The sequence below is a fragment of the Pygocentrus nattereri genome, chromosome 24 (genome assembly GCF_015220715.1).
Source record: "Pygocentrus nattereri isolate fPygNat1 chromosome 24, fPygNat1.pri, whole genome shotgun sequence".
NCBI lineage: Eukaryota > Metazoa > Chordata > Actinopteri > Characiformes > Serrasalmidae > Pygocentrus > Pygocentrus nattereri.
The window spans coordinates 13,320,660-13,381,700 of record NC_051234.1 but is presented as its reverse complement, the minus strand read 5'-3'; the positions used below and the strand labels follow the sequence as shown (position 1 = coordinate 13,381,700).

Below are 61,041 nucleotides of genomic sequence, written 5' to 3'. Positions count from 1 at the left end.
TCAATTTGTTGAGTCTGTTGGCATCTGCCACCCTCAGCCTGCTTCCCCAGCATTGGAATTGCTTCCAAATTAATTAAATGGTTTCCTAATAGGACCTAAAGGTGTCAATAAAACATATTTTTTATCCTAATGGTTATATGTTTTTAGCAGGGTGTTTTTGTTTGTTTGTTTTTACATTACAGTGCAGTGCTGCTAACTGCCAGCAGAGAGCAAGTCAGGACTCTTTTTGTTAGGCTTTGTGTGTAACAACCATCGATGATGCACAGTGATTCAGTTTACCAAACCGATTCTTTCAGAGACAACGTCCGTCTAGTCAATTTATTTTCGTCAAGTAATGTCAAGCAAAGTTTGAAGAGTCCACAGAAATAATATATTGTAAAGTCTGTTACAATATTTTATGTTGTAATATGTTTAGATCAAATTTTATGTTATGATATATTGAGGTCAAATAGTAATAAAGTCCTTATCGTGGTTGCATGAAATTGCGCGTGTGAATCGGTTCGACTGATTTATTGAAAAGAATCACTTCAACAGAACGATTCATTCACGAGTCGGACATCGCTAACATACACAGATGCTGCTAAGGGTCTCCCTGCGAGACACAAACAGCAAAGCTAACGACAGTGCTACTATGGACTCTTTATACGAATTCGGTCCCTGAGCGGAGACTTGTGATTATTTCTGCGCATAAAATGGTTTCGGGATTTTGATCGCAGCGGATCTAGAGATCTCCCCAGTGTACATCTGGAAAGGCTCTTGACCAGTTAGCAAGCTAGCTCGCTAACCAAGCCTCAGTTGGAGCTTTTTAAAGGCCGCTGTCTTGCGCTGCCGAGAGACATTCTCCTGGAACAATCCACAGCCACAACAACAGTAACAGTTAGCCGAGTTAGCTCTTTGTGGAGTACTATCAGATGAGTAAGATTAGTCGATTGTTTAGAATGTAATTCGTTAGCAAATCTATACTTATGAAGCATGAAGATAAAGGCTCGGGCATTGGTAAGTTAACGGAAACCGTTTGTCCATCTTATCGCAGATGTGGCTAGCTAGCACAGCAAAGTAATAATAACAGTAATATGTGACGTTTACGTTAGCTGGGACTAGCTAACTTTGTGGTGTAACGGGCTTGCCAAACTGGGAGTTATGTTTGACAGAAGCAGTTTGATTTTAGAAATTATGCTTATTTTCCTAGCTGGAGACCTGACTAAATTTGACGAAGATGCCTTAACGCTATGTTGTGTTTGCATCTTAGCTATTTAGCTAACTTAGTTAGCTGTCTTAAGAACATTGCTTCATTTACTCAAACTAACGGTTGGGTATTGTAATGCCAACCTTATCGTGACCAAAAACAAAATGTTCATTATTTTGGCCTCGTTTCACTCAGATACCCTTGTCACATATTTCAGTAAAATACTTCGCTGAATATCCAATTTGTTTTTCTGACAATGTTTGTTTAGTTAGCTATACCGCTGGTCAGTTAAGATTCATTTGTTCGTAGGGGACGCATAGCTGATGCACAAAAAGTGGCTGGTTAGTACGTTGTTCATGACAAACAATACATTTTTGCTCGTTTTGATGTATAGAGCCTAACCGTGGCTGTTTATTTTACATTCTCTCACAAGGCCCCCAATCTCTGAGTAAGTAAGACCTCCAGCTCCCACTAGTTCCCTCCGCCACATCTGGCTGGAGGAGAGAATGGGTTACCTTGTTCCAGCTCTGTTCTTGCCTTTCCTGCTGGCCCATGTATGTTGGGCAGGGGACTGTAAAGGCCAAAGGCAGGTTCTAAGGGGACCCCCAGGATATGTAACAGATGGGCCAGGAAACTATTCAGTGAATGGGAACTGTGAGTGGCTTATCACAGGTGAGTGATAAAAGACGTTGAATGCATGTATTTGTAATTGTGTAGCTGTAGGTGTTTTTGCTTTAGTCTGGGTTTGATACAGTGCTACTGCTTTTACAGTGTATGCCTTGGTGTTTAACAGTGCACTCTGTAGTCTTCTAAAGTGTAGGAGATTTCTACCAATGTTGTAAAAGTTTCTGGGTTTCTCAGTTGTTTAGATGTGATATTTCTACAATATGAAATGGTTCATTGTAGAGGAAGTTACAGGCTCTGTAACTCTGTAACAAACATTGCAAATTGATTTACTATTCGAAGGGACCAGTAAACCTACATGTCTTCAGAGTTTTATATGATGATGTAATGGTAAAATGGTGGTAAATCTGAAAATGATGAATAGTGCTAAACAGTAAACAGTGGTAATGGTTAATAAATATATATATATATGTATATATATATATATATATGTGTGTGTGTGTGTGTGTGTGTGTGTGTGTATATAATGTGTGTATTAGTTAAATATATTTTAATACAAAAGCATGTTGCAGCACTATAATGAAGCATATAATGAAGTCTCTGGCATCAGCGTATTCATAACAGTTTCATATAATAACTTTCTTAGAGAGAGCTTTTAGGAGCTGTAAACACATTGTGTGTCTGTTTCCCATCACCACCACTGTAAACAGTTCTGGCCTTGTACATTTCTCTAGAACCACTCTGAATGATTAGTTTACATCTCATACACTGACTTATGCAGAACCTTTTGAAAAAAATCAGTGGAAATCCTTTTTATTGTTTTGGAACTAATGCTCGTTTTTCGTGCAATATCTTACTTCTAGATACTTCCAGTATTAGCTGGTTAGTAACATGAGTAATACATCTCAACACTGTGCACCATTTATTGTTACAGGACAGGGGCATGCCAAATGGATGGGATGGATCTTGTCATAAAGCTACCGAAAGCAGTACATTAAGTTCATAGTAAAATCACCCTTTTCCCCTCTTTTTCAGCTCCTAGCAGCAATTATTACATTGTCCTCAACTTCACTTTCATGGAGACAGAATGCACCTATGATTACTTGTTCATCTATGATGGAGACTCCTATCAGAGCCCCCTTCTAGCAAGTCTGAGTGGCACGACCCTGCCCCAACCAATAGAGGCAAAGTCTGGCAAGGTGAGCTACAAATTTTTCATACATTAATGACTATTTTTGGTGACGTCTGTGTAGTCTAGTGATATTTACTCAAACTTTCGGCTGCAAACCTGTCATTTTTTTGTTTCCTTTTGAGGGCACCATAGCTCTGTTTAGGATGACTATAATCTAAGTAGCATTTCAAGAATATAATAAATTGCGGATCAGTGTATGAAATCTGTGTGCATTAGGTGCATCAACTTGCAGTGATGACCTAGGAATTTTTAATGATCAGCTTGATTTTACCCAGAGGAAGAAACTTTGGTCCAAGACCTTCAGTTGCAGTACTGGTGTGCATAAGATGGCCAGTACTTTTAGAGAGAGATTACCTGCACAATGTGTTACTTGTTTAAAAGAAGCATTGTCTTTAGTATTTGCTTTTTGCACAATTACAAAGGTGTTTTTTTACACCGAAAAGATGTTGCATAGAAGTTGGTCAACAGTTCACCACTGTAACATCAACCACTCTAACTTTACTACTGCCAAAAGCAACTTAACTGATTTGTATAGGTTATTTTGATGTAGCACTTGGCCATGTAGTTAAAGTATCCTGTGACGCTCTGAGGAAAAATGCCTGTATAGTGAAATATTGTTTTGTTCACCAAAGGTCATGATGGCAGCAATATTTGAGAATGCCTGTTTATTTTCCTTATAGAGAAAACCAACTTAGACACTGAATTCCTATTAAGAACATGACACTAAATACAGAAACTTCAAGGGTCTATAGAACAACAATAACATTATGCATTTGAAATGAATGAGAGAGTTTCTTACTAAAGGCAAGTCATTTAAATACTTTGGTTGTGGAGAGAGTGCATGCTCTTGCTTGTGACATGCTTTCCTGTATTTTCTTGTAGAGGCTGTTTCATGCTCCTACTTGTACGGGTGAACCATATGATAAGAAACATCCAGTGTTGATACAAAGCCTGATAAATTTTATATCGTAACAAAAAATTCTTAAAAGTCCTATTTTTTTCATGTAGAATTTTCATATCATTTAAATACAGGTAACCTAGATGCTTTTTTGAGTCCTTGTTTGGTAACTTGGAAGTATGTGTCTGAGTCTAATGCCTGAGATCAGGTTACCTGGTAAAGTATATTGGGGCTTTGGTCCTTCCTGTAGCATGTAACCTCAAGATCAAGACTTGTTTAGCCTCATGATATAATATGATATAGAAAATGGTAGAATTAGTGATGGGTGGCATACTGGCATATAAGTGAATACTGATGTGATGATCTCTCAGGATATGTATTGTGCTGTACTGTGGATACCGTGATAAACTTAAATGCAATGAACCAAAACAGCGAACTAAATATGAGCATAAACAGTTTATATAACTCTTATAAATGCAACAAAATATTGCTGAAGGACAGCACTGCTGAAGGCTGTTTAAAAAAGGAAAATATACTTTATTTTTTATTTTCTGTGTTCTGCTAATGTGTAAGTAAATCTTCTAGCCAGCTTGCATTTAAATGTGTTCCTTTGTTTTAATAATACTGACACATATCAAAAGGGTCAAATTGAATTGCGGTATAAATGAAGATTTCCTGACATATTGTTGTACTAAAGAAATGTAATTGAGGCCAGAGATTTAAAACTCTAGATCCAACCAAGATCTGCAAGTGGAGACTGATTTCTGTTTTAGATTAGTACACCAATTAGTAAATTTGGTGGTGTTTTTTAGATTGCCTTTGGAGACCATGTGGTCTGTTTTATAGCTCCACTTATTCTCTTCTTAGTTCTTGTGAACTCCCTCTTTGATTCATCTTCCTTTGTCCGTCCTTCTTATTCTTGCTCTCTGTACTGTTCCTTCATACGCTTGCCTCTTTTTTCCCCAGATGTTGCTCCACCTCTTCAGTGATGCCAACTACAACTTGCTGGGCTTCAATGCCACCTACACATTCTCGCTTTGCCCTGGGGACTGTGGGGGTCATGGGCGCTGTGATCCAGCCTCGTCCCGTTGCCTGTGCCATCAAGGTTGGGGAGCAGCAGACTGCAACACCCGGCTCTGCTCCACAGACTGCACCCAGCAAGGGCACGGCCGCTGCGATAAGGTGGGCTAGGGTTAGAGGAGGAGGGAACAGGGCTTAAAATTTGCATTCAGGATTTATGAGACGCGTATTTAAAATGTACTTTTAATACATTTTCCAAGTAAAATCAAGCTAGAATATTATTAGCAGACACAAAAAAATGTTTATTTCATTATTTCAAAATCTTTATACTTATTTCATAATCATGGCATTACAGGCAACACAATTGTTTTTACAAACTAGGTTTAGGGTGGGCATTGTGAGTGTATTCATCATTGGCATAGTAAATTACACATTACTTGTGCTTTTCTGAGCACATTATGGATATCAGTACAACAACTGGATGTTTTATTATTAAGAGAACATAATTAGATATTAATAAATCTGTTCCAACCTACCAAACCTCAGAAAATAATTCATTAGTGTATTGTAAAAATATATTAAAATATTGCAATGTAATATTTTTACTACATTGCCCTCCCTATTTGCCTTTTCCGTTCAGTGTGATATTTCATTGTGTTTTTGAAGCAGCACTGTTGTAGATTTTATATTTTCAATATTCCAGGATGATCACTAGTAACATTATGTTATGATATTTCTCACTATCCATTATGATGTCAGATAAATAAAAGTTTCTCAATCTTTGTATATAATGAAAAGTAACTGATTGCTCTCTCTATCACTCTCTCTCAATCTCGTTTTTTTTCTTTCAGAAGGGAGAACGTTGTCTCTGTAACTCAGGCTTTGTTGGACAGAGCTGTCAGCTAGGTCTCCATGACAACAGTGGGGTGGGACAGTGGTGGGAGGTGAACTCTGGATATGTGAGGGCTTCTCCTCGGACTGCATCAGCTGGAGTCTACTTGTCCTCCACCAAGGCCTTGTACATGTTTGGAGGTGAGTTTAAAGAAGGAGGCAAAGATTATGAAAATTCACTGAAAATGAGACTCCGTCTGTGGCTTAAAATTGAAAAAGGGCAGTGTTGATATTTTGGCAGATCATCTCTTGTTTGGCATGTAGTGAAGTATACTGATACTTTTGTGTTGATGGCATGGCCATTTTACTTTAACTGATGACCAACAAGTAATTATTAATTGAAGAATTATATAAGTTATAATTAGAAGAGTGCTATAAATCTTTTTTTTGTCATGATTGTAGGTCTTTGATTTTCCAATTTTTTAAAAATTCATATGCTGCAGCCATTTTTACATGGAGCAGTGTGGCACAGTACAGCTACAAATCTGTGTTTGCGTATTTTGTTTTTTATTTCCACTGCTGAATGAGTAAATCCGGTAGTGTACCAAGCTCGAAAGTAACAATGGAACTATAAACAGTGTAGGGCTGCAGCAAATAATTGATCGTTTTGATAATTTGTATACAATAATTAATTGTGTTACAGAAAAGCTATTTGAATAAAAGGTACCTGATTTTATGAAAGCTTCAGTGAATTTTTATTATTTTTTTAAAATCTATTTGACAGGAAGTTTTTCTTAACTAATTAAGTGACCAGTAGCAGTATATCTAAAGAGAGCAAGATAATCTGCCTGCATGTCATGCAAAAACAGTGGTGAAATTTTAGTTCTTTTTTCCTGTCAGTTAAATGATCCTGTCCTGTTAAAGCCACAGTGATATCTCAGCAGTAGACAGCGGTATGACTGTCCAGATGGCATGGTTGATGTTCATCTTTAAATGAGGCTGAAATTGGCTTCATGTTTGCCAGCTTGTAAATCTAAGTTCCACCTTAAATGCTACAGCTAGTACAGGTACCAATAGTAGGCCAACTTCAGCGCACACATCTTTAACAAGATCCTGGACAACTTTAATTCAGAGTTGTTAGTTTGCACTGGACATTTCACTCTGGACAATTTCTCAAACCTTGGACAATATTGAGCAGGCTAACAACTTTCATTTGCTTTGTGGTGTTGTCGAGATTGAAAGCAAGTGGCTAGTATAGGTAACGTTAGCTATCAGCAGTAATTTTGTTGTTGTTGTTGTTGTTGTTGTTATTATTATTATTATTATTATTATTATTATTATTAGTAGTAGTAGTAGTAGTAGTAGTACAAAAAATAATAGTTAGGAAAGTAGATTTTTAATAAAATATTTAAAAACATCTCAAGGTTTCCTTATTCATATAAAATCTTTGAATTTGAGATTAAAAACTAAAAGGTAATTAAGCACTCAGAGCTGTCACCTGACTGCACAAACCAACTTTTGTGGTTCTGTCATGCAATTGGAAGTGAATACAGGTCGCTGACCAGGGTCTAGATAGTTTAAGTCGAATTTGAAGCTGTACTGTACTGCCCTGTGGAAAAACAACATTAGATAGTCAAACTTAATTTTCTAAATAAACTGAACATTTTTGAAAGTGGAACTTTAAATAAAAGGTGACAGAACTAAGTTTTATGCTCTTGTAGGAAAGAAATGCTTTTTCAAGCACATTTGATTTCTGTTAATGAGTGCTTCTGTGTTTCAGGTTTTGACTTGAACAGGGCACTGGGTGATCTTATGAAATACAATTTTTCAACCAATCAGTGGGAGAAGTTGTTACATTCCGTTGCCCCAGTAAGACCCCTAATTTCTTATTTCTTTTTTTTTGTCATTGGTGTTTTCTCAGACCCATTTTTGTTTGCATTGATTGCATAAACATTTTGTTTGATTGGTTAAGCTTGTGTTTTCTCTATCTTTTTTTTTTGTAAAGGCTGCACGACATTCTCATATTGCAGTGGAATGGCAGGGTAACATGGTAATCTATGGTGGCGAACTTGCTAATCACTCACTGGCTAGTGATGTCTGGTTATACCGTCCACAACAAGATGACTGGCAACAGCTTGGCCACTCAAATGCCCCAGGGGCTCCTAGACTGGCAAATCATGCAGCTGCTATTGTAGACAGAAGTCTTTACGTGTTTGGGGGTAAGTGACGACACTTATAAGCTCAGAGTTGAAAAGTCTACAACAGAGCGCACAACAAAATTGCAGTTATGTAACCTGCAGTTACAAGCCTGCATTCTTCACTTAACAGCATAATGACTTCTTCCTGTGCGGTCAGCTTCTTACATTTACGGCTGGTGGTTTAGCTGTCAGATCGAATAAAATAGGTTTTGTTAACCATCAGGAAATGTATATAAGTTGATACATAGCAGATGTAGGTTGCTATGACCATAGTGCCTTGCTCTTAGGCACCATAGCAGTAATTATAGTTTAAAATTGAACTTGTGTCCAAACAAAGATTTTTAACTGCATTTTCTACACTTATTTTCTGTCTGTGTCTGTCCACAGGGCGCACAGAAGAGGACATGTTCTCATCCTCTCTCTATCGCTTTCGACTGTGGGACAGTAAGTGGGAAACAGTGCAGCCATATGGGGGAAAGCCTCCAGCCACTGCAGGTCACAGCATGGTTTTTCACTCTCCGTCCAGAACGCTGCTGGTGTACGGAGGATACAGACCTACTACAGCCAGGTATGACTTTGTCACAAGCAAACCCTGTTATTTACAGGTTTGAACAGTAGAACACTGAACTTTGGATATAAACATTGCACATTCTATTAATGGAAGCTAAACTGCAAAAACAGTCCAACATGTTTACATATATTTAGTGAATGGGTGGAGCTACACTGTTGCAGGTTGAATAACCAGTGGGTCACAAGCAGTGTTTCAGCCCTGACTGCTCTTTGAATGAGGCACAATGCAGATCAGCCAGTCAGAACAGAGTCTGATTTACATATATTGGTCTTAAAGGCACTGTATCAAAAACAGCCTATTTAATTATAGTGGATAAAGAGCTGCTGGAAAATTGTCTTGTTTATGGTACATTTAATGACAAAAACATTACAAGTTAGGAAATAAAGTAAAAATATTGCCTTTGGGCCGTTTAAATTTTAAAATAGTTCCTGACACTATGAAATGCATCTATACAACAAACAGAAGTTTGTTATATGCCTAAAAACAGTATCAGCCATCTTGAAACCTTAATCGCTGTGACCGCATTAAATAACAGGTTGAACTGAGTGTGTGATGGTCTTTCATGATGCTAACTGATGGAGTATAAGCTTCCATTAGCTCTAGAGTATATCTACAGAAGTAAAGTTGCTTTATTTCTATACTCTTTCTCTGTTTACTTCCAAGCATTTAAAGGAAAGCCTGCTTGTATCTACACTCATTATTTATTTTATCAGTTCCACTCACCATATAGGAGCATGTTGTAGTTGTACAATTACACGTTATCATCTGTCTGTTTCCTTGCATAATTTTTTAGCCCCTTTCAACCTGTTCTTCAATGGTCACTTGCAGAACCACCAAAGATCATGTATTGTTTGAGTGGCGGATCACTGTGAACACTGCAATGACGCTGACATAGGGGTGTTAGTGTGTGTTAGTGGATCAGACACAGCAGTGCTGCTGGAGTTTTTTTTAAACACTGTGTCCACTTACCGTCCACTCTATTAGATACTTCTATCTTGTTGGTCCATCCTTGTAGATGTAAAGTCAGAGATGATGGCTTATTTGTCAGTCATCCTCTAGTCTGTCATTACTCTTGGCTGAATATTTGTGGTTGGTGGACTTTTCTTAGTCCAGCAGTGACATTGAACTGTTTAAAGACTCCAGCAGCACTGCTGTGTCTGATCCACTCGTACCTCCACAACACACACTACATGCACCATGATGTTAGTGTTATTGCACTGCAGAGAATGATCCACCATCCAAATAATACCTGCTCTGTGGTGGTTCTAAAGGGTATCTGACCATTGAGGAACAGGGGAAAATGGAGCTAACAAGGCATGTAGAGAAATAGATGGACTACAGTCTGTATAGCAGTACAAAGTACACAAATATTGTAAATAGAGCTGTTAAAATGGTCAAAGAGTGTAAATACAAGGAGGTGTGCGGTGTATGTAGATGCACTACGTAGTTCTATAATTACAGATTGTAGTCCATCTCTTTCTCTGCGTAATGGGTAATCTGTTTCAATGATAAAATTGGCAAATAGTATAGTTACAAGGTAGGTGTGGTCACTGAGTGGATGTTCTAGTGTAGACTTGAGGCATGAGTGCAAGGCCTTACATAAAGGCAATTTAAAAGCATTGGACAAAGATGAGAAATAGTTTACGTGAAGACAAAATAATGTAATTTTTTGGTGTGGGACAGTATTCATCCATCCATCTATCCATCCAGTCTCTAAGCCGCTTCTCCGTCAGGGTTGCGGGGGGACAGTATTCATAATTCCTATATTTAGACCTTTTTCTGCCTCTCTCAGGTTCAGTGTGCGGGTGAACTCCACAGACGTGTTTCATGTGGACAAGCGTTTTTGGACCTCCCTCCGTTCTCGTTTCCCTGCTAATGGACCTCGAGAGAGAGCCTTCCATTCAGCCACAATCATTGGCAATTACATGATTGTGTATGGTGAGTGTCAGCCCTGCTACTTAGGACAGTCAAGGAACCAGATTGCCATGTGTGTTTTTGTCTGTTGACTTGTTGAAATGTGAAAACTGTTTTTATTTCAGGTGGGAATGTGCACATACATTACATGGAGGAAAAGTGCTATGATGAAGAGATCTTCTTCTACCATCTTGGTTGCCACCAGTGGGTTTCTGCTGGAGACAATCTGCAGCATCGTAAGTTTTTAGCAACCACAGACAGAGAAAGTTGCAGAATGAAAGAGTAATACTAGATAGAGGTGGAGAGTGACTGTAAATATTCAAATGTGGGACTATTTCCTGATGCAGTTGGTCTTTTTTTTTCGTTGTGTGTGAAGGTGCCTTTTACATTTATCCTCTAATAGGAAGCCAGCCTGTAAGAGGCCGCTACTCCCATGTAGCGGCTGTGATGGACGGTCGTGTACTGCTTGTTGCCGGTGGTTACAGTGGGGTTGCTCTTGGTGACCTGGTAGCATATAAAGTCCCACTGTTTGTCAGCAGTGATCCTGGAGATAGAGTGAGTCTATTCAATAAATTAGACATCACACTTTGATTTGTTATACGCAAAAAAAAAGTAGATGCAGGTGCCTCATGTACAGATGCCAACTTTCCGATACCTGCCAATAGATACTATGTGAAATAAGCCAAGTATAGTTGCTGTACTAATGAAAAAACACAGTGAAGAAAGCTCTGTTCACACAAAGAAGAGTGACTCTGTAATGATTCCATCATAGTTGCACATAAAGCTTTCGGTCATTTCAAACTTTTTGCCTTGGCAAATTCCCACCAGAAATACATAGTCGTAACTGCTACCCAATATGGGTGGAGACACACAGGTGAATTAAACAGATACAAAAAAACAAGGTCAACGTTTGCCACCAGTATTTGTCAGAATACAATAGCAAGGTAAAAACGTTAACACAGTCATTATTTGTTTTGAATGAAACTGCTTTATTTGAAACTGTCTGTAAACAGAGCTGTCTGTAGAGGCTGCATTTTACATATAAATCTTAAGCTTTGTCTGTACATGATGGTCTATTTAAATGTGTAATGTGAGACACCAAAGAGCAAGATTTCTAAGATTGCACATTGCATGTCTGGCTTTAGAGGACATTCAACTACAGCTCAACCAGCCTGACAAAATACTCCCAACAAGACGTAAAGCTTGAACTGTAAGCTCATCGGATGCCTTAGCCACAGATATGATTCCTGCTGTCATTGAGCTACAGAGACTGCTGTTGAAAGAGAGAGGCAAACAAAAATATGACTTGTGCTTTTCTGCCCACTCTTCTCTACAGCTATGCTACTTGATCTAAGTTAACTAATATAATAGCTAGCATGTTATTAAAAATCAGGTAGATTTTAATGGTTTCATTTTTAAGGTACATTGCTCTCATTTACACCAACAGTGTTTCCAATGTTTTTAAATTAGCTGCCTTTTTTAATCTAAACAAGGCGAAGCAAATGAAAGCACACAGCTAGAAACAGTTTTCAACACACCACCAAAAACATGTACTAAATACATTCTGCAATGTGTTTCACTCTTGAGTCTTGATCATTTGAAATCAAACCATGAGGGAAACACTGCTCTTTACTGGTTGCTTGTGCCATTTCTGTTTTTAACCAGATGTTAACAGAAACATCACATTCAAAGGTGAGAGAAAGCAGAAGATGCAATATATGCCCTAGACCAGTATAAAATCAAGGCATGTTCACTGCCCTATAAGATGTTTATTTTACACAAGAAGTCGAAGAACAAAAGCTATCAGTTCAGAGTGTAAAATACTGTACATGTAATAAATTAATTAAGCAATGTAACTGAATGTTATAGTAGCTGTTCATCATCAGTCAATCAGGTCAGTCAATCAATGCAGTGTGGACCCCTGGCTAGAAATAAGGTTTGTTTGTGTGTGTCTGTCTGATAGGATGCAGTGTGTGCTGAGGCTCCAGATGAGAGTCTGTGTCTTAAAAACCCAGAATGCAGTTGGTGTGAGGGTCGCTGTCGGGAGTACCAGCCAACTGACCCGGTAAAATTCTTCTCTGATTTCCACTGTTTGTCATAATACTTATTCTTTATGACTTTAAAAAATCTCTATTACTCTCTCTTTTTCTTCTGTTTCATCTGCCTTTATTCTGTTTTTCTTGTTTTTGCTGTATTTTTGAAGCTGTTGTGTGTTTGTGTGTCCCCATAGTGTGGCAGCACTGGCTGTTTGGGTTTGGCCCGTTTCCTCTCTGACTGCCAGTCCTGTCTGGTATTCAGCGGAGTGCCCAATTCTCTTCCACGTGCCCCCGGTGACTTCGGCTGGTGTGTGCAGAACGATTCCTGTTTACCGGTCTCAGGTATGAGCAGGACAGCAAGAAAGAATAGCATGAACAAATTACCATGCAGTGAATGTCTGAGATGAATCATGATGTTAATGTGCAACCACAGAGTTTTTAGCCAATCAGTATTTCATGACATGAACACTTTTCTTTGTCTGTGAAATAATGATTTGCTCAGCCTTCTGTAGTTGTGGATTGTCATCATTGACTTCCCTGCATGTAGGTACATCAGCTAAGGGGTGTAACTTTCATAGATTCTTAATGGGCTTTCATTGTTTCTATAGTTATGAATGCAGTAAATTCTGCCCTCTGTTTTATGATTACATTACATTACATTACATTACATTTAGCAGACGCTTTTATCCAAAGCGACTTACAAATGATGCTTATGAGATAATCATCAGTTATGCTTAAATTCTGTGTTGAACTGTAAACTTTGACCCCTGGCAGAGCGTAGTGCGTGCCGCGTGGACCAGATCTCAGGGGCGTACGGCTGGTGGGGGGAGCGGACGCGTTTCCTGACCTCCCTCCCCTCCTGTCGCACCGAGAACTATGTCCCGGGACTGCACCTGCTCACCTTCCAGCACCCGCGCAACCAATCACAGCCTGACAAGGTACGTTACGACTCGCGCAATATCTTGGATCTGACCTCTGGCCTTTCCTTTCACTGTAGGTTCAGTTTCTTCTGTAGTTTTACTGGAATTTTCTGACTTTTTTCTGTCTATATATGTCCTTATTTCTTTTTCTAAAGTAGCTCCATTTGTCTGTCTTTATGTTCTTCACTGTCCTAATTTCTATGCTAGCAATGGACATTTTAGTAATTTCTGCTGTTCGGGTGCATTTTTAATTATTGGTATTTTAATATGTTTATATTTTTAACAGTAAAAAATTGAACATTGAATTTTTGTTTATTGCTTGCACTTAGCACAAAGTATAATCCCTGCCTGTTCATTTCAGACATGCGTAGTTGGCGCTGTACAAATTTAGAGACCACCTTTTCATTTATTTAATTCTCAAACTACAAGTTATGCATTTTTCATAATCACGTAAAATGTCAGAAACTTGACGATGTACTTGACAATTACACTAAAGCCTCCTGAATAGCTTAATATTTAATTTATTCACTTTTTACTTTTGTGCACCCTACTACCATTTTAATTTTTTTGTCTTTCCAAGCTTTGTTATAACTGTCCTCCCAACAAAAGTTGTTTGCAAAGGTGTCACTGGCACTCTGTTTACAAGAACCATGGAAATGTCCTTATGGATTTCTTAAAAAATAATAATAAAAGCAAGTGCTAATAAAATTGGAAGCTGTAATAAAGACAATGGGTGAAGAAACTAAATACTGAAAATGTTGATATTATATTAAGTTATTGGGGCTACGACAACTTAAAGAAGCAATATACTATTCACAGTACTAAATCATAAAATGACCATAATATGTTAACAGAGATTACGGAAACATGCTAAGAAATACGAAAATACAACAATACTAGTCAGTTCGTTCTCATGTAAAATTTCTTTGCAGAGCAGGAAGTCTGTTTTTGTTTTGACCTGTGGTGCTTTGTTTTGACCTGTGGTGCAATTCTTAGTACCGTTTTGACAACCTGGGTTGCTGGATATGACACATTGGCAGGCAAGCACAACATGCTGCAGCCAAGAAGGCAAGCAAATGAACGAACTGGATCCAGATCTAAAAAGCCTCTGCACCCTTCAAAAAAGCTCCATGATTATAGATGTATTAAAATGCGAGTGAATGTTACTGATGCATTTGAGGATGGAGACAGCTTAGAGCCCAGAAGGACTTTAAGACAGATGCAGGATTTGCAGATTTTCTCCTGAAAAGGTGAGCAGTGCCATTAAGATAAGCTAACTTTAGCTAATTTAACACAGTTGCTAGTAGGGATAGTAATTAAAAATGAAAAACCCTGCATGAGCTGATTTGTAATTTGCAAACAATAAATATATTTCTTGCTGTTGTCAAAGTTTAACATTGCGCTCATTTGTATAGGTGTGTATAACCCGTGTGAGCCTCGAGTCTGTAGGAGGAGGGGTTGAGGGCAGACAACTCTCTCCAGTATTTTAAATTTGGACTTTCGTGCACATTTTACACACTTCCTGTCAGTATTAAATGTAGCTCCTTTAATGATCTGTATTGAGTGGAAATTATATAGATGAAAGGGTGGTTGCTGACTGCTAATACTGTGTAACACTGAACATGTGTCTAGGTATAGCTCCACTTGAATGTCAAGGTTTCATTTAATAAGATGCAATATCTGTACATACAGAGCATACATATAGTACATAACAGACTCTTTGATTCTCTGTTACATGTTGGGTCAAAAAATGTCACACACAATATATTGATTTCAGTTTGTATTTCCAAAGTTCCCATTCGAATACCTAGTTATGTAAACAGTTATTGAGATTAGATTGGATATCCATATGTTCAATTAACCATATCCTACTCCAGTCTATGTGTGTTTTTTTTTATTAGTCTTTTCACCTTAAATTGTATTTCTTTCTCTCTGTCTTGGTTTCAGTGCTTCTTTATGACTGTGTACACGCTTGTCTGTCTGTTTATCTGTGTGTCTTTCTTTGTCTCCTTCATCTTTACAGGTGACAATTCTTAGAAGTACCTCCATCACGCTTAACCCCTCCACTGAGATGGATGTCACTCTGCAGTTCCGTGGTTTTATTCACCCTCTGTGGGGCGCCCCACCTCCTGCACCCCCTCCCCAGGAGACTATCGCAATGTGGGCCCGGATCCAGAAGATTCATTTCACTGTTCAGATGGCTGCAGGCCCCAACTCTGTACAGCTGGTGAGAGGACAACCCACTCTGATGTTTGCATTGATCCTATAGATTTGAAGTAAAATAACACAGTATAACACCAATATCCCACCATGCAACGGCTAAATTTAGTGGCCTTTTTGTTAAAAGTTGTGTAAAAAAGAGTGCAGATTTGACTGCCTATGATATACAAAGCGCTCTATGTCTGATTCATGAATTTTTGTACAGTGTGAAAACAAGTTTGAACGCAAATGTTGAAACAGCGTCATTGCATGAAATCAAGTGCCAACCTGCCCGCACCTCATTAACGTATCATCGTTATATGAAACATGCCCTATTTCTTGCCGATGTTTTGGTACTGAGCCAATAAAACGACAGCAATCACCTCATGGGCCAATGGCTGTGCTCATAGATGGAGTTTGTGGAATGAGTGCATTGCTCCCTCTACTGACCAAACTTTATAGTCTTAGTGTGCATGTGAAACAGATATGTCCATTTTTGTGTTGGATTTTCATGAGGACAAGTTTTTAGTATTATTGTTTTTTTTCTATTTGTAATCTTAGTACTGGTGTTGCAGATTATGTTGACAGTAGTGTTGATTAGTTAACAAAGTTAATTAAGATTTTTTTTTTTTTGTGGGTTGTTAAAGCGCTACGCCCAAATTTACACATACTTCTAGTTTGATCGTACCGGTCCAACGAAAAAATTGATCAATAGCAAAACTGTCCGTGAAATTTGCTTGTGTTCATTTTAAGATAAGACATAGAACCAGTGACGTTGAATTAGAACTGAAATCCAGTGTCTATGAACCTTAATTTTTAACAACAGGTTTTAATTGTGAAAGTGACTTATTTGGCTGTACAACACAGAAAAATGCTCTTAATATTTACAGAACAGTATGGCATATGTCTTCTCTTTATTATTTGTGTGATTGATGGTGTCAAACCTTTTGTGGGCTCAGACGGATGTGCTGGGACGTTGGTCAGCTCAGGAGGACAAGGAAAACCCCCTGCTGACTCGGCCGGACGGTTCACGCCTGTTTCAGAACCTGACACGGGGGAACCGCTACTTGGTGCAGGCAGAGGGCTACCTTAACAACTCTGCCTCAGGCCAGACCAGTGAGATGACCCTTACCTGGAATAGGACTGCCTTACCTGGAGGAAGTGTAAGGGTTTTAATATGCTTGTTTATTTAATTTAATTTAATTTTAGCTATTTTTTGAATGAGCAAGATCAAGTCCAGGCTCAGGAGACTAAAATCTGAGATTCATTTTTTCAGGGCCTTGTTTGAAGGGGGGAAACTTTTATGTACTTTTTAAAGTATGTTTGGACATAAAAAGGACATTTCTTTGATTTAAAGTGTTGCATACATTGCCACAGGGTCACATTGTTTACAGTGACAAGAAAGTTTAACAAATATGGTATTTCTAACTTGTATTTTTTTCCCCAAATACTTCAGGAGATCTCGTTCCTGTTTCTGGAGCCCTATCGCTCAGAATCCTGTTCCGAATACCGCTCCTGCTCAGCCTGTCTGTCTGATCAGTCCTGTGGCTGGTGTCCCACCACCAATGTGTGTTCACTGCGTGCCAATGTCAGTAATGAGCCCTGCTTAGAGCCGCAGGGAGGAGAGCGCCACCTGCTGCTCAACCCCCAGCACTGTACGCTATGTGAGGAATACAGAGACTGTGCAGCTTGCACTCAGGTATTACACATAAATCAACTAGCCCAACCAACCTGCATACAGCACACGAAGCAAGAGCATAGTGAAAACTGTGTTGTGCAGTTGATAAATATGGCTTTAAGATAAATAAAGATATTTATTGTTGCAACATTTGAAGACATCATGATGATACAGTAACATAGTATTTTGATTTTTTTGACATTTTGTTAGAAAGTTGGAATAGATACATGAATAAGCAAAATAAACATTACTAATATGTATTCAGTAAAATAAGCGAAAATGAAGATAATGGAATAGTTAATTATGATACCAGGCAGTTTTTATTTGACAGTGAAACTCCTAGTTGTTGTTTGCAGCCTTTCTACAGTTGATCTGAATCACTGCTATTTATGAAGAATGTACTCCAATATTCCTAGGAAGGTGTTTCCTGCCATAATGTATAGCAGTAACTACAGAATGCACCCTTTATTGACACATTGTTGACTGTGCAGGATCCATACTGTGAATGGCAAATCAACTCCAGTAAGAAAGGTGATTACCTGTGTAGTCGCCGTGGGAGACTAGAAGGTTCCATTCGGGACCCAGTTGGCTGCCCTAAAGTCTGTAATCAGTAAGTATGAATTGATGACCTAGAATTGATTGGAAAACATAAACAGATCACATACATATTATGACACATAATATAGAACATAATATTACACATGAAGCATATAAAAAACAAGATTCATTACCTTTTCAATGATAACTATGGATGTTTTCACTATCACAATCCTTATTTACTGTCTATAACAGGAGGATGACATGTGCAGAGTGTCTGTCCAACTCCAGCCAGTGTGCGTGGTGTGAGTCTGCTCAGTCCTGCTTTTACTTTGCTGCTTATCTTACCAAATTCCCATATGGAGAGTGCAGAGACTGGTATGACAGGTAAGTCACTGCATTTCTAGGCTATAACAACAGCTATTTCCAGAACAACTCTTACATTCGATGATGAATGCATGTGTTATGTATTGTACGTTCATAAATGGACAATGAAGAACAAGAACATTTAAGATTAGCTTCCAGCATAACCAGAATTTGCTTGCAGGATAAATCTTCAATGAAAGAAACTGATGTGCAATTTTTAGAACCACTAATGATTTGGGCTTATTTGTTCTATTTCTATAGTGTTCACTCAGTTCCCCAGTGTAAGCAGTGCTCAGCTTTATCCACATGTACAGAATGCCTGCAGACGTTTCAGTGTGGCTGGTGTGGAGACTACAACAACCCCACTATTGGCAGGTAGGTTAGAGAAGCACTTGTGGGTAAGCTCAGGCATGCACACAAAAATAGTTTTTAAATTATTTAATAATACTTGTTACACTTGTTAAATGGGCTGTTCATACAGGGGGGCCCAACCTAACATGGGGTGAAATGTATCATGGGTATTTTATGTAGTTAAACAATTTCAATTAAAATGTACAATTAGTTATTGGTCAATTTGTCTGAGAATTTTGACAAAGTGATCTTTGTCAAGATTCACTTTAAAGACTTTTTGTATCATAAAAGTAATATTTTTGTTATAAATGTGTTTTGATTACTGAGTAGGGGCTATAAGTCATGGCTGCAACAGCACTGTTTTGAAGCATATAAACAACAAAGCTAGAGCCGGCCAGGCTGAAGTACAGCCTTCAAATGCTGGGATTATTTGTAGCACAGTGTTTCAACTAAGCCTCCAAAAATAAGCAATTATGAAGTCTCTGCCTGATCATATAAGATGAGAACAGTTCATTTTCTGGAAATTTTTGTGCACAGATTAATGAAAACTCATTTCAGTCTCATATGCTGATATTTGCTGTTTTCCTTTAGGGTCCAAACAAATTTGAGAACATTTAACAGCCACTTTTCAGTAATTATTGTTATGCATATATAATTTATTTAGGTTTGAAGGCTTTTTCAAGCAGCAAAGAATTGTATTGAATTAACTGTGTTTTGCCATCGTTCAAAAGTCACCAGGCTTTTTATCTACTGTTATAATTATTTCATAGCACCTGTATAAACTAATTATTCAAGCTTAAATATGTGTAAAACATTTAGAAAAACCCAAAATGTGTAAGGTTGCTCCTCTGTTCTCTATATTTAGCTCTGAATGGTGCCTGACAGGAGGTGGTATAGACAAACTTTCAGACATACAAGTACACACCAGAAAGGAGAATGATATTTCAATGAATAAACAGCCAAATTGATGGTCACATTTTAATAAAATGTATCAATATCCACAAGGAAATTCTTTACCTAGTCTTAAATTTCCATGTGTGCTTTTGCCTGTGTTTAGTTCTGCTAGATGTCACATAGCATTTAAAGTGTTTTAAAAAAATATTTTTAAAATGTATCCATCCTTTCTACTCTGACCTTTTCTTCCTTCTCATTTTATGTTAGGTGTTTAAAAGGAGACTGGGGTGGAATGAATGACCCGTCTGTGACTAACTGCACTATGGCTGTTGCTGAAGTGAAGGCCACCAGGTAAAATGAAACCTGGTACACTCAAAAATGTTCAAGCAGAGCTTTCTTTCATTATTCATTGTTTTGGTATTTGATGGGTATGACCTGGATCTCTCTTATGTGTCTTGAGCTTGACTAAAGATTACTCTGCATCTAGATTGTTTCTAAAGCTTTCTGATTTTGTGGATGTAGCCCCATTCTCCTTTCAGTGGGTATTTATTTGGATGTTTAAAGTGGTTGATCTTGAATGTACAAAAGGATGTAAGTAATCAAGTAATCTGACAATGAATATTTTAAAGCTGGAGTTGATTACCATTCTTTAGGAGATATGATATAATCATCAAATCATACATAAACATGAAACCCTAACTCATGATGGTGTAAAAAGCGTATTGTATCAATAGTTGGACACTCTGAAAACAAATAATCAAAAGAATAGACACATGGTACAAGAAATTCATGTTTATTCTCACTGAGGTTACTATAAGTTTTATCTAAGAAGATGACAACTTCCATAATACAGAGCAGCAGCCTGCTACCCCCAGGGTTGTTTACTTGTGAGCATGCAGATACTGGAAAAAGAGCAGTGCAAGTTTGTTGTGAGTTTGCTGTTCGTGTCTTTAACCGTTAACTATTTCCAAAACGGTGGTGATGTTTTATGTCATGTCTCAGTGCACAATTTATGGGTAGGTGTCGCCTGCTGTTATTTACCAAGGGACATTAGACATACTGGGTATACAGTATTAGAGTATGGATTATAAGCATGACCAGCAAGCAGAGTTAGGGTTGTATGCCACAAAGATGTAAACTGCTGTTCCATCAGTATTTTTGGGAAGTGATGGATTCAATTTGACGATTGGGACTCTGAGGTGAATGTTTCTGCTAACTGTTGAAACTGACTAGCTAACTTTATAAGCAGCGTACTGATTTTTCTCAGTATTTAGGTATGTGATCATCTCTGTCCTTGTAATATTTATTAAATGCTATAGAACAACAATCTGCATTTTATGGATGAGTAATGTTTTTCCTGTGTATAGAACTCCTGTGTTGAGAACTACTATGAGATAAGATATGTAAAATCATAAATTCTGTCTGATGAGACCTGCTGCTTGCTCCTGTCTTTGAAGTTTTGTAGCTCTGTATTCTGGCTGCAACATCTCTTGCATGCACCCAAAAAGCTGTTATTGTCCTGTTATCGGAGAATATCTTCAGGAATTTTAGTTTAAAGCCAAACTTTTTTAAAATTTTAAATCACCTCTATTACTTTAGTCCTGAGCCACAGACCTTGTCTCCCCCACGACCAATGGAGCTTGAGATGGAGCTGGAGCTGTTAGAGGGGGTGGAGGGTGATGGAGATTCTGTGTGGTCCTACCTGTCCTGCCCTGATGTGGAGGAGTGTCGGCTGGGCCTCCATACCTGCCACCCTTCTGCCACCTGTGTAAACACCCCCACCTCCTATGAGTGCCATTGTGAGAGGGGCTTCACCGGGGATGGCGAGCATTACTGCAATCAGACGTGAGCCATGACACTTATGCTACTCTCTAACACTTTGTGTGATATGTGCATAGTTTCTTGAAAAGCTTCACTATACAGTGAGCTGCTAGTTCTTAAAGGTCTGTAATCACATAAAACCCACTTTTCCTATTTTTTTTTTCATAAAAGTCTGAAACAAGCATTGTTTCACGTTTCAAGGCATAGCATTCACTCTCCAGTCTATACAAGGTATATAGTACCAGTGCTGCAAAAGCTGTTTTGTAATGTCATGAAAACCAGCATATTTACATGCAGTATATACACATGTATAGCCTACAGTAATTTAGCCCTAGCCATTTATGTTAACGTTGATAAGGAGTGTTTCTGGCATGATTGCTTTTTGAATGAGGCACAGAGAAGGGCAACCAGTCTGAACAGGGATAATTTACATACATCTTTCTTTTGTTACTGTTCCTTTATTCAGATGAAATGACTTGAATTGAACTGAATAAAGGCAGAATCACAAAAACAGCTTGTTTAAGTCAAATGGATAAAGAGAGTTTGAAAAATGTTCATGAAGAAGCTAATTCTGAGGCCCACATATGAAAAATGAATTCTGAGGCTCATTTGTAAGACATACAGTATGTTATGTTATTAAGGAGTCTTGGAGGAAACAAGAAAAGAAAACTGTAAGGTAAGTGCAGGAAATAGGAAACTACTTTATAGGTGCCCTTTGTAGGCATACCTTTATTGGCTGTGGCTCATCTGTTGTTATGCACAATTTGTCAGCCTCTACTCTATACATTAATGAAAACGGATCACCATAGGACCACTATTGTGTAGTAGGGCTATCTGCTGAAATGACCAGTGAGCATAGGTATACAATAAGTGTACCTAGTTAATTGGCAACTCATTGCTTAGTAGCTGCTTTTAGTGTGCCACAACGTAATCCAAGAGTGTCATCACCATGTAGCACCATATTTGATTCTCTTTACTTTCCCCTTAGATGCTATAATGAGTGTCGTGAGGGCCAGTGCAGTGGCAGTCCACGATTCGAATGCGAGTGTTCCCTGGGTTGGACTTCAGACCCAGCTACTCTAGTGCTTAGTGGGGTGGAGTGTGATGTTGATTGTGGATGTAACTTCCACAGCACCTGCATCACAGCGCCAGGAATCTGCGACCAGTGCCAGGGTGAAATACTCTTCTCTGTTCTCAGTCTGTCTGAACAGAAAGCTGTGCACAACCCATCTGTTCAGTGTGTATATATATATATATATATATATATATATATATATATATATATATATATAGGCTCTTGCTTAATTTGTTTGTTGTTTTTATTTTCTCCATGTCTTGTTATTGCTTCTGCATGCTTTGGTCATGTTTTTCATTGTGTATTTCCAGCTGTCATCTAGAGTTGCATACATTGCCTAAACTGTCCTTGTCTTCTTTCTTCACTCCCCTAGACTGGACAACGGGGCCACATTGTGAACACTGTCGACCAGGTAGCTTTGGTTCTGCTCTGGCTAGGGGTGAAGGCTGTGTGCCATGTCAGTGTAATGGTCATGGTGACCCCCTACAGGGCTATTGCCACAACCAGACAGGCCAGTGCTACTGTACTCACCACACCCATGGACCACACTGTGAATTCTGCCTGCCTGGTTACTATGGAGACCCCAGGTGAGGATACTTACACGATTGAGGATTTTTACCATTTGTTGTGCAGCGTTAATTTGCTTTTACAGTGTGTTAGCTCAAAAAGACATTCAGTAAACACACATTTGAACTTCTAGAGATTATGTAACTTTTATGCTCTTTTAATAAGCATTTTAAACTGTTTTTAATGTGCAAAATATGTAATTATCGATAATGTGTACCCCTCATAATTTAAAGTTTAATTTGAAGATGTAATTTATGCATTCATTTTTGGTGTCTTTCAGGAACAATGGCACATGTTTCAGGCAGTGTCAGGGTCGCTCGGTTGTCTTGTCTTCTTCATCTGTCTCGGCACTGCCCCTGTCGTCCTCCCTTGGCTGGCGTGGGGCAGTAGGGGGTCAGGGTGGTCTATCGCACTGCCTCTGGGTTCTCTCTGTCTCTCAGGATCTAGTACCATGCATGCCAGGCCAGCTTTGCCCTCCTGTGGCTTTGACCCTTCATCCAGACTCTTATACACAATGCACAGTAAGTGCGTTATCCCCTACATCAAAGCATCACCAGCCCTAAATTGTCAGCAGGGGAATTCATGGGTTTAAGTAATTAAGTCACTGTTACTTCAGCAGGAAAATGATGCATTTCTTTTTTATTATACAGAACTCCTATGTTTACGTGTTTGATGGACTACCACGCTTTCTGAATAATGGTGTGATGCACTCAGACCACAATCTAATTGGAGCCTTTTGTGGCACCACTCGAAATCAGCCAATCACAGTTGAAGCCACATCTGGTAATTTGTCTTGTCTTCTGCGTTTAACAATTGGTTTGACTGTGCGTTCCTATATACTGATAGTGGTGCCTCCTCAAGCTATTTTTGCCTTAAAAATTATTTTTCTTTTTTTTGTAATAAAGAGAATGACATGAGGGCTTGACAAGATTTTGACTGCTTTTGCTTGTTTCAGGTGTGATATCTGTCTATTTTGAGGCAAATGTGTCCTCGGCACATCCTCAGGGCTTTAATGCCTCATTCTGGGTACGACGCTGTGCTGAGGGAGGTTCTGGGGAAGACGGTGAAGGCTCACCTGAATGTCAAGGCATGGCTCAGTGCCATGATGGAATCTGCCAGTGTCCCAGTGGTTATGGTGGGCCTCTCTGTGACCGGCTCATCTGCCCAGGGGATTGTGGGGAAAAAGAGGGCAGAGGCATCTGCAACACAGTAAGAGAAAATGTTCACAAGTGTTGGCTTGTGCAGTAGGTAAAGCCATAAAGGGGGACAGAAATGAACCATTTGTAGAATTTGCCAAGATTTTAAAATGTAGCACTACAGTTTTCCTGCTATGAAAGGTCTGCATTACCAAGAACTATTGACACATAAAATAGTAAGAACAAATGATCATGCACTGCTGTTTTAACACTTTCAAAGCATGTTCTTTTAAGGGACAACAATACACCTACATTATGTTTTGTATTGCAGCAAATTGTATTGAAGAACATGAGCTCTGAGATGCTTATATCTATGTTTGAGAAACAGTAATGGCAGTAGGGCCAGTTCACCAGCTAATGTTATTTGGTATGCAACCTTGAACAAGACACCAAAAAGTACAATTAAATAAAAAAATAAATGCCACATACTTTGACTGTACCATAAACTTGTTTTTTTTCCGATAATTAACATAATCTGAAAGACAGATTCTGTAAGACCATTGCAAAATTAAGCACTTTTGCTTGCTGATGTTCCAACAACAAACTGCAAATTCTTAGAGAAACTTGACAATGGCAAGTTGATGTTAGTAGCTGCGAAGTCAAAAAGTCTCTGAAATCTTTCAATGTGTATGTTATGTAATTTCAGACTCTTGGGCTGTGCATATGCACAGTTGGCTGGGCTGGATCTGACTGCTCCTCCATCTCAGACCCAAACAGCCTGGTGTGGGAGACTCTGCTGGATACACAACTCACAGCGGTAAGACCCTCACTGAAATCAGAGTCCTGCTTAGTGAGGAATGGTATGGAATGAGCAGCCTTCCTTGTTGTAAATGTTTTGCTATGTTTGTGTAGTAAAGTATTGATTCCTACATGTTAGAAGTAGTGAGCTGAAGCACTGGACATGCCAAGTGCAGGATAAGCAATGAGGAACTGCATACCAAATTGCTTTATATGTTAGTGCGGTAATACACATTAAAAAAGCCTACACAATCCTAGTTTGATCGTGTTTGGATTGGATTGTAGTATATTGTCAACTGTAACTTAACTCTGCCCATTCACATTAAAGTTAGCAGTTTATCAGCTCTGACTGTTTTTTGAATGAGGCACAATTTGGACCGTTGAATGTATGTATTTTGAGTCAACACACATTGCATTTTTTTAACAATTTTGTTCTTCCTTTTTCCCCCTCCAACTCACAGAATCCATCTCATAGGTTCTTGCACAGAATGGGCCACTCACTGGTTCCTGGACCTCAGGGCACACTGTGGATGTATGGAGGCCTCTCTCTCACTGAAGGAATTTTGGGAAATGTTTATAGGTAAGCACCTTAACAGAATAAACAGCTTAAATTAAAGAATGAGTGACAAAGTAGAGATCATATGTATAAATGGAGGGTCTACAATACAGTACACATTGTAGTGATGTATGCTGGACATTGCTATTGTGTTGATTTGCTCAGGTACTTTGTGGTTGAGCACCGTTGGACTCAAATGCTTACCAGCTCAGTGGAGGAAGGCTCCACCCCCATGCCACGCTACCACCATGCCTCTGCTGTTGTGCCCATTCATGACCGCCTGTCTGGTACTCAGATGGTCACTCATCACTTGATGCTTGTGGTGGGTGGGGTCACTCAGAAGGGTGTTGCTAGTGATACATGGAGCCTAAATCTCAGCAGTCTAGTGTGGAGCAAATATGAGGTAATATCTTTTTGAATATCTCCTTTTCTAGCTGATACAGTGTTTTTTTTTCATGGTTTTTGGGGGAAAAAATACACCATAGATTTTGACCTGATGACTTTCTGTCTTAAGAGCTCAGTGCTGCCTCCTGTGGCTGGTCACACTCTGACAGTGCGCAGAAGCTTGTCTGTACTCCTTATCGGAGGCTATTCCCCAGAGAATGGGTTCAATCATCACTTGCTTGAGTTTAACCCTGAGACTGGCAACTGGACAATTGCCCCACACACTGGCACGCCACCTACAGGTAAAATCCTGATACTACACTAGGCTATATGCATGTTTGAATATAGAACAGTAGTTCAGTTCTCTTTTTTAAATTTTTTTAATTAATTTATTTTTTGTCTTCTTGCTTTAGGTCTGTATGGACATTCTGCAGTCTATCATGAGCAGACCGATGCTGTTTACGTGTTTGGTGGTTATCGTTTCCATGTGGAGGCTGTAGAACCTTCTGGAGAACTATACAGCCTTTACTACCCCAACCTCACCTGGTCCTTACTGGTTCCTTCTCGGGGAAACAAGGTAGCTGAACACAGAAGCACAAAAGAGCTGATTTTCTGTTTTTCCTAGCAAAGATTGAAAGAAAGTTGACTTTTGTATAAACAGTGTTTTCCTTTCTATAGCCTCTTTCACGGTTCTTCCATGCGGCGGCCCTACTGAAAGACACCATGGTGATAGTTGGAGGCCGGACAGGAGCTGAAGATTATAGCAACAGTGTGTACCTCTATCAGATCAACTGCAACACTTGGATTCAGCCAGGTAACCCTCACATGTACACAATTATACAGTGATGAAATTTCATGACAAATGGACAGGTGCTTTCTGCTAGTGTGTTAACCTTTATATCTCAAAATTCTATTTAATCAAACAGACTAGAGAAGGCATACGTGGACTTTGGTACCAAATGTTGACTTTTTGCTTCCTTACCTAAAATGGGCTGGTGGGAATATGTCAATGCGGAATGTTTAAAATACTAAGTTTGTGTCCCACTGCCATGGCATCAGCAACAAAGCAAGCCCTCATTCACTGTCAGCTTGAGTCATTTTGTTCATTAGTGTGGCAGTGTACACTAGGCTTACCCTGTGTTCACACCATCAACAGATAAAAATTAAATAAAAATCCTGTGTCTAATTTGCTTGTGTGCTTATTTTATTGAATCCCTGTGTCTATGCACTTTGTACTATGCAGCTCAGTGCTTAATTCCTGTTGGTAATTGCCACACCACTTTGCTCCTTATTTGAGTAAAGTTAAATCAAAAATTACTGGTGATTACATGATAAAGCACAGGGTATGCCATTTTAGAGTGGTACTAGTAGTATGTTTCATGCTTTATTTTATGTTGAAGCAGCTTCACAGCTCTTGGTAAAGGTTCTAGGACGGGGTTCTCAAATTTTGCCATAAAAGCCAATAGTATAGTAGTGATATGAGCATCATTAGGTGGATGGTTTATTTTTAATGATTAGTTTATTGTAATTGTTGCACATGTATACTGCTATTTAATAACATGCCATGTGGAACATACCTTTTATGACTCTCCAAACATTTCTTCATAACTTATCTCAACAATTTTGTTTGTTTAAATATAACATTGTGATAAGAAGTAAACAAAGATTAAAAAAGTATGATGCCTATTGATGATATCAACACATTCACTGATCGGGCACTTCATTAAGTACACCTCCTTGTATCTGCACTCTTATCGTTGTCTACTTTATCAGGTCGACTTACCACTTTGTAGTTCTACAGTTACAGACTGTAGTTCACCTGTTATTATTATACCTGTTCATCTGCATATTTTGTTAGCCTCTTTTTACTTTGTTTTTCAAAGGTCAGGACCACAGAGCAGGTATTATTTTAGTGGTGGATCATTCTCAGCAGTGTAGTGACACTGATGTGATGGAGGCATATTAAGGTGTTGTTGGAATGAGTAGATCAGACATAGCAGTGCTGCCGGAGTTTTTGAACACCTCATTGTTACTGCTGGACTGAGAATAGCTCACTAGCCAAAAATATCCACCCAGCAGTGTTCTGTGGGCTGTGTCCTGTGACCACTAATGAAGGACTAGAGAATGAAAATGGATGGACTGCGTTCTGTAATTGTGTAACTGCAAAGTGCACCTGTATGGTAAGTGAAAAAAAAGAACAGAAACAAGGTGTACTTCCTGGTCGGTATATTTGTTACAAGTAAAAGATTGTTATTTAATAGTAACTTTAATAGTTCTTTCATGTAACCCAAAATATTGATGGCAAGTTTTTTCATTTTCAGCCCCAGATTTTAAGCTGCAGTATTGACTGTTGACAAGGGCAGAGAATTGATGGCACGATCCAGTCTGTCATTTTATTTGAATGGTTTGGCATTAAAAGCTAAACAGAAGAAAATCTCAGTGTTTCTGTAAAACATGCTCAGTAAAAAGCAAATGAAAACTTTTAGATGTCATTTTCAGCAGAAGGGACCTTCACTATTAAAGGATAATAATATTTTTTGTCAAACACAAGATTAAAAGTTGATCATGTTTCTGAGATTTTTATTTCCCTATCCCAGTATCTTCAGTCGGCGAGCCAGTTAATCGCACCATTGCCTTGGCCATGGCAGGCTGGGGAGGCCGCCTGTTTTTGTCAGGAGGCTTTAACGGGGTCATGCTGGGAAGGCTTTTAACCCTTTCCCTGCCCTCTGACCCTTGTGTCCTGCTGCCTTCTCCTGAGGCCTGTAACGGCAGCACTGGCAGCTGTGTGTGGTGCCGAGGTACCTGCGCCTCCTCAGACACAGCAGAGAGGTAAAGCTTAAATCCTTAAATGCATATCTTGGCTTGCTAGTGACCCATGACCTCACTCTCTCATCATGATAATTTTTTTAAAATAAATACAAAAACAAAATAATGATCAGAATAAAATTATATAACAAATATTAAAATCTAAATTTAGTTAAATGTTTTCCCAGTTTTACACTATTATAGTAGTTTGGAGACCAATTTGTGTTTGAAATGATGCATTAAATTCTGTGTTTTGTTGATTTTTCTAAGTGAAAAAACACATTCCAACATAGGGAGCAATCATTAAATATGGCATTGTCATCTCTCTTTCACAGGCTGGGTTGTCCTGTTGGCCAATCCCCTTGCTCCCCCACTCCCCGCTTCCCTGATCAGTGTCGCCGACTGAAGACCTGTAGCGAGTGCCTGGCACGACACCCCAGAACATTCATCAGCCCTGCACAGGTCCAGACAGTTGTGACTTGGAATAATAGAATAGTTTTTCCTAGAATTGAAAGGCTTATTAGGATGCAGGGCAGTGGCACTGTGTCAGTGACTGTGCATAACTGTAACAAAAGCAACAGAATCTTGAGTCGTTTAAGGGCAAATCTGAACTGAGTCTTGAATCAGTTAATGTCCAAGACACTAACTTAAGTCCCCATCTCAGCTTTGATGTGTTAGAAGATGTATAAACTATATTCAACAGAAGGCTTTATATTCATTAAGATGCTATGACCAGTTGGAAATCGGAAAACAGACCTATTATTACTGTGCACTGATCACTCAACTGCAATCCATACATGCATAATGATTTAAGACTGAATCATATCTATAAATCTGAATCACATCTATAAATCCAAACCTGTAAACTGATTCTCAAAAAATAACACATTCTCATTTGCTATTATTATTATTTTTTGTCTTCTTTTTGTGTGTCTCTCTTTCACTCTCACTCATGTAGCCTGCTCTGCAGTGTAAGTGGTGCACTAACTGTCCTGAAGGAGCATGTATCAGCAGTTCTGTGAGTTGTACTTCAGAGCATGACTGCAGGATAAACCAAAGAGAAATTTTCCTGTCCAGCAACTGTACTGAAACCAGCTGTGAGGCCTCTGACTGCCCCAAGTGTTCAGCCTCTGGGAAGTGCATGTGGACCCGCCAGTTTAAGCGTACCGGTGCGTATGACTGCGCTCTGCTTGAGGAACTGTCTTTTCTCCTAACCATGCACAAGAGCCTCATGTTTCATGCTTTACAGTATCCAGGTTTGGTTGATCAAAGTGGTCCTTACATTAGGCCTGGGCAATATAATAATAATTTTTTTCACATGTAGCAAAGACAGTTGGGAATTTACTCTTATCTTTTTAAAGCCCCAAAATAACCTAGTGTTCTAATACTAAACTTCCAAAGGTTCGAGCTAGCTGCTGCTGTCACATTAACTTGACTGTTTTTAATTCCATTAGACACAGAAACTGGTTGAAGTTCCAAAGTGTGAAAATTATTTTCAGTTAATGTAATTTGCTTAATGTAAAGTAAAATAAGTAGAAGGGAAAGACTGGTGTGGTTGCATCAGTGAAGCTAGCACCATAAAGTGTAGCAGAGAAAACTTAACTGGCAGCTTCTTAACAAATTTCTATCTCTGTCTCTGTTTGTTTCTCACTCTTTTACCCATCGCCATCGTGTTGCTTGTCAATCATCAGCGACATCCGATTACATTGTGCTGTTGTCACAATTTACATTACCTACATGAAAATACACACAGTATTTACTATTTTGTAACTTAATCAAGAAAACATTTACAGAACAACAGCAGCAAGCATTCAGAAGTAATTGCTCACACAGGGCTTACAAAGCAGCAGACTGATTCTAAAGGTTGCCAAGTTGGAGGAAAATCGTTGAATGTTTAAGTTGGCATTACAGTTATTGGTTTATAACAATAAGGTTTTGGTAACTTTTATCAGTACACCAAACTTCTACTCTGCAAGAACTGTCTTTTATTTGAATCTATTTTCAGCAAAAAATATTTGGTTCTTATTACTGTAGTTTTTAAATGAATTTCATGGCATTTTGATGTTTTAAATAGCAGTAATGAGAACCGAGCATAACTCCAAAGAAAGCTTCTCAAAAGTAGAGATTCAAGTGTAACTCCACTGACCTCAAGTGGTAATGTTTAAAACTGATTTGCCCTAGCTATGTAATCAGGTAACATAATGAAAACAGTGTGCACTAAAATGTTCATTCATAGTTTGTCGATAACCTGAAATGACATTTAAGCCATTTTGAGATGATAAAGATTGAAGTTTAGAGCAAGTTGAAATAGAAGCACGTCCAAAGATGCTTATATTATAAAATTATAAAAGACCATAGATATACCCTCAAACAGTCAAAAACATAGTATTACTAATGCCTTTTGTTTTTAGATGCATGAAGTATTGAATTCCCTTTTTGTTCCCAGGAGAGACCAGGCGCATTCTGAGTGTGAATCCAACGTATGACTGGACGTGCTTTAGCTACGCACTGCTGAACGTGTCACCTATGCAGGTGGAGTCGTCTCCCCCTATGCCATGTCCTGAGCCCTGCAACCAGATCAAAACCTGCAGTCAGTGTCTCAGCTCCCGTGGCTCTGATGGGGGTTGGCAGCACTGTGTGTGGAGCATGGCTCTGCAACAGGTGGGAAAATGTACAAATAAGTCTTATTTATAGTCTAGTACTAGATTTATAAGGAAAATTTGCCTTGGGCCTGGGACACACCAAGCCAGTTGGTGGCTGTTAGATGCTGTCAGGCTGTTGGTGAGCATCAGTACTGCTTTCTTTTTTTTTTTTAATTCAAATGTCCAAATATTGAAATTAATCATACGTGATTCTCAGACTCCCAACAAGGAAAAAAAAGATTAACACATGCATGAGAGCTCTGCATGTGCTCTTAGAATGCACCAACATTAAACAAAGCATGAGGTACTTTTTGTCATATAACTATGTATAAATGTTCACATTTTATAAGCCACCCAGCAATAATAAACAGTGATTTATTTTCACTACCATATTTAGCTTAAACACAAAAATTCAGGTGCTGTAAGTAAGTGCATCAGTTGTAGTCTTTGCATTGTGTTCACAGGAAATGAAAGGCAATGGTAATGTGAATGAAGGCAATAATCAGTTGAATGTATTGGTGCTAATTGTTAAGCATCAGCTTGATATGTCCTAGGCCTTATTTGTATTTTAACAAAAAAAATACTTTACAATATGTGTGTCTGAAAGTTTGTGTGTATATACACATATATACAGTGTATCACAAAAGTGAGTACACCCCTCACATTTCTGCAGATATTTAAGTATATCTTTTCATGGGACAACACAATGAAAAGTAGTCTGTGTGCAGCTTATATAACAGTGTAAATTTATTCTTCCCTCAAAATAACTTAATATACAGCCATTAATGTCTAAACCACTGGCAACAAAGGTGAGTACACCCCTAAGAGACAGTTCCTGAAGTGTCAATATTTTGTGTGGCCACCATTATTTTCCAGAACTGCCTTAACTCTCCTGAGCATGGAGTTTACCAGAGCTTCACAGGTTGCCACTGGAATGCTTTTCCACTCCTCCATGACAACATCACGGAACTGGTGGATATTCGAGACTTTGCGCTCCTCCACCTTCTGCTTGAGGATGCCCCAAAGATGTTCTATTGGGTTTAGGTCTGGAGACATGCTTGGCCAGTCCATCACCTTTACCCTCAGCCTCTTCAATAAAGCAGTGGTCATCTTAGAGGTGTGTTTGGGGTCATTATCATGCTGAAACACTGCCCTGCGACCCAGTTTCCGGAGGGAGGGGATCATGCTCTGCTTCAGTATTTCACAGTACATATTGGAGTTCATGTGTCCCTCAATGAAATGTAACACCTGCTGCACTCATGCAGCCCCAGACCATGACATTCCCACCACCATGCTTGACTGTAGGCATGACACACTTATCTTTGTACACCTCACCTGATTGCCGCCACACATGCTTGTGACCATCTGAACCAAACAAATTAATCTTGGTCTCATCAGACCATAGGACATGGTTCCAGTAATCCATGTCCTTTGTTGACATGTCTTCAGCAAACTGTTTGTGGGCTTTCTTGTGTACAAACCTCAGAAGAGGCTTCCTTCTGGGGTGACAGCAATGTGTGCGGCGTATGGTCTGAGCACTGACAGGCTGACCCCCCCACCTCTTCAATCTCTGCAGCAATGCTGACAGCACTCCTGCGCCTATCTTTCAAAGACAGCATTTGGATGTGACGCTGAGCATGTGCACTCAGCTTCTTTGGACGACCAACACAAGGTCTGTTCTGAGTAGACCCTGCTCTTTTAAAACGCTGGATGATCTTGGCCACTGTGCTGCAGCTCAGTTTCAGGGTGTTGGCAATCTTCTTGTAGCCTTGGCCATCTTCATGTAGCGCAACAATTCGTCTTTTAAGATCCTCAGAGAGTTCTTTGCCATGAGGTGCCATGTTGGAACTTTCAGTGACCAGTATGAGAGAGTGTGAGAGCTGTACTACAAATTTGAACACACCTGCTCCCTATGCACACCTGAGACCTAGTAACACTAACGAGTCACATGACATTTTGGAGGGAAAATGACAAGCAGCGCTCAATTTGGACATTTAGGGGTGTAGTCTCTTAGGGGTGTACTCACTTTTGTTGCCGGTGGTTTAGACATTAATGGCCGTGTATTGAGTTATTTTGAGGGAAGAATAAATTTACACTGTTATATAAGCTGCACACAGACTACTTTTCATTGTGTCAAAGTGTCATTTTGTCAGTGTTGTCACATGAAAAGATATACTTAAATATCTGCAGAAATGTGAGGGGTGTACTCACTTTTGTGATACAATGTGTATAGATAGATAGATAGATGGATGCACACAATCATGTGCACACACTTTAAGACTTTTTGGGGTGTTTTGGTGCCCTCTCAACAATTTTTATCCCCTCTCATCATTTCAGTGTATGAGTCCCTCCTTTGTTCCATTGCGGTGCGAAGCTGGTCAGTGTGGTCGCCTGCTCTCTGGTGGAGACTCCTGCTCTCCTCACTGCTCCCAGCTCACCCAATGCTCCCAGTGCATTGTAAGGCCGCAGTGCGGCTGGTGTGCGGCCCGTGGCGGCAACGGGGCAGGACGTTGCTTGCAAGGAGGTTTGGATGGTACATATAAATCTGCTACTTCACTTCTCTTGTGTGCTTAGTGGCACTAGGAAAACTGATTTGATTTTCTTTTTTGTGAGATGTGAGTAAAAAATTATTTACAATAGAAAAACAGTATTCAATTTCACTGTAAGACAAGTCTTTTACCTGATTTATATTATGTCAACTTGTGTGTTGACTTAAATTGTAAGTCATTTGTAACAAATTTCGGTGTAAGTTTGAAAAGAAAAACAGCTGATGTGAGGAAAACACATTTTATTTTTCTACTAAAAGTGGTATTAATCATCATATAGCCATCAACATTTCCTGTACGTGTAAAGACCACTCCCAATAATGTATAGCATAAAAAGACTATTCTTGAAAGGGTTCTATAATGCATTGTAGAACAAAGCCTTTCAATTGTAATAAGGTTAGGATGACTAAAATTTGCACATTTTGTAGGTGTGAGTGAGTCTCTTTGCTTTCAACGGAACAGCAGTTGGTCTTTCCTGCATTGCCCAGAAGAAGATGAGTGTGCCAATGGGCATCATCGCTGCAATGTTACCCAGGACTGCCATGACCTGCCTGATGGCTATCATTGCACCTGTAGACAAGGTTATATACTCAGCAGGTAAGCTCCAGCAGCATCAGACTAGACAAAGGTAATGTTATTTAACTTGATTGTTGTTCTCGTTCTGTGATTTTTATTTTCTCTCTTTTACATTCACTGAAGATATTGGAATGACCACTGCACCTGTTACCATGTAAATAGAAGACATTCATGTTTATGGAGGCTGAAGTGCAAGGTTTTACCAGTTAAAAATATTTTTTTCCTTAATGATCAGGTACAATGGAATTTGCTCTAAGGCAAGGCTTAAGTATTGTGGCATTTTTATTTGTTTATTATTGTATATAAGTGTTTATTATGAAGCTACCGCCTTTCTTGTATTACCTCTTTGTAATATCTAAGCTAATATCTAATAACTGCTTTTGTGCGATTGTCAGAGCTGCATTTAGTTAAATATCAAGACTGCTTTAAATAACCTTGTGTGCATGGGTATTATCAACTAAGAACATTGTTGATAAGAATTTTCATAATTGCAGCTTCTTTTTAAGAAGCATAAAATATCTGTTTATTACAATTACATTTGTATTTGCCATCATCAATGAAATAGCTACCCTTACTGATAGGATTGCCAAATTTCTTCAGTGGAACTGTACAAGATATTACCAACCCGTCAAGCAGAAACAGATCAGCATCTTCATCCCTTTTCATGCCTTTCAACTTTCTTGATGAAACCAAAGTCAGCTTCTTTTCCACCAGCTTTGTGTTTGGATTTTCCTGTTCCACCTTACACGGTACACCAGATAGGCTTTACTCAGGTGCCTCAGCGTCTTGTTCAAATTTTCCCGTTCCACCTAAAATAGTGCAGCAGTTACATTCAAGAGTCTCAGCTGTAGAATAGAACTGCTGCACAGTTTGAGGTGAATTGACTACTGAACTGAACTGAGCACTGACTCAAACACATTAAACAGATTAACTTGAATGTTTGAATGACTGGTGTGAAGCAGTGGTGTTTTTTACAATCAAAATGCCATGGAAATACCCCTAAACAACTGATTTGATAGGTTAGGAAATCAAATACATGACTAGGTTTAAATAGATTTGCTGATGTTCAAAATGTGCCTTTAATGCCCTTTCATATTAAAAGTCTTTGTATTAGTTGTCCATTCAGTACATACAGTATGAAATGAATAAATCAACATATCTCCTGTAAAACCAGGCTTTTAGAAAAATCAATTTCTAAAATGTTGCTTTTTTTTAAAATATATATTTTATATATTTTAATATATGCTTAATTGTAGCCCTTGTATAAATCTCTCTCTCTCTCTCTCTCTCTCTCTCTCTCTCTCTCTCTCACTCTCACTCTCTCTCTCTCTCTCTCTCTCTCTCTCTCTCTCTCACTCTCACTCTCACTCTCTCTCTCTCTCTCTCTCTCTCTCTCTCTCTCTCTCTCTCTCTCTCTCTCTCTCTCTCTCTCTCTCTCTCTCTCTCTCTCTCTCTCTCTCTCTCAGTGTGTCTGGGCAGTGTGAGCCAGTGTGTGCACAGGGCTGTGTTAATGGCACGTGTGTGTCACCAGGAGTGTGCCAGTGTCACTTTGGCTTTGTTGGGGAGAACTGTTCCTCTCAGTGCCGCTGTAACAAGCACAGCAATTGTAAGAGTGTTACACAGCTGGACAATTGCCTAGAGTGCCACAACCACACTAAGGTATTGCACCATTAATTTGGTCTTTTTTAATCTGTTGGCTTCAGACTTTGAGTACAAGTCATTCACCAGCCTATTTTTATGAAATATGGCAGACAAAATAGAAAGAAAAATATTTTCATTAGAATAGCAGAACAATACAAGCAATAAAAACAATACAAGCTTTTTAATTCTGAAAATAGCATGAAAACTTTATTTTGGTGAAGATTCAGCACGTTATTGAATATTACTGTAAACAATTATATTACATTCCAAAATACAGTTGAATTGCCATCTTCTGATACCATTAAACATTGATACACTTTTACACCCTTGTTAGGAGCTATTAATTTTTTTTCCAATTGGATTTGTGAGAAAACACAAACAAAATTAGCTGCTGTAATATGGTACTCATTTTCAAGGTACTCTGTGAACATCTGCTGAAGATTGACATTAAGAGCTTGATACGGCTGTAATTAAGAAACTATCCGGTCATGATTTATTTAAAGACAAACAATAATAGGTAAGCTTGTATTTACAGTGATGTTTGTGTCAGGCATTTTTTAGGCAGCTTTTCACATCCACTGAGGGATTTATGTCAAATGGTAAATTGTTTGTAGAAACCAGTCTTTTCCATGTGACAGTGTGATTGAGGTTAATTAGAAATCAATTCCCAAATGTTAACCTAATTGATCATGTCAGAATTGGGTAGGTTTGCAAAAAAAAAGGTTGTGGACAAAATGGCTGTCAGACCAATTAAATTTGTTAACTTCTACTTGGTATCTTGGTATTTGGGTGGCCAGTGTTTGCTCTGCTTTTATTTGTGCCTTTATCCCATTAAAATGTCAGATGCACCCCATAAACACAGTGGTTCCCAAAGTGAGTCTTGGTGACCCCATGCCACACATTTTTGCATTCTCCATCTACTTTAATGTACCTCACCCAGCACATGAGGAGCTTGTTAATGAATACATTTTTTGAATCAGGTGTGCTAGATGAGGAAAAGCACAAAATGTGCTGTCTGGTTTCCCTAGCCTGAGACTGACAACCCCTGCATTTATTAGCTCATTCTGTCTCTATGAACATGATAACTAATGCCTGATTTTTTTTCTCTCCATCTCAGGGTCAGCACTGTGAGAAGTGTAAGCCATTGTATGTAGGCTCAGCAGTGGGTGGTGGAATGTGTCGGCCCTGTCGAGAGTTTTGCAGGGGAAATAGTGATGTATGTCTGTCCAAAGATGAGCACAAGTTGGCCCTTGGACACCCAACAGACTATCCACTAGACCGTGAAAGTGTAAGTCTGCTTCTCTCATTCTCTCTCCCTCTAACTAAATTTCTCTTTCTAAGTCACTCTAACTCTAACTCTGCTGACTCTTTCAGATTGTGCGCTGGGTAACAGAAGGCCCTACCGAGGATAATGCTGTATGTGTGAGCTGTCAGAACAACAGTGTTGGGGAGAAGTGTGAAAGCTGCCTTAGTGGCTACTTTTTGCTGCAGGGGAAATGTGAAAAGTGAGTCTACTGAAAGTGGTAAACTGTAAAACACACAGGACAAGTTTTGTGTTAAGATTGTGATTTCAATATTTTGCAGGACATATAAATAATTATTATTTAGGGATGGGCATTTTAGGTAGATTTGATAGTGAAATTTGTAAGGTATTGTTTGGAAACTATCCACATGAATACTGCAATCTACATGTCATACATTTTGAAGATTCTGAACATTATTAAAATTTGGGCACCACCACATCTTACTAATACTTGTACTAAGTCCAGACCAACCCTAGAAAATCCATATTATACTATATGTGGCTTGAAATTTGCACAGGTGTCAATCTAAAGTGTTTGAGATATCAGACAAAAAGCAAAGCATCTGTTTTCATTTCTGGTGAAATTACTACCCAAGGAATTTTAATTTGAAAACCAAGAGTTTGTAAATTAGCGAATGGTTAGTTAGCTCATTTCAAATCTGATAAATTCATTAAATCAGTAGTTCAGAGTTGTAGTAAACTTTATTTGGCTACAGCAGTCTTTCCGTACTTCCTTCTTTAAACTAAATAGATGAAAATGTCCTTTTTTTATATGAAAAGATATTACAGAGAAGTTCATTGGCATATCAAAAATCCTAATTTACTGTTAAATTTTTTACACATTTGAAAATTCTGACCCAACCCTACAGTAATACGGAATTCAAATTCAAAAGTCTGAATATGCATATGCAAAATACATTTTGAAGATGTAGATGGTGAACGTGGTTGTGTTGTACTTAACTTTATCTTCTTGTCCTCAGGTGTCAGTGTAATGGCCATGCAGATACCTGCAATGAGCATGATGGTACAGGCTGTCCCTGCCAAAACAACACAGAAACATCATCATGTCTTAGCAGTCCACAGAATGACCGCAAGGAGTGTTACAAACAACAGGTACTAATGGTTACTCTTTTTTTGCGCAGAATTTAGCACTAGACATTGATACTTCATTACACTTCTACTACATTATACTCCATCTAATGCAAAAAGACAAAAGAAAGGCAACAGTACAGAATATCTTACCTTAAACCAAATGTCATTAAGGTTCAGGGGCAATCTGTTATTTGCAGGAGTTTTCAACAGCACAGCGACTTACTGCTCAAGCTGCAAACATCAAAGAAATATTATCTAAAAAAAGAACGAAACAGAAGGACTGATTTAAAAATTACACGGATGTGCCCACAGAGGGCTGGAGCAAGACCTAATGGACAGATGGGATATCGATAAACTTCTGTCATCATAATGGGAACTGTAGTCGTTCAATTTTACTTTATAAGGTCACAAAAATCCATTGTCCAGACAAAGAAAGAGTTAACTTGAAGGAAAAATATGTGTATTATTTGTGTGTAATATTGTACTTGGACACACAACCCATGTTTATGTTTAATCTAGGCTGCATTTCTCTTATTGCATATATTGCTATAACAGAGCATGAATTTCTGTTGCAGTTAAATACTCACATAAATAGAACTAACACTTTTTCTTACTATTCTTCTTGCTATTCTTACTTTTTTAATCAAAGGAAGTTTTGAACAATGAAGGTGCTAATATTGTGATGCAGTACAAATATTGAAAAACAACACTAGAAATAAAACATTATTCTTTCATTTTTTGTGTGTTTTCATTGTTAATTAAATGTTCTTTTATTAGCAGAAATAAATGTCTCAGCTTTTTGAACTACTGTATAATAATTTTTCTTCAGCTGAAAACAACTTATTTATTATATCAGTGTGAGAAAAATGGAGTAAATACACTCACCGGCCACTTTATTAGGTACACCTTGCTAGTTAAAGGTTGGACCCCCTTTTGCCTTCAGAACTGCCTTAATTCTTCGTGGCATACTTTCAACAAGGTGTTGGAAACATTCTTCAGAGATTTTGGTCCATGTTGACATGATGGCATCACGCAGTTGCTGCAGATTTGTCGGCTGCACATTCTACCACATCCCAAAGGTGCTCTATTGGATTGAGATCTGGTGACTATGGAGGCCATTGGAGTACAGTGAACTCATTGTCATGTTCAAGAAACCAGTTTGAGATGATATGAGCTTTGTGACATGGTGCATTATCCTGCTGTAATTAGCCATCAGAAGATGGGTACACTGTGGTTATAAAGGGATGGACATGGTCAGCAACAATACTCAGGTAGGCTGCGGCATTTAAACGATGGTCAGTTGGTACTAAGGGGCCCAAAGTGTGCCAAGAAAATATCCCCCACACCATTACACCACCACCTGCCTGAACCGTTGATACAACGCAGGATGGATCCATGCTTTCATGTTGTTTACACCAAATTCTGACCCTACCATCTGAATGTCGCAGCTGAAATCGAGACTCGTCAGGCCAGGCAACATTTTTACAATCTTCTATTGTCTAATTTCTGTGAGCCCGTGTGAATTGTAGTCTCAGTTTCCTGTTCTTAGCTGACAAGTGTGGACAGGAGCACACCTTCTGAGGCTGTAGCACATCTTCTTCAAGGTTTGATGTGTTGTGCATTTAGAGATGATATTCTGCATTCCTTGGTTGTAACAAGTGGTTATTTGAGTTACTGTTGTCTTTCTATCATCTCGAACCAGTCTGCCCATTCTCCTCTGACCCCTCACATCAACAAGTCATTTTCGTCCACACAACTGCTGCACACTGGATATTTTCTCTTTTTCGGACCATTCTCTGTAAACCCTAAAGATGGTTGTGCATAAAAAACCCAGCAGATCAGCAGTTTCTGAAATACTCAAACCAGCACGTCTGGCACCAACAGCCATGCCACGTTCAAAGTCACTTAAATTACCTTTCTTCCCCATTCTGATGCTCGGTTTGCACTTCAGCAAGTTGTCTTGGCCACCTCTACATTCTTAAATGCATTGAGTTGCGGCCATGTGATTGGCTGATTAGCTATTTGTGTTAACAAGCAATTGAACAGGTTTACCTAATGAAGTGGCCGGTGAATGTATATAGTAATATTTTCAAAAACACATAACCCTATGCATAATATCAATTCCAGTCCTTAAGCTGGAATCCAGCAAAGTGTGTTTGGTGATTTTCCTAGTCAGCTGACCTTGAGAATGAAGTGATGAATGAACATGTGTGAAAGAACAGGCAAACACTGTGGACCTTAGGACTGCATTGACAGTGATTTTACTTTTTGAATACTTAATTTTAACAGTTCACTTTCAGTGATATTGTCAAATAACATTCAGTAATGAAATTCTGTTGAAATACTACAATACACACACTATACTTAAAGCAACCCCGCTGCGTGTTTTAAGTATTAATGGTTTGGATGCATTACTTTGTTAATCATTCTTAAATCATTCTCTTGCCATGTTTCTTTCTTTTACAGTGTGCCAAATGCAAAGACTCTTTTACCGGCACACCAGTTAACGGGCGTCAGTGCTACCGGCAGTTCAATGTTGACAACGAGTGCTGCTTTGACCCAACATCACAAGTCAACTGCTTCCACGAGCCCAACATCCGCAACCTCCCCAAGGGGCGCACAGTCTTTTTCGCAGCTCAGCCCAAATTTACCAACGTGGACATCCGTGTAACTATAGACGTGACCTTCGGGGAAGTGGAGGTTTATGTGTCGAACTCCCACGACACTTTCATTGTGGATGTGGGCCGCCAATCAGGCGTGCACACGATTAAGATTGAGGATGAGGTCACCTCAGCCACTATGGCTCGAGGAGACAAAGAGGTTCCTCTGTCATTGTCCCCACAAAAGGTGAATGCAAACTCCTCTTCTTCGGCCCTACTTGGCCTGCACACCAAACCGCATAGTCCAGATCGGGAGGTTCGGGAAGAGCGGGCCGAAGGTCTTATCACATACATTACTGTCTGGAAGCCGCAGACAGTGCTCATTGTGCGTCGTGTTCGCGACCGCGTTGTGATCACTTTTCCCCATGAGGTACATTCGCTCAAGTCCAGCCGATTCTACATTGCACTGCGTGGTGTGGGTACAGACAGCCATGATGGGGAATCACAAGGCCTGCTCTTCTTGCGGCAGGATCAGGCACACATTGACCTCTTTGTGTTCTTCTCGGTCTTCTTCTCATGCTTCTTCCTGTTCTTGTCTGTCTGTGTGCTGCTCTGGAAGGTCAAGCAGTTCCTGGACTTCCGCCGCGAGCAGCGGCGCCACATTCAGGAGATGACCAAGATGGCTTCACGACCCTTTGCCAAACTCACAGTCTATCTGGAGCCTGAGGAACCACAGCTTATCTATTTGCCCTCAGCTGGTGGAGGAGGAGCTGTCTCTTTGGCTCATGTCAGGACAGGCAAACTTGGAAGCATGGTGGTCGGCCCGCGAGGGCGTCCAGGAGCCCCGTCATACAAGCATGATTCCAACACCGTTACCTCAACTCACCACCATCACCACCATCTTGCCCTGGCTGGAGGCAACAGTGGTCAGCACCTTCCCTTGCACTACTTAAACACTCATCACTATACACCTAGCTCCACTACCAACCCGACTTCACACCATCATCACCATCCAGCCTCGCATGGCAGCTACCAACACTTCTGCCGCTCTGACCCCTTCCTCTCACAGCTCTTGGGCTTTTCCTACTCCTCCTTCAAAGTTGGACCAATTACTTTGGAGCCCACCGATGATGGCATGGCAGGAGTGGCTACTGTCCTCATTCAGCTGCCTGGTGGTATCCTCGCACCAAACAGGGCATGCCTAGGCTCTGCATTGGTCACCTTGCGGCAGAACCTGCAGGAATACTGTGGCCATGGTGGAGCAGGGACGCATCCTGGAGTTGGTGGTGGACGCAAGGGTCTCCTGGGCCACCAGCATCTAACCACCATGGCCATGTGAGGAGCAGGAAGAAAGATGAGAGAATGTGGGAGATGGACAGATGGAAAAGATGGAAGACACTGATTTCACTGTTTGAAGACTGCAGAGAGAGAAAAAAAATACATATGGAATTAATTTCTTAAGGGGAATAGAAGACACAAGTCAGGTGTTGGGGAGCTGGATGTGAGAGGTGAGATTATGTAGGACGTCAGAAAACATGAAAACGATCTTGTGAAGCAAGTTGCAAGGAACAAGCTACTTGAAGAGTATGTATGGATGTGATGTTTTATAAGGGATGTATTTATTGTAGCAGGTATAATGGATTATGTGGAATGGATCATACTGTACATAAATTGTGTTAATTACTAAGTGTCTTTTATTTATCACTGTTTCTGAAAAGCTTCATGTGACCATGGCGGCAACATTTTACGAAATGCACTACATGTTTTGTTGCTGCATTCTGCCTTTGTCCTACATACAGCTACTGAAATTGAAGTGAGCACGCTGCCTGTTACACAGACACTTTGGCTTAACTTCTACAGAGTATTGCCCAGCGAGAATGGCGGCTTTGTTACAGAACCAAAATGTGCTTTATGACTTCTAGTGACAATCTGAACTGCCATTTTGCAAGAAAAGACATTGCAACATGTTCAAGTGAATGTGAAAAACCTAACCATCTGCCGAAATGCGCCAAAGTGGCTGTTACTTGTTTGTAATATGTCTATTAACTAACTGGTATTGTTCTATAACCATGATAATGGATTATGCTTCTTACAGAAACATTGCTTTGAGGCAGTAGGTCTGTTGAATGGTGAGCCATGCAATTATTTTTGTATACATATTTATCCTGGCTGATAACTCGTTTCAGTCTTGTTGAATGGTTCCCTTCCCACCCCCTTCCCCATTGAATTTCCAATTTTTCTTAATAACTTGCCTTTAGTATCTTTGCCTTGAGTAGAATATAAGCAAATGTTGTGATTTCATTCTGATTTCAATTTCAAACAGAATTTGTGTTTAAATTTTGGACTGTATTGAGAATTCATGGTCACTGGAGGAGCTCAAGATTACATGATAAAATGTACATTAATAATCACTGATTAAGTTTTTAATATTAGTTAAAAAGTGCATGACACTATTACCTATTTTCCCTAAACTACATTTTGTTCCCTCTAAGGGTAAACACAATTGCATTTGTTTTATGTTAGCATGCTAGCATACAAGTTACAATTCGCATCATATAAACTTGTATGTTGGTTTCTGGCTTACATTTACTGAGCAGTATTTTTTCCTTATGGTTTAATCATGGTGTCGGACAATAAGGGCTTCTGAAAAGTACTGAATAATTTTTTTAAAAATGGTACTGTCCAGTCAACTTGGGGGAGAGAGAGTGGAACAAAAATGCTACAATGAGAAATTTCAGTAGTCGATTATAACAGTATCTTTCAAGTGAGAGAGTAATAAGTAAGGAAATAAGAAAGAAGGAACTCAAGAAAGAAACAAGACTATGACACGCCTTTATCAGTATTGACTTTTATATGGAGGTTGTGTTACATTTTACTGAACTGGGTGTAATCAAAGGTGTTTTATCTTAAGAGGCCAATTTTGCAAGTTATATTTGAAAGACCCCCCTAGTCTACTTAAAAATACGTGAAGAGATCATTTACAGAAAGTAATAAAATATCGGTATCATTTTATATTCTGTCCCTAATGTAGTTATTAGACCTCTGGAGTATGGGAACATAAAATGAGGACATAAATGCACAATTCAGCCATAAGCAAGTCTTGTGTTTCAGATCACTTACAGTACAACTGATAGAAATGCTGGAAGAGTAGGAACAGCAGGTTGATGAGCTATTCCTAAGGTTAGGGTGCACTGATCTTACACTACTTTTTGGTAAACTATTGCTTTAAAACAGAACAAAGTATTCTAATTATAAGAAGCATTGAAGACCAAAATATGTACAGGTGTCCGTGCATTTGTGGAATCTGTGTATTCTGTCCAATCCTGCTTTTATATTAAAGTGATTCATGCTCATGCCTTCTGTGTATAGCAATGTGTCCCCTATTAAACTTAATCTAATTGTGGTATTAATGCCATCTTGTTTTTATTTTCATTGAAATGGTGAAAGAGAATCATCAATCATGATTGACAGCAGTGATTGCAGTCTGGCCAGACTAATCATGTCCGGCTCAGACTCATCTAAGCGCAGTGCCACTAAAGATGCTTAAGGTAAGATACCACAGGCAAAATTGATGATTTGGGTTTTGTCAATCATTTTTCAGAGTTTTTGGATAAATTGCGTACATAATCATTTCTGCTTAAACTGAAATCTCTTTAACTGTAATCAATTTTAGTAACTTTACTGTGGCTTTGGCACAACCATTTCATGTCATATATAACTGAAAACCTTTTTTTTTGGGGTGGGGGGGGGGTGTTGGTGTTGGTGTAAGTAACTTACATATCTGTGAAAGCACCTTTAGCACTGAAAGATACAAACATATTTTGTATCAACGTATGCTGGCTTTTAGATGCCATCTTTTGCAGGGACATCCATGCTTAGTCAACATGACAACATAAAGAAATATTCTGCTTGTGTTACAACATCATGGCTGCTAAAATCAGAGAGGGTGGCCTGCCTGTCTCCTACTGAAAATTAAAGTGCAATATATGACAATGAAGTCCCTGTGTGGTTCCACAGGTGAAGACTTGTAAAACATGGTAAATAATTATTTTTTCAAAACTGTATCAACTGGTGTCTTCAGTCCCTGAACAATTTTTTAAGTGTTGTTAAAAGAAAAGGTGATGTAACATGCTCCTGTTTTTTGTAATGTGTTGCTGGCATCACATATGAAATAAGCATATATTTACAATAAAGGTCACAGCAGCCTAACAGGGCTTTGCAATAATGGAAATGCATTGGTGAACCTCTGACTAAACATATTGATAGGGCTGGGATTCGCAGAAAAGCCAAGCATTAAAATATATAAAAGCAGATCCCATTAAGTACAGCCTGTGTCTGTTTTATGAGACTTTCTCATTGATCTAGACTTTTCAGTGGAGATGGGCAAACTTCTCTCGTCATCAGACTCGGATGACCAAAGGGAAATAGGTAAACTACTCCATTTACTGTCTTCAGTAGTTTTGACTTTTTACAGCTTTTAATTGTAAAATACATGTAAAATACAAATGCATCACTACCTGTGTGAAAGTGATCTCACAAATTATTTGAGACCATTTAAGGCCTTGGCTCTGAACAAGATTGACTGTTCTGAGACATTTTCAGAGACCTGCAAAGTCCTAATTTTTATTGAGTGAACTTGAATGGGAATTCTATCCATTTCCTAAAATATTGCCATCATTTGAAGGTGAAGAATAAACAAAGTCCAGGGTTTTTATCTGAAAAGGGTTTTAATCTGAAAAGCTCCTTGCTATAAAAAAGTGAGTCAGACTTATTCAGAGTGGTGGTGATAGGAAATCAAATGTCTCAAGAAATTTAATTTAATTAAATGCCTCTAAAATCCTCTTACACAAAACGTATTACAAACATTCTTACAAACATGCCTGATATGTTGTTTCACAATAGTTTTGTGGCAAGGTTTTGGACTACAAAACACAGAAATAAAAACAAATGGAAAACAGCAGAGGCAGCGCTATAACAGAGTTATTGAGTCACTGTGAACCTGCTACAAGGTGAAATATATCCTAGTATGCCTGTTACAAGTACCTATGTATAATTTTATTTATATAGCACTTTTCCTGCTGGTGGCAGCTCAAAGTGCTTTACAGACATGTGATAAAACATTGTTAAAGAAGAGATCATTAGTATTTAATTAGAATCAGAAAAAAATGAAAAAGATTAAATTACAAGATAAACCCCACAAGAAGTTCAGTTTTATTAAATGCTAGTTTAAAGAGATATGTTTTTAGGTGCTTCTTAAAAGTGAGCACTGAGCTTGACTGTCTAATAAAAGGTTGAGTTCCACAGTTTAGAAGCACAATAACTGAAAGAGGCCTCTTCATGTTTTCTGTATTTTACAGAGGATATCTGTAGAAGGCCACTGTCTGCAGATCTTGAATTACGTGCCGGAACATAAACAGACAGACACTGTGAAGTAAGCAGGTGCTAGGTTGTTTTGAGCTTTAAAGACTAGTGGCAGAACTGGCAGAAATCTATCTTGAATGATACAGGCAGCCACTGCAGTTCTTTCAAAGCGAGAGTGATGTGATCTCACTTTTTTGTTTTTGTTATGAGTTGTAAGGGATGTACAGTTTTCTTAGGAATTCCAGTAAGAAGAGCATTAGTAGTCAAGTCTGCTTGTAACAAAAGTTTCTTTGCATTGCTCTGAGATAGAAAAGGCCAAACATTAGCAATATTTCTTAAATGATAAAAAGTTACTGTGTTTACATGCGGGGTAAAAATAGAACTCAGAGTCTATGATCAAACCCAGGTTTCAGATTTGGTATATGAAGATAAAGTTTAAAAAAAAAAAAACTAAAGTTTCTCATAAAAAAATGTTTCTCTGAGTTTCTGTACTAACGATCAGTATTTCAGTTTTTTCATGATTTCATTGTAGAAAATCTTGTGACATCCACTGAGAAATATCTGACACACAGCTGGTTAGTCTGTCTACAGAGTCTTGATCTTCAGAAGGAGTAGAAATGTATAGCTAGATGTTGTCAGCACAGCTATGAAAATTTATACTATGCTTCCTAATGACATCACCTAGAGGTAGCATGTACAAAGACAAAAACAAAGGCCCTAAGACTGAACCTTGAGGGCCTCCAAAAGAAACTGCAAATCTTTTTGATGAATGATTTCCAAGTGAAACCATGAATCGCCTATTACTTAAATATGATTTAAACCATTCTAAAATTGTCTAAAACTGTGCCGAGAGGGCGACCCAGCATTCAAGACACTGAATTAAAATCTTGTGGTCAACAGTATTAAAGGCTGCACTAAGATCTAATAAAACTAAATAGAAGCCCTCTTGCCCTACTGTACTGAATGTACAAGAACAAACCATTAGAGAAAACAGATGAAATTTTACCTTGGCTCAAGCATGTCTAGAAGGAACCTAGCTGTCCACAAAATTACCAACCACAATTTCCTCAATTCTGCCCCAGATGACTCTGCTATAGGCCCAGGTTCACCATACAACTCCCAAATTACACCTACTATCATTACCTAAACTTACTAAATAGTTCTCAAAAATGCCACATTTAACTTTGTTCCCTGTAGAGAATGTGTCAACAAAATGTGTGATTTGATCAGAGGTATTTAAACTTTTGCATACAACTGCACATCATGTGTGACATAAAAATGATACAATGCCAAATATGGAATAGTTCAGATGACATTTGTTAAATATAAGGTGTAGGACTGGCACTGATAATGGGACTGTTATCCATAAGTTGTGAATATGTCAGTACAGCTAAATCAATAATTCAGAGCCGCCAAGTTAATGTATCAGCCACAAACAAAATGTGATAGACTAATGCAAATATGTATTCATATAGGGGCAATCTCCCAACAATTCCAAATATGCAGTGCCCCCATTGCAATTTTAATGTGAGATACTTTAAAAATTGGATTACTAAAAGTACTTGAATTGTGAAGAAACAACAGTTTTTTTCTTACCTGAATATAAGCTGTGCTTAACATGAACTGTAAGAGTGATTAAAAAAAAACACCAACAGAAAAAAGCCCCTAAGCATTTTTTTGTATTTGCAAGTATAAATGCATACATAACTACACAAATAGACGAAGATTTAAAAATAATTTGAAATAATTTAAAAGGCACATCCTTGAAATTGTTTAAAAATTATGAAGTATAATTGTTTGGTGATAATTTTTTATTTTGAAATCATTTGCATTTACAGCTAGATTTACTGAGCATTTTTAAAATTATTCTGCATTATTTTAACATTTCGTTATTACTATTATTTTGAAAAAACGTACACAGGGTGGCCATGTTGATGTAGGTTGTTTGTTTTCTGGCTTCACGGCAGTTTAACTAGTTCTAGTAGTTTTTTGCCAGTTTACTACAACACAGTCAAGTAACAAAAGCAAATTTGTTAACTGAGGAAATAGTGCTATTATTATTATTTTTTAAATATGCTAATGTCAGTCGTAGTTTATTTCGCAGAAATTGTGACAGTAGCTGAATGGCAGTAACACCAACGTGTGGTTGCCCACTATCGGTCCTGCTTGTTATCGGTCAGCTAGCTTGGTGTCTGTTATGACTTTGGACAAGCTAACCAAGAAGTAGCTGAGTAAGAAGGTGACTGCGGCACCGCTCGGGCGTATTGTACATTGTTGACGGAACGGCAGTATAATGAGGACCTCAACACTTGGAACAAAACCTCAGTAAGTAGGCCTGGTAAAGGGAGATAACTAGAAACACCTCCTCACCTGAGATTGGCTGTGTTAATCTCCGTGCAGTAGCTATTTCATCAGTGAACGAGTTTTTTTTCAGTGTTCTCTTTTTTCTCCTTTAGCTTCTTTTGCTAAGGAGATTGTATTGGACGTCATCATGAAGACCAACTCTGCCAAGAGAGGAAGACCACCCCGAAAGAAAACTGAGATTATTGGGACTAAATGTGCCAAATACACATTTGTTAAGACGGAGCCACTGCCTACAGAGGGTGTTTTAATAAATTCTGAGGCAGATAAACCTCCATCACAATATCCTTACAATGGAACCAAAGACTATTCCTCTTCAGAAATAAACCAAATGAAGCAAGAACCAGGTCACTTTCAATTACAGGCAGCCCAAATCCAGGAGTTAATGCAGAGTAGCAGCAGCCTGCAGCCCCTGCCTTCTGATTTCAAAACACGGTTTCCAAAGACAGAACCACATTGTGTTCCGATACATTTGGATGATGTTGAGTTAAAAGCTGAGCCAGACATTCGTGATGTGGTGATGAATGGCGAGAGATGTTTACATTTGAAGGAGGAGCAAGAAGATGGGACAAAAGCCAAACTTGAGGCAACAGAGAGGTTTGCCGAGAGGACTCTCAGACAGGATGAAGAACCAGGTAAGGAATGGCATCCCCCTCTTCTGCCTCTCTGTACCTCTGGTCCACCACTACATATGGTTGTCTATTCAGGCTACAGCAGTTTAAAGTTACATTCAATGTTGTATTGTTCCTAGCTGTGGAGAATTGTGTCATTGCAGTCTTCCAGAGGATCCAGACATTAGAAAGGAGTGTCTGAAGTTTATTTTAGTGTACTTGTAATTCAATGCTTCAGTAGCATCACTGCTATGTGTATTAAATCACTTTTTTTTAATAATGGTACATGCCTAGTGTTTGCTAAATGGAAGTGAAAAGTGAGCTTTTTATTGTTTATGCCATGAAAGATGGTAATTAGGCTTACATTCATCTTTAAAGTTTTAATATTTGCTCTATTTGGCTGGGCTAGATAGTTTGTTTCTCTGTGCATATAACAGAATGTTCATGCGTCACTGTTGTTTTGTCTCCATCTTTCCTTTCTTTATCCCTTCCTCTGTATCCAGCTTCTAATTCTATCCTTTCCTGCCCTTACTGCTCTGTGTCCTTCACTGACTTCAAATACCTTGAGAAACACCTAAAATGGACTCATCGGAGTAACTACCTCGCTTGGCTTAAACATCACAAAGCACCACCCCAGTGTACCAAAATATCTTCCAGCATGTTGAGCTGCTCCTACTGTCCCAATCGCTTCTTTACCCAAAGGCAACTAAAGGCACACATGCAGCGGAATCATCTACCTTCACCTGCACCGGCTCGGAAACGCTACACCTGTCCTCAGTGTGACCGCAGCTTTGACTACATAGGCAACTTGCAGAACCATTGTCGAAAGTGCCATGATTTGGACACTTTGTGTACTGGAGGAGAGCTTAGCTGTTCAGCATGTGGAAAAAGCTTTGCAGGCATGTGGGGCCTTGGACCACATTGCTGTAATGAGTTGGAGGAGGACGAGGAGCACAAACCGGACCTCAAGTCGGACAGACCTCTTTGCACAGATCGTGGATTCCTGTGCCGACATTGCGGCAAGAACTGCCCTACACTCCAGAGCCTCACCATACACATGCGTACCCACACTGGAGAGAAGCCGCACGCTTGTAGGGAATGTGGCCGTGGCTTCAGCGAGTTGGGCAGCCTGCGCAGGCACATGGCCATCCACACTGGCATCAAGCCCTATGAGTGCCCAGAGTGTGGCAAGCACTTTGCCAGGATGAACCACCTCAGCACACATCTGCGAACGCACACGGGTGAAAGGCCATATCAGTGCTCTGACTGTGGGATGAAGTTCAGCCACAAGGCTACACTTCATATGCATCAGCGTGTTCATTCCAGAGAAAAACCCTTCTCTTGTCCAGACTGCAGCAAAGTATTTGCAACACTGGGCAACATGAAGGCCCACCAGCTGATGCACAACCAAGATAGGATTTATGAGTGTGAGCAATGTGGAAAGATGTTTGCACGGCCGGATGTCCTAAAGAAGCACTTGCACACTCACAGTGGAGAGAGGCCTTACCTTTGCACTGTCTGTGGGAAGAGCTTCAGTCGCATCCAGCACTTGACGAACCACCAGCGCACACACACGGGCGAGAGGCCATACAACTGCGAGGAGTGCGGCACCACCTTCAGCCAGTCGGGCGATTTGACCAAACACATGCGCAGTCACACGGGAGAAAAGCCGTATGCCTGTCCGGACTGTGACCGTCGCTACAACAACTCTGGGGACTTGAGCAAGCATAGGCGCAGTCACACTGGCCAGAGACCTTACCGCTGTCAGCAGTGTAACAAAGCGTTTCTCATGCCTCACCACTTAAAGACACACATTCTCACGCACACTGGAGAGAGGCCGCATAGCTGTCCACAATGCTGTCGAACCTTTATACGGGCCCACCACCTTACCCAGCACATTATCAAGCATCACTAAATTTGAAGAGATTGCTTATTTTAGTGTCGGGTGGCAATTTAGTAAGTAAAAACAACACTTGCAAACAAATGTTTCAATTCATTTTCCACAGATAACTATTGAGGAACTGATTTAAGAAACCCAAGCCTTCTCTTTGGAAAACCATAAGATGGTAGTACATTGCCCCCTTATGCTCAGTCTTTGAAAAGAAATTTCTTTTAAGAAAAAGTGATAAAATATTGTTGAAAACGTAAGTGATTGCTTGACAAAAAGCTGAATTTACACATTTGCTCTCTAATATTTTGCCCCACATGTCAGTAATGTCTGGTACTTCTTTAGCTTTGACCTAGAACTAGAGACAGTTGTAGCTAACAAATAAGAAGATTAGACCTACCCACATTATTAGTTAGAAACCTGATAGCCAAAAGTATCCTATACATGTCTTAAACCACTTGGGGTGATTAAGTATTGTCAAACCTACTTATGTGTTTTTTACATTGTGTGGCATGACATTATCACAAATGTATGTTGCATAGTAAAAAAAAAAAACAATTTTATCTATACTTTTGTCCATTTTTAATAGATACTGGTATGTCATACAGCATCAAAAACTACATTAGCAATAGTACATGTGATTTGAGAAAAGTGTCATTTAGGCATGCGGTTTGCACAAGATTATATGTTGGCACTTGGCTAATACACTACATTTGGGGTAAGGAGGGATTTTGCCACTTTGATTAAATGTATAGACAACCTACATCTTTCATGCCTTACTATGTTGGGGTCAGCCTTTCAAATTGAGCATGTATTTTTCTTAAGCTGACCTCTTCCCAAGTAATAACTGTGATCAGTTAATGTCTTATCTGATTGCATTCTGATGGATTTCATGATTTGCACCTGCTGATAAATATAGGAAAATGGAAAATTGGTCTTGTTTTAGACTCATAAATTGTGCATATTGAACATATTTTAATAGAGTTTAAAATAGTTTTCCAATAAAATGTCAGATGCTGTAGATCTTCCAAGAAAAAAATGCATATAATAACAACAAAACATTTTGTTCTCATAACAGACTTTGAATGTATGTGTTCATATGAAATAAAATCCTTAATAGCAGAGCCATAATTGTGGCTTACAGTTCATGGGGACATCCATATCCTTAAGCTGTCAAGCACATTTGACTAGTGGACCTGTAAGAAGCATTTGCAAGGGTTGCCCTTATGGTGTGACCTTTGATTATGGGAAATGCTGCAGGTGATAAAACATAAAGACTGTACTATTCAGTATGCAGCATTGCTCAGGTATGTTAAACAAAACAGCCATGTTTGTAGCGCCTGCAGTGGAATCAGCTGAGCCATTCACCTCTTCCAAGCCATTAGGAAAAAAAAATGTTCCATTTTAAGGGTTAAGGAATGCAGTAGCTAGAGTAAACGTGACAATGCAACATTACTTATGTGACGTAATAAAATGTTAAAACCACAGCAAAAGCTAGAATATATCTGTTACAGTGTAACGCAGATATAGTTGACCCCTGTATTTCCCCTGTATTGGGAACCAGTGCCATAAAGAATGCTGATCTAATGCTACAGAGAATTATAAGCCTATGTATGTTTCAACAGCAAGCACATAATGATCCGACGATTTACATTATTAGAATCCATGTTGCTGATAACAAGTAGAAACTGCTTTCTGCATGAGGTGCCTGCTAGCGCGCTTGTGAAACCATAGATAGATAATTTATATTCATTTTAAAAATTCAAATATAATGGGCCTTATGGGACCTGAAAACCTTAAAAACATTTAAGGGTAGTTCTGAGCTGTGTTTGGTAAAGTTCTCAGAGTTCTGCTTTTGTTTGCACATCTAATGTAACAAATTCCACAGAATTATTGGATTTCATTTTAGATTCAAGTCTGCAAATATAGTCAGATTATTTGTTCATTTGTTCAGAACTATTTGTTCAGTATTTGTTCAGTCTGTTATATTTGTTAATGTATTACTGCTTAATCTGCTGTTTTTGTTTTTTTTTTCCCTGTACATATCCTACAAAAGTATAGAGAACAGTTTATGAATGGATTTCTGAATTGAACTGACAAATGTAAATGCCTTTAAATAATTCCTCACATGCAGTTATTTCTATCATAATTTAACCACTGTGGATTATGGAAATGGTCACTTCTGCTGTCTCTGTGGCTGCATTAGCCTTTTTCACACAGTGGCCACTTTAACGTTAAAGGTAACTGCTGGGTCTAATTGTTAGAAATGTAGAAAAAAGACAAACACCTGTCAATTTTTGTACCATTATGCACGTTAGTTGTAAGTAAACATAACATTAACTAGGTAGCTGGCTTAGCTAACTTACTTTAACTACACTGTTTTAAGGGGACTGGGTCTTACTTTCATGGATGTAGCTGTAAAGCCAGCTGCTCTGTCCCTTTCTTTGTATCCTTTGATTTTGCAGACCTATTTGCCCTTTTTCCAATACTTTCCAATAAATTTTGATGTGGAGCACTTCATAGTTTTGCGCCATAATTGATGACTAATCTCTTTGTTCTCTTTGGGTGAGGTAAAAAGCAAACCAAGGTAAATTATTTAGTAGTAATTCAGTATGGATTAAATACTAAGTTTGATTAGTAGAGCTAACATTACTGTCTTTGAAAATCACTCTAACGTGCTGTCTTTCTTAACCAAAGCTTGAAAACACAACTGAAACTGGTTTGCCATGACATCAGTTTCTTGGTTTCAGTCTTAACATCGCTTTTTTATGTGATTAATCATCATCTAACCTTTTAGCCTTGGAGCTATTGGGGTGCCTTTCTGATGAAAGTTTGGCTGAATTGGATGTATTGACTCCCATTACTGATGTGCAGTATGTTTTATATCATGCGTTTTAGGTATCATGCTGTTTGGTGTCTTGAATAGTTTATTTAAAATATATATGTTTTTAAATTACATGTGCAAAGTGGGAAGCTATGATTCAGGCTGAACCTCACAGATAATGGCTTAAATTGTGGATGTCCTGCTTTGTGTTGCTTATCTTGGTGTATTTCCTAAATAAAATAATGATAAATGTAGGAACAAAATTGGCTGATTTTTCTTAATTTACGATTTCTTTATAGGTTTTGAATTGCTGGCCATTGTATAACGCCACTCGTCCCTTCACAAAGATCTAGTAGGTGTAGTTACAAGCATTAGATCTGAACAGACACTTGGAACCAATAGATGGATCACTTGGTTGGTTAAAGGCCCAAAACAGGTCTGCTTCAGTCAATGCTGGGGGAATTGCCCTATTATTTTTATGTCTACGATTACTAGGACAGCAGCGTAACTGGTGCACCGACACAGATAACAAAGATGTATTTAGGGCTAAATAATATTGAGTGTACCTTTGTTTAAAGCTGGAATCAATACTTCTTAAAGCATGTCCATTTTTCATTTGGCAAGCTGCTTGTCTGTTAGGGGAGGAGCATGGAGATAAATAGAGGCGGGAGTATTTTCATTCCTTTTACCATAGTAGTAATAATTGTAGGGACAAACTTAAGCATTTAAAGACTGAATGCAGGGGAATATTAGGAAAAAAGGAAGTAGTTTGAAAATTGAGAAACGATGTGGAAGACTTTTTTTTCTGTAAAGGAAAAAGCACAGACAGCCAATGTCTAGATTGGAAGCATCCTGTAATAACAAAGGCTGAGCCTTTTCCGACAAATACAATAAAGTATAACCTTAGGAAATTTTTTCTACTGCTTATTTGGCTGGAATGTCAATAACAAATAGTGGCTTTGTTAATAAAGCTAGTTTACAATGTATGGATGTTAATGTTGGAGCAGTTCCTCTTTTGAGGCACCAGGGGGAAACAGATAGCTGTCAATGTCTGCTTTGGGAATTCTAGTTGAGATGCGTCTATGTACACCTTAAGCCCCTCACTATACTCTAAGTGAGGGAACCTTCTGTGCATAATTCAGTGGAAATGTAGCTGCCATTACAATACCGACCGTATTTGTTGGCATGTCCTCTTGTATCTGAAGACATAAACAGGCATATTGCAACCATGAAAGTACTGATGAATGTCTTCTCAAGTCTTATCTGGATGTTTAGTTTGATCTAATGATTGTTCAGATCAGACCTAAAGCTGCTTTTAATAGCCCTCTTGACATATATAACATGTTGTATTTTCTCCAATATCATTTTAATCAAGTAGAAAAAAGAAAAAAAAAAACAAGCAAACAAACAAAAAAAAACAATCCCACATCCTAAAATACAAGCATTTCTCCATATAAATCCTCTAAGATATACTTGTCTATTGGGAGGCCATTTTCTGAACCGTCACCCTAGGGCCTTTAGATATTGTCTTAAAATTAAATTACACTCATGTTGGATCCAATAAAAGTCCACTTGTACATTTTTTCTATTTTTTTTCCTTCGGTGTAATTCAAGCAGTCCAATTTTGACCGTATTTACTGTCTATACGTTTGTCAATTTAGAGGAGGAACACATTGTTGGCTTTGGTGTGCTGGTGTCACAGTGTCGTCACGGTGCTGTGATTTTGCTGCTTGTTGGCCCCGGAGGTCAGTGTGTGGGAAGAGCCGGCAGCGCTCTGGGTCTTCGGGGGTCTTTGGGGCGTCTTCGTCCGTGTCCCTTTGGGCTCAGCCAAGCCCAGATCCACTTCTCTCATTCATGAAGGGGTCAGAACGTGGGTCAAATCACCGCTTTTCTGTTCCTCCGGATAACCCACGCCATGTGTGTGAGTTGAGGGTTTATGTAGGCGTAGATGAAACTGAGTATTTTTAGTTGGGTGGTGTTTTTGGACTTGTGTTAGCCGTTTTTTGGCATGTATGGGCTTTTTAAATGCCTAAAAGCACAGACGAGCAAAAAAGACGAGAGATGTGGTCTGTTTTTGCTGGGGAGAGCCTCAGGGAGGCTGCTTAGCGCTATAAGTGAGTGGGGTTGGCTCTGTCAAACTCAAAAATGAGGAGCTTCTCATATTCCATTAGCTTCAGTGTGTAGACAGTTGTTGTCAGCTTCCTTTCATCTGGAGTATCTCTTAGCCCTACTAGTCATAGCCCTCCTACTAAAATGCCTCAACTTCCCACCCTGCACTCTTAAAGACGAATGTTTCTGATGGTTCTTTGTTTGGCTGATAACAATTCTATGAATACCCTTTAATTTTCATTTACAAAAATGTTTCTTTAAAGAACCATTCACTAAAAGGCTCTTTAGGGAACCAAAGGTGGTTCTTCTATGGCATTGCTCCAAGGAACCCTTTTTACACACCTTTTATTTTTAAAGGTGGCTACCAGCTGCAGCCACAGTCTATACTCTGGTCATCAGTTCGTGTGCCTTCTCGTCTTCTCTTCCTCATCTCCCTCCTCTGGCCTCTGGCCTAACCTTTGGCTTTGGATGTCTGTTTAGCGCGGGGGATAGAGATATCGAGGGAGAAGGAGACTGACAGTGAGCGCTCTCCTGCTCAGTAAATATGAACTGCACCCAAACAGACAGCCTCATTTATCACAGGAGGGAAGAGTGTAAGAGGGAGGGAGAGAGGGAAGGAAAAGGGATAACTGGGCGGGGCGACGTCACTTGAGGAAGCTTAAAAGGGAGTAAGGTGGGTAAAAGTGGTGCAAGAGGGAAACTCTTGGCCTTTGGCCTTGGCCTTCTTGGCCTTTGGATCCTAACTTCTGTGGAATAAAAAAATACATGTGTGTATTTGTTTTATATTTTTCGTTTTATTTAACATAATCAAACTTCTTGTATTTACACACCGCAAGTATATTCCAGTATTTTAGTAGGTAGTTTTGATGGTAAACAAAAAGGTTAAAACACCCAAAGGAAAATTTTCTAATCAGGACTTTTTCTAGGTGGGACTTCAGGGGCTGAACAGAAGGGCAAACAAATTGGATTAACCTAACATAATTGAGGAAGTGATGATGGAATCAACCAATCATGTTTTGATTTACAATTATGTGAGAACATCATTATTCTAGGCCTTCTGGAGGTCCTAGGTGCATCACAAATTGTGAATATGAGGACTAGTCTTACCAGGTTTCAGTCAGCTGTTAGAAATGATAAACAGCAATGGCATCTCTATGCCATAAAACACATGGTAATGTCTATCACAAGCTTCAATCAAAACATGTCTTTTTTTAATTTAATCAACAATGACCAAATAATGTCCATGTGAACTGTTGTTAGCTTAGCACAAATATACTACTGCCATAGGGTGCTGGAGATAAGCGCTATCAAAGAAGTGTTTTCTTTCCTCATTTTAAATGCTATTTTGACCTTTATGACCCAACAGAAGACCTAGCTCTAACAGTCATGATTTAGCATTAGCAGTAATATATAAGGCTGGCAATATGACCATCTCTTCCCCTTTTTTTGGAATTTATCATGGATATTGTAAGTGGTTCTAGCGTGTTGAACAGCTAGATGGGGGTGTACATTGTGATGATACATCACTATTATTGTGATAAACTATATTATGTAACACTTTCAAAATATAACATTGATATCATCAGTGCTTCGGACAAGAGAATTAAAGAGCAGTTTCTGGTGTTCTGAGGAAGGTTCTCATGTCAAAAAACGGGGGATAAAGACCTGTAATGTGCTGTGAGTGTGGATCCTGATCCTGCCATTCTGGCCAGTAAGGTTAATCCTCACTATCTGAGCACAACCATTGATCACTAAGACTACATTTAGATTTAACACTGGAATCATTAAGGACAGAATTCACTCATGCTCTTCTGTTACTGTGTTAAACAACCACCTGGACTTGTGAGTACTTCAGAAAACCATTGTCACAACACAGTCTGGCGCTGCTTCAAACAATGCAACTTGAAAATCCATTATACAAGGAAAAAGCCATGCATCAATTCTGTGCAGCAACGCCACTGATTTCTCTGGGCCGAGCTCATCTCAGGTAACCTGAAAGATAGACATTGAGTTCTCTGTGCCAAAGACGAAAGAGACTAGACTTTTTTCAGAAAAGGCAACAATTTGTTGCAAATTTCTTTACTGAAGCTGTTACATTGGGCAATGTCGGAAATAATCTCGAATATACATTTTAGATAAGTAGAATTGGAATTAATGAAAATATTGTACATAACTGAAGTCTTTTGAAATGGAAATATTAGCTGGAGGATTGTTTTGGCCCAAAATTTACTTTGTAGGAATATATGTAATATTCAACAAACTCCAAAATATAAGGCAACCAGATTTCTAACTTTTTAACATAAAAATACAGGTTTTATCTACTGTTGGTTAGAGGCTTTGTATATATTCCCATTACTTTATTATTGATTGATTTTTTGGTGTTCTAACATATATATGGCACTGCTTCTCTGTTCATAACAGACATCTTGATTTCCCCACCTCAAAAGATCCTCACCATTGAATGAAATCTGCATAATATAAACCCCATTTGTGGAAAAGCTGGGACATTTTGTAAAATGCTAAAAAAAAAAAACAAGAATCTGTGATTTGTTAATTCTCCTGAACCATTATGTAATTGACAAAAGTAGAAAGAAAAGATTTCCATTGTTGTCACTGACCAATTTACTTTTTGTATATCTAAACACATTTTGAATTTGATGCCTGCAACACACTCCAAAGGTCAGTCAAAAAGAGGCCTGTTTTCCACCATGTTATATCACCTTTTTAATTATACTTATTTTATTGTTTGGGAACTGACTATGCTAATTGTTGCAGTTTTGCAAGTGGAAATTTTGCCCATTCTTGCTTGATACAAGACTTCAGCTGCTCAACAGTGCTTGTCATTGTCTGATTCTCCTCTTCATGATGCACCGTAAATTTTCAGTAGAAGACTGATCTGGATGGCACACAGGCCATTCAAGCACAAATACTATGTGTCTATGAAGCCATGCTGCTGTAACATGTCCAGAATGAGGCCTGGTATTGTCTTGGTGAAATAACCATGGATGTCATTTTGATGGCTGCACATGTCTCTTTAAAGTCCCAATAAAGTCATCTGTGTCACCTTCACACACATGCAAGTCACATATGCACCTTTTTCTGATAAAAGTCTAGTCTCTTTCGTCTTTGGCACAGAGAACTCAATGTCTATCTTTCAGGTTACCTGAGATGAGCTCGGCCCAGAGAAATCAGTGGCGTTGCTGCACAGAATTGATGCATGGCTTTTTCCTTGTATAATGGATATTCAAGTTGCATTGTTTGAAGCAGCGCCAGACTGTGTTGTGACAATGGTTTTCTGAAGTACTCACAAGTCCAGGTGGTTGTTTAACACAGTAGTATGACATTTTCTCATCCAGTGTCATCTGAATGCTTGAAGGTCACATATTCAGCAGTGGTTTCCGGCCCTGCCCTACATGGACTGAAATTCTTTGCAATTTTGTGTTGAGAAATGTTCTTTTCAAACTGTTTGGCAATTCTCTCACAAAGTGTGGCACAAGGTGGTGAGCAGCGAACCATGTTTGCTTGCAATGATGGAGCCTCTGGTGGATGCTCCTTTTATACCCACTCCGTCATACTCTTACCTGTTACCAGTTCATTTGCTTATTGTGGGATGTTTCAGAATGGTGTACCTTGAATATTCTTTAAACTTTTCACACTTATTTTTCCCATTTCCCAACTTTTTTGAATGTGTTACAGGCATCAAATAAAAATATTGTTTATATTTACAAAATGCAATCAAGTTGGTCAGCCAAAACATTAAAAGCAATTTCTTGTACATTTGTCAGTTAAATAAAGGTTTGAGGGAATTAACAAAGCACAGGTTCTTGTTTTTATAGCATTTTACAAAATATACCAACTTTTCTGGAAACAGGCTTTATGGAACATCTGATATGTGGTTCTGTGCAAAAGTCAGAAACCACTCTTCAGTTGTTTCATTTTTTTATCATATATATATATATTTTTTTTATAAATGTCCATTAAGTACAAATTATTCATTTTTCAGGAGATATTTTGATGATATTAGATATAAGCAAGTGAAACTGGAGTTTCCAAAAAAGAACTAACAACCACAACCAAAACCGTTGCCATCAGTAAACAGTACATAAAGCTTTCATCTTTGAGAGACAGAAGAGTTAAGCTTCAGATCTTAAAAAAATTGGGGAAAAATCCATAGTTTTTTTAAATCAATTCGTCCACTGTGAGAATAGTACCATGAGTCTGAAAGGATGTATAGTTATTAAGAAGAGTGGCCACTCCTGAGCACAGATCTGAAGATCATCAAATGTTTTTGGGATTACTTAGATCAGGAGCAGCAGAAAACTCAACCAACTTCTATGACTAAACTTTGGAGGTGTGAAAAAATATCCCTGCAGATTTCTTATTAAAGCTTAAAAGTTTAAAAAGCAAAATTGTAACAAATGCACAGGCTGTGCACTCTAAATACTGAAGAAAATGATATTGCATTTTGTCTTAAGTTTTCTGTCTAATTTTCTGTATGTATGTTTTCCTGATGGCTGTTTCAGCTGGAAATTAAACTGAAAGTGTGGTCTCTGACTTCGGCACAGTATATATTGCATGTTTCATCTATGCAACTTTTTAAAGAAAAATCTCAATCTTTTTTTATTAGGCGAAGGCTTGAGTGCCTTCATTGTTAAGCATAGCTTCCTTTTTTCCTTTAGAACAAAGTGAAGTACAGAATAAGCACATTATGCCCCCAAAGAGCACAGAATTAGAAAATAATTACTGCAAAGATCTGCTGTCAGCTGGCACATAATGTCACACAGAGTAATTATTTAGACCCCTGCAATGTTTTGAAAGTGCAGTCAAAGATAACTGGAGGGAATCTTCAATAAGGGTAAATGTTAATCCACGGGATGTACAGCATGTTTCAGGAAAGTGTAAATCTGGTAAATATAAACAGTTACACGTT

At 38.8% G+C, this 61,041-nt stretch overlaps 2 protein-coding genes across 3 annotated transcripts; both read left to right on the top strand.

The window, feature by feature from the left end:
* The first annotated feature begins 549 nt into the window (after positions 1-549).
* megf8 (multiple EGF-like-domains 8) lies at positions 550-44,370 on the top strand. Of its 2 annotated transcripts, none has more exons than XM_017703987.2 (44): positions 550-996; positions 1,620-1,858; positions 2,846-3,009; positions 4,867-5,082; positions 5,772-5,952; positions 7,532-7,620; positions 7,757-7,970; positions 8,337-8,517; positions 10,313-10,458; positions 10,560-10,670; positions 10,838-10,989; positions 12,398-12,499; positions 12,665-12,812; positions 13,245-13,408; positions 15,414-15,617; positions 16,549-16,752; positions 17,046-17,288; positions 17,759-17,877; positions 18,060-18,191; positions 18,432-18,545; positions 19,683-19,766; positions 21,015-21,260; positions 22,225-22,409; positions 22,685-22,898; positions 23,159-23,399; positions 23,529-23,661; positions 23,834-24,087; positions 24,721-24,831; positions 25,274-25,392; positions 25,534-25,771; positions 25,883-26,054; positions 26,166-26,329; positions 26,431-26,566; positions 28,350-28,581; positions 28,893-29,019; positions 29,516-29,726; positions 31,004-31,218; positions 33,537-33,732; positions 34,174-34,342; positions 35,788-35,980; positions 37,080-37,250; positions 37,337-37,467; positions 38,246-38,378; positions 40,824-44,370. In XM_017703987.2, the coding sequence occupies exons 2-44, from the start codon at positions 1,693-1,695 to the stop codon at positions 42,294-42,296; spliced, it is 8,598 nt and encodes a 2,865-aa protein (XP_017559476.1). In that variant the 5' UTR covers positions 550-996; positions 1,620-1,692; the 3' UTR covers positions 42,297-44,370. The 2 variants fall into 2 exon arrangements, with proteins under 2 accessions (XP_017559476.1, XP_017559477.1); XM_017703988.2 differs by lacking the exon at positions 40,824-44,370 and adding an exon at positions 38,555-39,092.
* A 3,907-nt stretch (positions 44,371-48,277) lies between these two features.
* Positions 48,278-53,693, top strand: LOC108431071 (zinc finger protein 436). Its single transcript, XM_017703986.2, has 3 exons — positions 48,278-48,643; positions 48,775-49,314; positions 49,794-53,693. Exons 2-3 carry the CDS (start codon positions 48,810-48,812, stop codon positions 51,203-51,205), a joined length of 1,917 nt encoding a protein of 638 aa, XP_017559475.1. The 5' UTR covers positions 48,278-48,643; positions 48,775-48,809; the 3' UTR covers positions 51,206-53,693.
* The last annotated feature ends 7,348 nt before the right edge of the window (positions 53,694-61,041 follow it).

Coding starts and splice junctions, on each gene's coding strand:
- megf8 (XM_017703987.2), top strand. CDS start 1,693: ATGGGTTACCTTGTTCCAGCTCTGTTCTTGCCTTTCCTGCTGGCCCAT. Junction 12,813..13,244: donor TTCCTGTTTACCGGTCTCAG/GTATGAGCAGGA, acceptor GACCCCTGGCAG/AGCGTAGTGCGTGCCGCGTG. Junction 23,662..23,833: donor CACAGTTGAAGCCACATCTG/GTAATTTGTCTT, acceptor TGCTTGTTTCAG/GTGTGATATCTGTCTATTTT.
- LOC108431071 (XM_017703986.2), top strand. CDS start 48,810: ATGAAGACCAACTCTGCCAAGAGAGGAAGACCACCCCGAAAGAAAACT. Junction 49,315..49,793: donor CAGACAGGATGAAGAACCAG/GTAAGGAATGGC, acceptor CTCTGTATCCAG/CTTCTAATTCTATCCTTTCC.